The sequence below is a fragment of the Aethalodelphis obliquidens genome, unplaced genomic scaffold (assembly GCF_003676395.1).
Source record: "Aethalodelphis obliquidens isolate GAN/ISIS:26980383/991018 unplaced genomic scaffold, ASM367639v1 scaffold5, whole genome shotgun sequence".
NCBI classification, from domain to species: Eukaryota; Metazoa; Chordata; class Mammalia; order Artiodactyla; family Delphinidae; genus Aethalodelphis; species Aethalodelphis obliquidens.
In genome coordinates, this window is record NW_020837949.1 from 6,948,602 (window position 1) to 7,019,316 (window position 70,715).

The 70,715-nt window shown below is 47.3% G+C and overlaps 2 protein-coding genes and 1 pseudogene across 2 annotated transcripts; all 3 read left to right on the top strand.

The window, feature by feature from the left end:
- The first annotated feature begins 3,722 nt into the window (after positions 1-3,722).
- On the top strand, positions 3,723-21,433 carry ZNF786 (zinc finger protein 786). The gene is made up of 4 exons (XM_027101600.1): positions 3,723-4,391; positions 13,108-13,234; positions 17,405-17,557; positions 18,965-21,433. The coding sequence occupies exons 1-4, from the start codon at positions 4,374-4,376 to the stop codon at positions 20,785-20,787; spliced, it is 2,121 nt and encodes a 706-aa protein (XP_026957401.1). The 5' UTR covers positions 3,723-4,373; the 3' UTR covers positions 20,788-21,433.
- A 6,024-nt stretch (positions 21,434-27,457) lies between these two features.
- LOC113617963 (activator of 90 kDa heat shock protein ATPase homolog 2-like) lies at positions 27,458-34,844 on the top strand (annotated as a pseudogene).
- A 6,480-nt stretch (positions 34,845-41,324) lies between these two features.
- On the top strand, positions 41,325-60,064 carry PDIA4 (protein disulfide isomerase family A member 4). The gene is made up of 10 exons (XM_027101601.1): positions 41,325-41,726; positions 47,469-47,652; positions 48,833-49,038; positions 50,778-50,916; positions 51,882-52,087; positions 52,212-52,370; positions 55,122-55,273; positions 57,215-57,371; positions 57,668-57,901; positions 58,845-60,064. The coding sequence occupies exons 1-10, from the start codon at positions 41,639-41,641 to the stop codon at positions 59,258-59,260; spliced, it is 1,941 nt and encodes a 646-aa protein (XP_026957402.1). The 5' UTR covers positions 41,325-41,638; the 3' UTR covers positions 59,261-60,064.
- Positions 60,065-70,715: the final 10,651 nt, after the last annotated feature.

The window sequence follows — 70,715 nt, forward strand, 5'->3', positions numbered from 1 at the left end:
GATAAGAATTGCTGGATAATAGGGTATGTGCATTTTCATAAACAGATATTGCATTTGCCTGACTAACAATGAGATGGAACATTGTTGTGTGTTTAGCACCTATTCGGTTTTTTTTTTTTCCTTTCTGTGAATTCATAATTTTGCACATTTTCCTCTAGGGCAGTCTATGATTTTTAGCAGTTATTTATGTTTATTTAGATACTATTCCGTGTTGTAAATATTTTTTCCCAATCTGTGACCTAGTTTTGGTTACTCTATCATGTCTTTTGATCTCAAGTTTTAAATCTTGTTTTTAAATTGAAGTACAGTTCATTTACAATATTATATTAGTTTCAGGTGTACAGCATAGTGATTCAATATTTTTATATGTTATACTCCATTTAAAGTTATTACAAGTTAATGGCTATATTTCCCTGTCCTGTACAATATATGCTTGTTGCTTATTTATTTTATACATAGTAGTTTGTACCTCTTAATCCCTTTCCCTTATCGTGCCCCTCCCCTCTCCCCTCTTCACACTGGTAACCACTAGTTTGTTCCCTATATCTGTGAGTCCTTTTCTGTTTTGTTATATCATTCATTTATTTTACTTTTTAGATTCCACATATGAGTGATAATATAGAGAGTATTCGTCTTTCTCTGCCTGACTTCTTTCACTAAGCATAATACCCGCTAGGTCCATCCACACTGCTGCAAATGGCAGATTTTCATTCTTTTTTATGGCTGAGTAACATTACAGTGTGTGTGGGGGGGTGGGTGTGTGGGTGTGTATCACTTCTTCTTTATCCATTTTTCTGTTGATGGACACTTACACTGCTTCCGTATCTTGGCTATTGTAAATAGTGCTGCTGTGAACATTGGGGTTCATGTATCTTCTCCAATTAGTGTTTTCATTTTCTTCTGATATATACCCAATAGTGGAACTGCTGGATTATATGGTAGTTCTATTTTTAGTTTTTTTTGAGGAATCTCCATACTGTTTTCCACAGTGGCTGCACCGATTTCCATTCCTACCAACAGCATAAAAGGTTTTCCTTTTTTCCACATCCTCACCAACATTTGCTATTTGTAGACTTTTGGATGATAGCCATTCTGACAGGTGTGAGGTGATATCTCATTGTGGTTTTGATTTGCCTGTCTCTCATAATTAGCGATGTTGAGCATCTCCAGATCTTCTGTCCATTGATGCAAGTGGGGTGTTAAAATCCCTTACTATTATTGTATTACTGTTAATTTCTCCCTCTATGTCTGTTAATATTTGCTTTATATATTTAGGTGCTCCTGTATTGGGTGCATATATGTTAACAAGTGTCATATCCTCTTCTTGTATTGATCCCTTTACCATCATATAATACCCTTCTTTGTCTTTTGTTACAGACTTGGTTTGAAAGTATATTTTTTCTGATATTGGTATTGCTACCCCTGCTTTCTTGTCATTTCCATTTGCTTGAAATATCTTTTTCCATCTCCTCACTTTCAGTCTGTGTGTTTCTTTAGCTTTGAGGTTAGTCTCTTGTAAGCAGCATATAGATGGGTCTTGTTATTTTTGTCCAATCAGCTACCCGATGTCTTTTGATTGGAGCATTTAGTCCATTGACATTTAAAGTAATTATTGATAAGTATGTACTTATTGCCATTTGTTACTTGTTTTACAGTTGCTTTTGTAGTTCTCTGTTCTTCTGTTCTCCGTTTAGTTTCTTCCCTTGTGGTTTGATGATTTTCTTTAGTGGTATGCTTGTGTCCCATTCTCTCTCCTTTTTTGTGTAATTATTGTAGGTTTTTGATTTGTGGTTACACAGGAGTCATATATGTTTACCTATAATAATATCTATTTGTTTTAACCAGGTAGTCATTTAAGTTCAAACACATTCTAAAAGATCTCCACTTTTCCTCGCCTCCCCCACATCTTGTGTTTTTGATGTCATCTTCTACTACTTCATGTTTATCCCTTTACTGATTATTGTAGTTATAGTCAATTTTACATTTTTTTGTCTTTTAATCTTCATACTAGCTTAAGTGGTTGATCCTCAGCCTATACTATATATTTGTCTTTACTGGTGGGATTTTTCCTTTCCTCTAGATTATTGCTTCTTGTTATAGACTCTTCTTTTCCACTTAAAGAGGACCCTTTAACATTTCTTTTAGGGTAGGTTTAGTGCTGATGAACTCAGTTTTTGCTTGTCTGAGAAGTTCTTTAACTTTCTTTCAATTCTAAAGGATAATCTTGCTGGGTAGAGTATGCTAGGTTGCAGGGTTTTCCCTTTCAGCAAAGTTTTAAATTTTAATCTAATTTAATGTATTGGTCTATCCTTTGCACTTTGTACTTTTTGTATCTTAAGACTGTGTGTATAAAAATATTCAAGCAATATTATTTATGGCCACAAAATTTTTAAACTGTCGCTAAATACTTCACACTACCCTACCTGTTACGGGCTTAATTGTGTTTCCAAAAATTCTTTTAAAAAATTTATTTATTTGACTGCACCAGGTCTTAGTTGCAGCACGCGGGATCTTTGCTTCAGCATGTGGGATCTTTTAGTTGTGGTATGAGGAATCTTTCTGGTTGTGGCACGTGGGATCTAGTTCCTTGACCAGGAATCAAGCCTGAGGCCCCCTGCATTGGGAGCGCAGTCTTAGCCACTGGACCACCAGGGAAGTCCCCCAAAATTCATTTGTTGAAGTCCTGACCCCCCAGTACCTCAGAATGTGACTATATTTAGAGATAGGGCCTTTAAAAAGGTAATTAAGGTAAAACAAGGTGTTATGGGTCAGCCCTAATCCAATGTGACAGGTGTCCTTATAAGAGGAGATTGGGACCGAGAACACCCAGACTGAGGGACAACCATGGGAGGTCACAGGGAGAAGCGCAGCCATCTGCAAGCCGAGGAGAGAGTCCTCAGAGGAAACAAACACTGCTGACACCTTGATCTTGGAATTCTGGCCTCCAGAACTGTGAGAAAATTAATTTCTGTTGTTTAACCCGCGGTTAAACAGTCCATGGTACTTTGGTATGGCAGCCCTAGCAGATTAATACACTACCTTAAATTGCAGCCATTTAAAAGTATAATTATGAGATTATGAGAAATATGGAAAACCTTGGTATGGTAAGTGAAAGATAAAAAGACAAAAAATTATGTGTGTCTCAGAACCATATAAAAAGAACACGTCTGTGGACAGAGACTGGAAGTCTATATGAAGCAAAATCGAGCATTTACATTAGAATACCAGAATTATGGACAACTTTCACTTCTTTTAAAATTTGCTTTATTGTTGCTAAATTGTATATATACAGTATTGTTCCTTAAGAAAACCTTTAAGTTAGGGATAGCAATTACATATATCTAAGCAGTTCAACCATACTGGCTGCTTAAGAGTGAAAGGCAGAGTAAATTTAAGATCCATTTCAGGGCTTCCCTGGTGGCGCAGTGGTTAAGAGTCCGCCTGCCGATGCAGGGGACACGGTTCTGTGCCCCGGTCCGGGAGGATCCGACGTGCCGCGGAGCGGCTGGGCCCGTGAGCCACGTCTACTGAGCCTGCGCGTCTGGAGCCTGTGCTCCGCAACGGGAGAGGCCACGGCAGTGAGAGGCCCGCGTACCGCAAAAAAAAAAAGATCCATTTCATATTTAGGTTATAGACCATTTCTTGAATTTTATAGACTATGAGTCATGTTCCTAATGTAAGTCCATGGGGAAAGCGATGTCATGACTCTGCCTGACTTCCGGAGGATGAATACCCAGCCTCCTCACCCTTGGCAGGACCATTCTGAGGGATGATCTGCACCCTTTGAGTCCCCAGCAGAATGGACTCCCAGTTGCCGACGGGGGGACCTGCTCGTTAATGCTTAATGCCCCTTGATTTCTCACCTCCCTGACTTGGTTCCTGAGATCACCTCACAGATGACCCCTTGAACCTAATCCTTGACTGGGGTTGGCTTTGGGGAGGAATCAAACCCCTGTACTCCCTCTCATTGTTTCTATCTCAGTTAATAGCGAGTATACTATCCATCCATTTGCAGTTGACGCTGCATTTCCCCCTCTTTCCGTCTGCATCTCCGTCTCCCTCCTCTGGGTCCCCCAAGAGAGTGCGAGGATCGGTCACCCCCGGACGGCTGCGGCTTGCGACTAACACCGGTCTGCACGGCGCGGGCTGCCACTGCAGACAGCGCTCGCTCCTCCAGGCCGCAGGGGGCCGCTGTGGGGCAGAGCGGCCGCGAGTCCCAGCGTGCACCGCGCCTGCGCTGGGCCTGCAGGTCGGCGAGCAGCGGCGGGGTGGGAGGCCGCGGTCGCCGCTGCCGCTGGGAAGGTGCCGCGGGCAGCAGGGACTCCTGGCTTGGCTGTAACCCGGTCCGGGGCCAGGTGGGACCGCGAGGGCCCATGGCCGAGCCGGCTCCGGTAAGAGGGGCTCCCCGCGCGGACGCCCGGCTCGGGCATCTGGGAGGGTCCTCGGGTTCCGGCTCGGCGGGCCGGCATCCTGGGGTCCTCCCGGGGCGGAGGCGGACGGGTGGGGCGGGGTCTGAGGGTCGCGCTTAGCGCCTGCGGTGGGGTCTGGACCCTGGACTGAGCCGGTGAACGCCGCCCCTTGGGCTCGTGCGTGTCCAAAGCCCTAAACAAAGCCGATCGTGGAACTGGCGGAGTCTGGGCCGGGGGCGCCTGTGCGTGAGACGGGCGGATGAGAGATAGGATCGAAGTTGGTCTGGGGCCGGCAATGCATGTTAACTAGTTCAGCCAGTTTTACATTATAGTTACTGAATTTAGAACAAGTGTTTGAAAAGATTTAAGATTCTGAATGGTTGAAATGATGGTTGGCAGGGACTTAAATGGCAGAATTTAACGCTAACGTGTTGAAGTTTGTGTTAGGTGTAAGAAGGAAGGAGGACACGTTGGAAGGAAGAAGATATAAAAACCTAAGTAGGGTACACATTATTTGATTAGTGTTTTGTTGAAATTGAGGTTTTATGTTTTTCTCTATAAGCTTACATATTGAGCATTTTTTCAGATTACTAAATGAATTCATGAGATCATTACTTTTAAGATACCGTTAACAATCTCAACAAAAACCATAATACCTAGGACTAAATATATAAAAGATATGTAACACCTTTTTTTTTTTTTTGCGGTACGCGGGCCTCTCACTGTTGTGGCCTCTCCCGTTGCGGAGCACAGGCTCCGGACGCGCAGGCTCAGCGGCCATAGCTCACGGGCCCAGCCGCTCGGCGGCATGTGGGATCTTCCCGGACCGGGGCACGAACCCGTGTCCCCTGCATCGTCAGGCGGACTCTCAACCACTGCGCCACCAGGGAAGCCCCTGTAACACCTTTATAGCAAAAATTATTAATAACAGGCATACCTTGGGGATATTTTGGGTTTGGTTTCAGACTGCTGCAATAAAGCCAGTATCACAGTAAAGGAAGTCACGATTTTTTTGGTTTCTCAGTGCATATAAAAGTTATGTTTATACTGTACTGTAATGTGTTAAGTGTGCAGTAGCATTAAGTCTTAAAAAACAATGTACAAACCTTAATTAAAAATACTCTGGCTAAAATTGCTAATCATTTTCTGAGCCTGGAGCAAGTTGTAATCTTTCTGCTTGGTGGAGGGTCTTGGCTCCTTGTTGATGGTTGCTGACTGATCAGCGTGGTGGTTACTGAAGGTTGGCATGTGGCAATTTCTTAAAATAAGACAACAGTGCAGTTTGCTGCATCAGTTGACTCTTCAGGAGTCGTTTCTCTGTAGCATGCAATGCTGTTTAATAGCATTTTACGCACAGTAGCACTTCTTTCAAATTTGGAGTCAGTCCTCTTGAGCCCTGCCACTGCTTTATCAACCAAGTTTATGTAATATTCTAAATCCTTTGTTGTCATTTCAACAATCTAAATGGCATCAGCAGGAGTATATTTCATCTGGAGAAACCACTGTCTTTGCTCATCCGTAAGAAGCAACTCCTCATCTGTTAAAGTTTTATCATGGGGTTACAGCAATTCAGTCACACCCTCAAGGCTCCACTTCGAATTCTAGTTCTCTTGCTGTTTCCACCACATCTGCAGTTACTTCCTCCACTGAAGTCTTGAACCCCTCAAAGTCATCCATGAAGGTTGGGATCAACTTCCAAACTCCTGTTAACATTGATATTTCAGCTTCTTCCCATGAATCATGAATGTTCTTTGTGGCATCTAGAAGGATAAATCCTTTCCAAAAGATTTGCAATTTACTTTGCCCAGATCCATCAGAGGAATCACTATGTATAGCAACTATAGTCTTATGAAAGGTATTTCTTAAATAATAAGACTTAAAAGTCGAAATTACTCCTTGATCCATAGGCTGCAAAATGGATATTGTGTTAGCAGGCATGAAAACAACATGCCTTATATATCTCCTTCAGAGCTCTTGGGTGACCAAGTGCATTGTCAATGAGCAGTAATATTTTGAAAGGAATCTTTTTTCCTGAGCAGTAGGTCTCAATAGTGGGCTTAAAATATTTGGTAAATCATGTTGTAAACAGCTGTGCTGTCACCCAGGCTTTGATGTTCCATTTCTAGAGCACAGGCAGAATTGATTTAGCATAATTGTTAAGGGCCCTAGGATTTTTGGAATGGTAAATGAACAGGGGTTTCAACTTATAGTCACCAGCTGCATTTAGCTCCCAACAGAGACTCAGCTTGTCCTTTGAAACTTTGAAGCCAGGCATTGATTTTCCTCTCTAGCTATGAAGGTCCTAGAAGATATCTTTCTCCAATATTAGGCTGTTTTGTCTATATTGAAAATCTGTCGTTTAGTATAGCCACCTTCATTAATTATCTTCGCTAGGTCTGGAGAACTTGCTGCAGCTTCTACACCATCACTTGCTGATGCACCTTGCACATTTATGTTTAGGAGACGGCTTCTTTCCTTCGGCCTCATAAACTGTGCTCTGCTGGCTTCACACTTTCCTTCTGCAGCTTCCTCACACGTCTCAGGCTTCATAGCATTGAAAAGAGTTAGGACCTTGCTCTGCATTAGGCTTTGGCTTAAGGCGATGTTGTGGCTGGTTTAATCTTCTCTCTAGACCACTAAAACTTGCTTTGTATCAGCAGTAAGGCTGTTTTGCTTTCTTATCATGTGTGTGTTCACCGAGTAGCACTTTAATTTCCTTCAAGAACTTTTCCTTTGCATTCACAACTTGGCTAACTGACACAAGACGCCTCGCTTTTCAGCCTGTCTCAGCTTTCCATGTGCCTTCCTCACTAAGCTTAATCATTTCTAGCTTTTGATTTAAAGTGAGAGATGTGTGACTCTTCCTTTCACTTGAACACTTAATAATGTAGGGTTATTAAGCGGCCTAATTTCAGTATTGTTCTATCTCAGGGAATAAAGAGGCCCGAGGAGAGGGAGAGAGATGGGCCAGTCCGTGGGGCAGTCAGAACACACACATTTTTTTTAATAACTTTTTTTTGGATAAATGTATTTATTTTTGGCTGTGTTGGGTCTTTGTTGCTGCGCACGGGCTTTCTCTAGTTGCAGCGAGCAGGCTTTCTCTAGTTGCAGCGAGCAGGGGCTGCTCCTGGTTGCAGTGTGCGGGCTTCTCATTAAGGTGGCTTCTCTTGTTGCGGAGCACGGGCTCTAGGTGCGTGGGCTTCAGTAGTTGCAGCACGCGGGCTCAGTAGTTGTGGCTCACGGGCTCTAGAGCACAGGCTCAGTAGTTGTGGCACACGGCCTTAGTTGCTCCACAGCATGGAGCCACCAGGGAAGTCCCAGAACACATACATGGATTGATTAGGTTTGCCATCTTATATGGGCACGGCTCATGGCACCCAAACACAATTAAAATGGTAACATCAGGGCTTCCCTGGTAGTGCAGTGGTTAAGAATCCGCATGGCAATGCAGGGGACATGGGTTTGAGCCCTGGTCTGGGAAGATACCACATGCCGTGGAGCAGCTAAGCCCGTGCGCCACAACTACTGATCCTGCGCTCTAGAGCCCGCGAGCCACAAGCACTGAGCCCACGTGCCGCAGCTACTGAAGCCCGCACACCTAGAGCCCGTGCTCCGCAACAAGAGAAGCCACGGCAATGAGAAGCCTGTGCACCGCAACGAAGAGTAGCCCCCGCTCGCCACAACTAGAGGAAGCCCGTGCACAGCAATGAAGACCCAACACAGTCAAAAAAAAAAAAGGTAACATGAAAGATCACTGATCACAAATCACCATAACAAATACAATAATAATGAAAAAGTTTGAAATATTGTGAGAATTACTAAAGAGTGACACACAGACATGAAGTGAGCAAATGCTGTTGGAAAAATGGCACCAATAGGCTCGTTCGACACAGGGTTGCCACAGACCTTCCGTTTGTAACAAATGCAGTACCTGCATTTTTTACAAAGCACAAAGCACAGTAAGATGAGATATGCCTGTAAACAGGAGGTAAATCATGCCCATAAATGGGAAGACTAAATATAATGAAGATGATACTTTCCTTCCAAGTTAATATATAAATTTACTGCAACTTCATCAAAATGGCAGTAAGGTTTTTGTAAATTATATAAGCGGATTCTAAATTTCGTTTGGAAAAATAAAGGTCAAAATATGATGCCAAAAAGAAGAATAACAGGGGGACTTGCCCTAGCAGATAATAAAATTTACAGTAAATCCATAGAATTAATACAGTACTGTTTTGTGCAGGGGTAGACACATGGAGCAGAAGAAACCCAAAGAGGACCCCAGAGCAGAGTACTGAGTTGAATAGTGTCTCCCCCAATACATGTACTTCCCCGAACCTCAGATTGTGACCTAAATAGGAGTAGGGTTGCTGCAGATGAAATTTGTTATGATGAGATCATACTGGAGTAGGACAGGTTCTTAATCCATCATGAGTGGTGTCTTTATAAGAAGAGGAGCAGAGTCACAGAGACCCAGACACACAAAGGGAGAAGGCCCTGTGACAGTGGAGGCAGAGATGGAACTATGCAGCTGCAAGCTGAGAAATGCCAAGTATCAACAACCACCACCAGAAGCAAAGGGAAAGGCATGGAACAGATTCTCCCCTAAAGGCTTCAGAGAGAGCATAGCTCTGCTGACACTTTGATTTCAGATTTCTAACTACCAGAACTATGAGAGAATAAATATTTAATGTTTTAAGCCGCCAAGTTTGTGGTACTTTGTGACAGCAGCCCTAGGAATCTAATTCGGAGAACTTCAGAAGTGGTGTTGGGACAACTGACTTTTCCGTTTGGAAAAAAACATTAAGGTAGATCATTGCTGTATACCATAAAAAAATTACGTTCCAGATAAATTAAAAATCTAAACATGAAAAGTAAAACTTTAGTCTTTTGGAAGGAAATGTAGGATATCTTCATAATCTTAGTGTAGAAGAAAATTTCTTAAACCACAAAGGGCAAAATGAACTAAGAAAAGATTGATATATTGCATTACAATTGAAAATTTATGTACAATATAAATATAAGACAGCTTAAGTAAAAATAAAAGCTAAGAGATACACTAGGAGAAAGTATTTGTAAACTAATGTAGTCAACAGTTAATACACAAATTATATAAAGAAATCTTAGAAATGAAAGGACAAATAACCCAGTAAAAATACAGGCAAAGGATATGAACAGGCAGTTCATAGAACTAAAAGCAAATGGTCAATGGATAAAAACATGAATTAAAAATTGTGACATTCAGACAATGGAACACTATACAAAATTAAAATAAATCAGTTCTATGTATATCAAGATGGACAGATCTCAAAATGTTGCATGAAAAATGCAAGTTGCAGTATAATAAAGCATTTGTGTATAAAAGACAAAGCAATACTATATATTATTTATAGATACATATGTATATTAAAAAAATTAAAAACATGAGCTGAAAACTTACCACATGCATCAACACGGTTGTGTCTCAGAAGGGAGGTGAATAGGACTGAGTGTAAGAATAAGATTGAAGTGGGGACCGAGGGGGCTTTGAGTTTTATCTGTCAAATTCAATTTCTTGAGAAGGAAATCTGAAGAAAAAATGTTAAATTTGTTAAATCAGTGGTAAATACTCAGATGCTTGCTATAATGTACTCTGTAATTTTTTGGATCTTTCACACTTCTGAAGATTAAAGAAATAAACAGTGAAGGCTTTTTGAGCATTTTTGGAAAACATTTTAAAAGTAATGAATTCTGCCATCATACATCATATGCATTTCTAAAAATCACAGTGCAATGCAAAATCATGCAGTAAAAACCACAGAGCTTATGGGAGAAATGGGGTTAGGTACACAACACTCAAAAAGTTTGTCAGTGACAAGTTGAAAAGATAGAAACAATAAAAACAGCACAGTTTTATGCATGTTAAATGATTAAGAAATAATTACCTTAAAAACAATCTGAAATTTGCCTGTGGAAGTGGGTGTAAGAAGGGATGGAGCTTTTGAGTTATTGTGAAGTAGTGGAAGGGACATTATCTGAAATTAGATGGAAAGTTGTAACACCAGGTGTGAATAGGTAGGGCTCACCACAGGGTAATCTGAGGCAGCTGGTGCTTGAAGGGTATGCATGTGTGTGCTTTGTGTATTCCTATTCAGTTCAGTTCTCATAGTAGCAACCAGAACTCTAAAATCCCTAGGAATGAATCTGTCAAGAATTATATAAGATCTATATGAAGAAAACAATAAATTTTACTAAAGAAAATAAAAAAATCTAGATAAATATATGTTTCTGGATGGGAAGATCCCATAATTTAGAGACCCACTTCTCTCAAAATTAATTCATATACTTAGTATAGTCCTATCAGAATCCCAATAGAATTTATATAAATTTGACAAAGTATTTCTCCTGTTTATTTAGAAGAGAAAATAGACAAGGAAGGTCAAGACAGTTTCCTTTTAAAAAATGATCAAGGTGGTGGTAGATGGCCATATCCTCTTAAATAGCAAATCATTTGATAAAACTATAAGAATTAAACAGTCCAGTATTGGAGCAAGAATAGACAAAACCACCAGTGGAACAAAAATATAACCAAGTATAAATGGAAAACTAGTTTATGAAAAAGCGATCCCAACACAATGGTAAAAGAATCGTCAGTAAGTTTTGTGACAATTTAATATCTCTTTGGAAAAAGAATTATGTGCCTTATTGTTATAATATACCAGAATATCTTTTATAATTTTAGAATAGGGAAAGTCTTCCAAGTCAAGGTACTAAACCCTGAAGCCACAAAAGAGGTTCTAGTAAGTACAACAGTATGAGATAAAAGCAGTGCACGTACTTTGAAAAGAGATGGGGAAATTATCTGAGAACTATGATTGTTTCCACCAAAACCTTAATACTATTAGAATTGATAAACAAATATGGTACATTAATTGGATATAAAATAAGTTTACAAAAATCAGTTTTTTAAAAATACTAGTAGTAATGATTTGAAGTGGCAGAGGTGGTCCCATTTATAATTGTTGGGAAAACTACACAATACCAGAAATAAAGTTCATAAAAAAGATTCAGAACATTTATGAAGAAAATCATTAAGTTTATTAAAGGATAGGAAGCAAGATCAAATGAGTTGTAGAACATGTTCCTAGATGAGCTCAATCTTTCCTAAATACACATATAAATTTAATTAAAATTGAATCCCAGTGTACTTTTTTTTAAACTGGACAAAATTATTTTAGAATTTGTAAGGAAGAATGAATGTTCCAGAAATTAACAGCAGTAGCTTGACAAAGAATGGGTGTGGGGGGGGCACTTATAACATTGCATAGGTACTGTAATCAGATATGTATAGATAGTATAACAATATATAGATTCACATACATGTGAAAATCTAATATATGCAAAGGTGAAGGTCAGGATTTCAATCTAAGGAGAAAGAGTGGTGCATTTATTAGTGTTCTGTGATTGGCTGTCCATATGTACATAAATAAAGATACCAATATCATCTGTAGAATTAAGCTGCAAATCTAATTGTGAAAAAAATTCAGTAGAATATTTGTATAATTTTTTGATTGTGACAAATACAAAAAATGAAAGTAAAAGCTGGAAACAATATGGAAAAGACTCAGGTTTTAACTAAATAAAAGGGTCAAAATGTTCTCTTTGGCAGAAGAGAAAGTCAAAATACAAATGATAAACTAGAAGAAAATGTTTGTTAACTAGTCAAAGGATTATTAATCCTAATGTAAGAAAGTTAATTCAAATTATAGGAGCCCACTAAAACGTTGAGCAAAGGATGTGAACAGGCACGCACAAAGATAAGTGGAACCCCCCCCCCGCCAAATATGAAAATGTTGCTAAGCCTCACAAATGAATGCAAATTAAAATAATGAAGTACAGGGGACTTCCCTGGTGGTCCAGTGATTAAGACTCCGCGTTCCCAATGCAGGGGGCACAGGTTCAATCCCTGGTGGGGGAACTAAGATCCCGCATGGCTCACAGAGAAGCCTAAAAATAAATAAATAAATAAAACAATGAAATAGAATATTTTACCTATCATGTTGGCCAATAAACAAACAAACAAATAAGGTTTCAGAACATCCTGTGCTGGCAAAGGTGTAAAGAAATGTCTCTTATTAGCAAGGGTAAAAGTGCTGGATTCTTTTTGGAAGGCAATCTAGTGGTATCTCGTAAACTGAAGATGTTTCTATCCTTTGATTTAGTAGTCCTCCTTTTTATTTAGCCTTTTCCTGCAGAAGTAAAACCACTAATGTATAAGGAAGCATTGTTGGTAATTTATAAAGGAAATGGAAACAATATATGTGTCATCAGTGGAGTATGTGTACCCATGGAATATAATGCAATTAACAAAAAACCGATTTTGCCTATGTAAATTGACCTGGAAAGATGACAAGTTAAGTGAAAGAAGTTACACAGTGATTTGTTCCCATTTTTGTTTAAAAAAAGAAGAAAAAGAAAGAGGTCCATGCTATACATATGCATATGTAGTTGGAACAGGCATAGAGAAACAAGTGGAAGGGGGTGGTCATGGTCACCAACAGAACCACATGATGGGAGTCAGGGAAGGCGCAGTTCCCAAGGAAGAAGCTGCCTAACGGACAAAAACACTGTCCACTGCGAAACTCTTAAATTGATGAAAAGGAGCTGGAGTTTTGAAGCCATTATGACTGCATGTGTATTATGCCTATAATTTCAGTTACCTCTGACTTTTGAGGATGTGGCCGTTTATTTCTCCGAGCAAGAATGGCGGGATCTAGAGCCATGGCAGAAGGAGCTTTACAAGCAAGTAATGAGAACCAATTATGAGATTCTTGTTTCTCTAGGTAAGAAGTGTTTAACTGTGGCTGAGGCATGGAACTGGGTCCTGTTAGGGGTTTCAGTCACTCCATACTCCTGTTTGTCAGGTAGCCAGATTTCTCAGAAATTAACTCAGAAAGGCATTTTTATGCAGAGTCTTTTGTTAATATCTGTAAGCATTGCTAATCCTTACTCAAGGGTAGATGTTGCTACATGAGAATATTTATGACAGCATGTAATGTAAGGTGGTCAGAGATGACTAAATATATGTCAGGGCTTTTAATCACTATATACTTACAGGTTGCCATGATTTTTCAACATGGATACATACCTTGCCTATATCCATAAAGTACCCTGTATATCTTTAACCTAGCATGTTCCTACCTGTCAACTTTTACAGTGGTGTCCATATACCTCAAAAAAGCTAATGTTATTTTTCCCTGCAATGAGATTTTGGAAGGCTATACATAGGTGTTTACCCGCAGTTGTTTCTGCATGGTTACGGTAATGGTGTTCTTTTTAGTCTTTTTGCTTACTTAGTCTTTGTATTTTACTATTAAATATGGTTTTTAAAAAATCAGTCTGTTTGGAGAAGCATCAAAATGAATGATAAGTCTCTTGCCTCACCCCTCACTCAGTTAATTCCCCAAAGGCAACCATGTTAATCATTTCTGTTTTGGTTTTTACTGCAGTCTGTTGTGCTTACACCTGTATTTCTTGGTTATTGAGTTTAACTCCTTACTGTGAAAAATGAGGGTTTCACTTACTTATACTATCCCTCTTCTATCTCCTTTTTCCCCCTTCTTCCAAAATTTTGATAGTTTTTAAAAAATTTTTTTAACTTTTAAAAAAAATTTTATTATCTATGTTACAAATATTTCTTTCCAATTTGTTCCATACACACACACACACACACACACACATACACACACACACATATATTTGTTGTTTTATCTTTTGGCCACACTGCGTGACTTGTGAGATCCCAGTTCCCCAACCAGGGATCAAACCCATGCCCCCTGCATTGGCAGTGTGGAGTCTTAACCACTGGACTGCCAGGGAAGCCCCTGATAGTTTTTTAATGCCTCTGTTGGCCACCTTTATAATTTAAATAATAAACTTCTAGATCATGTTTCATGAACTTTACATTATATCTCTTTATCTTTCAGTCTACGAAGGTAATTAGTTCTCCTATATTCCCTCCACTTCTCTTGCCAGCGTCTGACATAATTAAGATTTCCAGTTTCTATACAGTGTTTCTGAAACATTAATACAAGATATTACATTATTTTCATTGTTAGTGAAGAACCAATTAAAGTAATTGAATCAATAGAGAAAAGAAAAATAATCTTGTGACATGAACCCTGTGCCACCCAAAAAGAATGTTCCAAGCATCAAGATCAAATGGATGTGGACTTCTATGGTGGCGCAGTGGTTAAGATTCTGCCTGCCAGTGCAGGGGCCATGGGTTTGATCCCTGGTCTGGGAAGATCCCATATGTCGTGGAGCAGCTAAGCCCGTGCTTCACAACTACTGAGTCTGCGCTCTAGAGCCCACGAGCCACAACTACTGAGCCCACGTGCCACAACTACTGAAGCCCATGCTCCTAGAGCCCGTGCTCCACAACAAGAGAAGCCACTGCAATGAGAAGCCCACACACCACAGTGAAGAGTAGCCCCTGCTCGACACAACTAGAGAAAGCCCACGCGCAGCAATGAAGAAACAACAAAAGATCAAATGGTTGTGAAGTGGTGTATCAATGTGGGTTTGGTTTGCATTTCCTTAATGGTTAATCATGTTGAGCATCTTTTCATTTGTGTATCTTCTTTGAAGAAATGTCTATTCAAATACTTTGCCCATTTTTATAGTGGGCTATTTGTCTTTTTATTGTTGGGTTATAAGTGTTCTCTATTTGTTCTGAATACTGAACCCTTATCAGATATATGATTTGCAGATATGTTCTCCGTTTCTTGGGTTACCTGTTCCTTTTTTTTTTTTTTTTTTTTTTTTTGTGGTATACGGGCCTCTCACTGCTGTGGCCTCTCCCGTTGTGGAGCACAGGCTCCGAACGCGCGGGCTCAGTGGCCACGGCTCACGGGCCCAGCCGCTCCGCGGCATGTGGGATCCTCCTGGACCAGGGCACGAACCCATGTCCCCTGCATCTGCAGGCGGACTCTCAACCACTGCGCCACCAGTGAAGCCCCCTGTTCCCTTTTTGATGGAGTCCTTTGAAGCACAAAAGTTTTAAGTTTTGATGAATTCCCATTTATTTTTTCTTTTGTTGCTTGAGCTTTTGATGTCATATCTAAGAAGCCATTGCCTAATTCAGTGTCACAAAGATCCACTCCTATGTTTTCTTCTAAGAGTTTTATAGTTTTAGTGCGTATATTTAGGTCTTTGATCCTTTTTTTTCCTTCTTTGATCCATTTTGAGTTAATTTTTTCACACTGTGTGATATAGGGATCCAGCCTCTTTTGCATATGGATATCCAGTTGTCCCTACACCATTTGTTGAAAAGACTATTCTTTCCCCCATTGAATTATCTTGGCACCCTTTTGGAAAACCAATTAACAGTAAATGTCAGAGTTTATTTCTGGATTCTCAAGTCTGTTTCATGGATCTATATATGTCTAGTCTTATGCCAGTACCACACTGTTTTAATTACCATTGCTTTAGGATCAGTTTGTCAATTTCTGCCAAAAAAAAAAAAAAAGGCAGATGGGTTTGGGGAATATGGTCACCTTAACAGTACTAAGTCTTCCAATTCATGAACATGGGATATCATTTCATTTATTTAGTACTTTTTTTTTTAGGACTTTTAAAATTACTTTGAACAACATTTTATGATTTGTATTGTGTAAGTCTTATGTTTCTTTTATTAAATTTTTTCCTAAGTATTTTACTCTTTTTGATGTTCTTGTAAATGGACTTGCTTTCTTAATTTTTTTTTGAAAAATTGTTTTATTTTAAAAGATGCTGAGAGTTCAACCCAGATGAAGACTGAGAATAGGTGTATGGATTTATTTTTTTAATTAATTTTTATTGGCATATAGTTGCTTTGCAATGTTGTGTTAGTTTCTGCTGTACAGCAAAGTGAATCAGTTATACGTATACATATATCCCCTCTTTTTTAGATTTCCTTCCCATTTAGGTCACCACGGAACACTGAGTAGAGTTCCCTGTGTTATACAGTAGGTTCTCATTAGTTATCTATTTTATATATAGTAGTGTATATATGTCAATCCCAATCTCCCAGTTCATCTCACCTCCCCTTCCCCCCTTGGTATCCACATGTTTGTTCTCTACATCTGTGTCTCTATTTCTGCTTTGCAAGTAAGTTCATCTGTACCTTTTTTCTAGATTCCACAAATAAGCGATACTATGATATTTGTTTTAGGTGTATGGATTTAAATAAAATAATTCCTTAAATTCCTTTTTTTCATGAGAGCAGCCTTGGAATTCTTTTGGGGTTGAAGTCAGATTTCAGAGGGCTAATGTATATGTCACTCTGACATTTTATCCCTAAAATCCCTCAGCATTGCCCAGCTTATCCTCTTTCTCTGATTTGGACCATCTACTAATCTCCCTTTAGCAATCCATGAAGCATACTTTTGGTTCTTTTAAATATATATATTACTGAAAGAAAGTTTTACTTGAAAATACACAGCGTAAACAGTTTTTACAGGGAAATGGGTATCTTGTAATATTTTAATTCGTTCATTTCATTCATTGCAACCCCCTTCTATTCTAGCAGAACTCAACTGTATTTTAGGTTGCGATTAGCACTGTCACTGGAAGTACTTCTCAGAATATTTTAGCTGAAGCTCCAGTTCTTATTTTCATATACCCCCTATTCCCAAGATATCTCCGGTTGTCTCAGGGGTTGTCCCACAATTCTCAAAGCACAATACTGGTGAGCTTTAAGAAACCTGTGACAAAATGCAGCATTGCTAGATATATTGGGACCAAGACAAAATCAAACACAGAGTCATCTAACAGGTCCAGGTAGATTAGGAACCCACTGTTATAATGTGTGGGCAGTTCTGCTTTTCTTTGTGTAAACCTATAATCTATTTTTAAAAATCTCTTCTCATACATTTTCCCAGGAGTAAATTTGAGAATTTAAAAACAGCTCATTGTGCTTTAAATTTAGTGCTCAAGGAAACCAAACTACCCTGTTTGACTTTTCTGTACAGATGATGGACTTCCCAAACCAGAACTAATATCCTGGCTTGAACAGGGGAGAGAACTCTTCAGGATCTGGGGAGAATCACAGAAATCAGGAAACATAATTTGCACCTCTGCTGATTTGCATTTGGATCCAGTTATTGAGGGACAACTGTTTGTGGGTGAGTATTAAGAAATCAGGGCCCTGTCCTTAAGACATCCCATTCAGGTTTCTTAGCTCCAGTTCTCTGACCTTGACTTCCTGTTTGACTGGACTGAGGCTTAACACCTGGTATATTCTAGAGAAAGGCAGTAAAGCATAGTTGTTAGGATTGTGGGTTCTGGATCCTGAGTCTGGATCTTGCCTTTTCCAGGTGACCTTGGGCAAGTTATTCAACCTCATAGTATTTCAGTTTCCTGACCTATAAAGTGAAGATAATAAAAGTACCTACATTATAGGATTAAATGGGTTAATGTATGTAAACTGTCCCAATGATACCTGGCAGCACAGTAAGAGTTCAGCAGATATGAGGTATTCTTAGTAGTGGGGGGAGGAATAGAGACTCCTCTTTTGTTTCTTGCCATGATGGGAGAGTCTGAGATTTTTGGATTCTTAAGGGTCAGTATTAAAGTATGGAAAGAGAAAGTCAAATGGGAGCATCATTCCAAGAAATGTTGTCAGTAGTTTATTTAATTTTTAGCTGCTGCTTTCAGGAGAGTAAAAGAGTTTTTCTTCACAAATTATTTCACTTTTTACTGTCTGTTAGCAATTCTTCCAAGAAACCTTTTTACAAGGTTGGTAGGAATAGAGACGAGGAGGGAGGAACATCTGGTCTTAGGACAGCTCCTGGAGTATATGGAATCATAGCGTTAGCCAGGGCCTGTCAGTAATACTGCCATCATTATTTTATCTTTTTTTAAGTCTTTATTGAATTTGTTACAATACTGCTTCTGTTTTATGTTTTGGTTTTTTGGCGAGGAGGCATGTGAGATCTTAGCTCCCTGACCAGGGATTGAACCTGCACCCCCTGCACTGGAAGGTGAAGCCTTAACCACTGGACTGCCAGGGAAGTCCCTGTCATTATTTTTTGACTCCAGGAATGTCTGCACATCCAAATGGGACAAGTCTGGTGGCCCTGAGGTCATAATAATGGTGAACATTTACAGGGAACATGCAGTGTGCCAGGCCCACGCTAAGCCCTTTACCCACGTTAACTCATACAGTTCTCACAACAATCTTATGTATTGTTTCCATTTCTACAGGAGAAGGAACTGAAGCCAGAGATGAGTTTGACAAAGCTTACACAGTGGACAAATGGGATTCGAACCCAGTCTGATTCCAAAGCTTAGGCCCTACATTTGTGACTTACATGTTCTCTTTTCAATATTCTAAGATAGGTCTGTTCAGTTTAGTTTCAGCAGACTCGCACCAAACTCCTGGTCATGAAACTGACCCCACTGAAAGGAGCTGCTGGTTTAGTTCAGTGGAAGCTGGGCTTCCAGGCCACCTCAGGTCACTGCTACGGCCACATAAGCCTTGGTCATGTCACAGGATGGGATACTGACTGAAGTTTTCTTTTCAATTTCAGGAAGCCAGCAAGCTGTGAAACCAGGAGAAGCCCACTGCCATTTCCAAGTAGATCCTCTTCAGAGCCAGCGTTCCTCTGAACCCTTATTAGGAAAAAGTGAAGATGTTTCCTTCAGGCCTGATCAAGTCGTCGCCCTCCTGAATCCACAAAGACATGATACTCGGGCTCTAGTTCCAGTAGTCCACAGCTCCAGGGAACCCACCCAAAGAGACACAATCGTAAGTCCCAGGACCCTCGGTCCCCCAGGCTTCCAGGAAACCTCTGGGGAGGGCCTCCAGCACCCTTGCCCTGTCTGTGGGGAAGGCTTTTGGAAAAACGTCTCAGAGCAGCACCAGGGGAGCCACTCGAAGGACCTGCCACACAGGGCCTGGAATCAATTCCGCAAACAAACCGAGGCACAACAGCCGCTGAGCATCCCTCGGGGACAGAGGCACTTCCGCTGTCCAGGATGTGGGCGGGGCTTCCGCCAGAAGTCGTGTTTGCTTAGACCCCTGTCAATCCACCCTGAGGAGAGCCAGCTGCTGGGCAGCGAGTGTGAAGTGTACGCCCACCACCTGCGCGCGGGGCCGAGGCCTTCCCAGTGCCCCGGCTGCGACGAGCGAGGCCCCCGGGGCCCTCCCGGCGCGGAGAGGCCAGGCTCCCGGAGAGAGGGTGCCGGGGCCGCCTCTGAGCAGGCTGAGCTCCCGCGCTCGGGAGAAAAGCCGGGCCTGAGCCCGGCTGGCGAGGAGCGCCCGGAGGCTCTCGAGCCCGGCCCCGGCGCGGAGAGGCCGGCCTCCTGCGGCCCGTGCGGCCGGCGTTCCTCCCCGCAGTGCGGGCTTCCAGACCACACCCACGTGCACAGCGCAGAGCGGCCCTTCCGGTGCGCCGAGTGCGGCCGGGCCTCCCGCCAGCACGGGCGGCTGCGGCTCCACCGGCGGCTGCAGTCAGAGGAGCAGCCTTTCGCGTGCCCGGAGTGCGGCCTGGGCTTCCGGCTGAGGAGGCACGGCGGCGAGAGGCCGCTCTCCTGCGGCGAGTGCGGCCGCGACTTCGCCCACCCGTGCAAGCTGCGCGAGCACCTGCGGGTTCACAGCGGAGAGCGGCCCTTCGGCTGCCCTGAGTGCGGCAAGAGCTTCCGCCTGAAGGGCATCCTGAAGGCGCACGAGCGCACGCACAGCCGCGAGCGGCCCTTCCAGTGCGCGGAGTGCGGCAAGGGCTTCACGCGGCCATCCAAGCTGGCCGAGCACTTCCGCGTGCACAGCGGCGAGCGGCCCTTCGGCTGCCCCGACTGCAGCCGCCGCTTCCGTCTCAAGGGGCAGCTGCGGAGCCACCAGCGCCTGCACACGGGCGAGAGGCCCTTCCCGTGCCCCGACTGCGGCAAGAGCTACCGCGTGAAGGCCGACATGAAGGCGCACCGGCTGCTGCACGGCGGCCGGATGCCCTTCTCCTGCGAGTGTGGCAAAGGCTTTGCCAAGCAGTCCAAGCTCGTGGAGCACATCAGGACGCACACAGGGGAGAAGCCCTTTCAGTGTCCCCAGTGCGACAAGAGCTTCCGCTTGAAGGCGCAGCTGCTCAGCCACCAGGGCTTGCACACCGGTGAGAGGCCTTTCCGCTGCCCCGAGTGCAATAAAAACTTCCGGGAAAGGGGCCACATGCTTCGGCACCAGCGCATCCACAGTCCCGACAGGCCGTTCGCCTGTGCAGACTGCGGCAAGGGCTTCATTTATAAGTCGAAACTCGCCGAACACATCAGAGTGCACACGAAGTCCTGTCGTGCCCCCAGTGAGCCTGACGTTAAGCAGAGGCTCAGCCAACTGTTTGCGATGATTGAGGCCGACTGGAGTTGAGGCCGAGGAGGGCGCCCAAAGCGGTCAGCAGAGTCGGTATTGCCAGGGAGTCCACAGCCAGCGCAGCCAAACCCAAAATCTGGTAAGACAGATGGAAGGAACAGGGGCCCTTTTTTGAGCAAGAATGTAATACAGGTTAGGCATGTGAGAAACCACAAAGATTCTCATTTAAAACATCACCAGCTGTGTTTTCTATCCATTGATAGAAAACAGTGGATAGAAACAGTAGATAGGTTTGTTCTTCCCACCATCTTAATGGGTCATTTTCCCCAATGTGCTAATAAGCTAACTCTGAAATCCCAGCTTGAATTTAGACAGCAGGAAATCCCTCCAGTACTGTTCTCAAAGCTAAAAGGATGGGGTGACTATTAAATGTCAACTCTTCTTTTTTTCATAGTATGATGATAAGCAGGGGGTTTAACCCAGCGACTTTTATTGCAGGCCTGATATGATAGGATTTGGTTTTGACTTATTTGAAGCTAATAGCAACAAAATGAGTTCTCCGACTCATGGTTTGTCTATGTGAATGCTGAAGTTTCACAGCAGGTTTCATAGTGATTATGCATGGTTACCCTTAAGGAAAAGCTGATAATTCAAGCAAACTTTGATTAATGTGGGTTGAAGAAAATAAAACCAAAGGTGCTAAGTTGTATGGGACTAGAGTTTTGTTTTTTTAAATTGAAGTATAGTTGATTTACAATGCGTTAGTTTCAGGTGTACAGCAAAGTGATTCAGTTATACATACATATATACCTATTTTATTTTCAGATTCTTTTCCCGTACAGGTTATTATAAAATACTGAGTATAGTTCCTTGTGCTATACAGTAGGTCCTTGTTGATTATCTATTTTATATATAGTATCCCAAACTTCTGATTTATCCCACCCCACGGAGAGGGGGTAGCTAGAGTTTAGATAAGAGATTGGGACAGGAGGTAGATTTGGGCGTTCCAGAACACAGGTGCTGTTTGCAGCTGAGAGAGTGAGTGAGATTCCCAAGAGTGACTTTCTAGGCAGATGACTAAAGTCTGAGTTAAGACAAAATAACAAAGCTAAACAGCTTTATTAGGGAGCCTGACAGGCAACAACAACAGTTTCATGTAGAGAGTTTTCAAGGAAACGTTCAAAGTAAACATAATACAAATAGAAGTCGAGGAAAATACCCCATTTGTTACACTAGGTGAAGGCTGTGTGAGCACACAATGTTTATACCCCAGGGACAGAGTTGTACTCCATCCAGAGAATTCCTGACTTTTAGAGGGTTTATGTTTCATTTAAAAGAATGGCTGACCTGAAATTCTAGGGATGATAGAAAATGAGATGTCAGTAAACTGTAATAGACATTACTATAAAGCAATAGTTCAAGATGATTTTCTCTGGAACACTAGCTCCAAGTAAATAAGTTAAACAGTTCCCCCCTACACACACACAGAGTCTATGACTCTCAAGAGGAAGACATAATGTATAGCATATTCTGAATATATTTGACCTTGGGATTCCTTTCTGTCTTTTTTTTTCCCAAAAAAAAACCCCCACTATGATCTTGTGGACATCAGTAGAGTTCTACAGGACTCATTCTGGAAAATATTACTGAAGAATAGTCCTGGCTCCAGCCAGGTAGTCCTTAGTCTAAGACAGAATATCAGGGGATGAACGCCCTCAGTTTTAGGTGACAAAACAGAACTTTAAGTCAGAATAAATCTTTAATTGGTTTTAGAGCACCCTTTCTCTCATGTGATAGGACACTAACAGAGGTGACTGATGATATTAAGAGGTGATATGATTTAGGCAGGTTTATAATCATTAGACACACATGGCTATGTCTGCTGTGTTCACGAGGCAGTTGACCTCACAGTGCCTGAGGAAAGAAGGAGCCGTGGCCCCTGCTGCAGACTAGGGCCTATGGTGAGGGAGCAGGAGGGCGAGGAGGAGCAGGGTCCATAGTGGGGGAGGGGGAGGAGAAGGGGGCCTGTGCTGGGGGAGGGGAGGAGGAGGATGTGGCAATGAATCATGTAGAGGCTTTGAGGGAGACTGAAGGCTAGGGCCTCTAGTTCGGTGTTCTCACATATTTCCTGTTATAATTGGAGGATCTCAGAGATAGTAAAAGATCCAGAGTGTTTGAATTTTGTTAGAAACTGGAAGGGTTTTGGAGGAAGTTGAGAAAAAGGGCACAACCCAACTAAACCCCAGTACCCTAGGCTGCCCACGCTACAAATGAAAAAGATACCAGAGTGGTGTTTAACAAGTAGAGGGATTTCTGGGAAGGAAGGTATTGTAAGCACAGGTTCCTAAAACGTCTCTTCCTTTCCTGCCCAAAATTCCTAAAAAAAAAATATCACTGCTGAGATATCCTGGTGAAATCCCTGAACTTCCAAAAATAAGAAGGAAAAAAAAAAAGTATCCTGTCACCTACAAAGGAATAAGAACTCTGATTGGCGCAACAGTGAAGATCATATTAAAGGGACAGAATGGTTTAAAAAAAAATCCATTTAAGTCAAGAAGACAAGGTCTCTGCTGAGCCATTATTTAACATTATAGAATACATCATATTACTGTGTACCTGGAACATCCAAGAGAATCAGCTAGGTAACTACTACAAGTAAGAAAAATGACCCTATTCACAAAAGTCCAGTTACTGTCTTGATTCAAGATAGGAATTAAGCACACGCTTATGTTTGTCTTCTGCCTCTCAGTATCCCATTGAAATTATAGTAAAGGGATTTTTCTTCAAAGGCTGTAAATCCACAATAAAGAACAGAATTCCGAGGAGACCATCACCAGATGAGAAATTTCAATAGATTTCAGAAAGTTATTAAAGAATGGTATCTAATGAAGAGGATCACAGGACTGAGCTGAGGGGACTATTGATTTGCTCAGAAGAAGCTCAGCCTGGGGAGCCAGGCAGGATGGAGTCTGGAAACCAGGGCATTAACTGAAAGTCTATTACAGTGAATAGTCCAGCCCCACTCCATCCCTACCACTACCAACACCAGAAGCAGGAAGTGTGTCTGGCAGCTAGGTATTTACCTTGTAAGGGAAAAAAGGAAAGGAACAAAGCATCTGGGGATAACTAGAACAATATGGATGTTGTCTGAGATAAAAGCCCTCCTCATTCTAGCATGACTCCTAAGCAATCAGTCACCTTGGAGTAAACTCATACAAGACCCACCCATGGACACAAAGATCCTAATTGACTTGTCTACTGTTGCATTCTCAAATATGGACAGGCAAGATTATCAAACATTTGGAAAAAACTTTTACATGAAAGAGAAAGACCAAGACAAGCAAGAAAAAAAGTACGTCAGACAAACCATAGCTAATTCAGGAAATAAAAGCTATATTTTAAAATCTCTAATAAAAATATTCAGAAAAATACAACACTTATTATAAAACAAGAACATAATGTTATGAAAAAGGAAGCATCTGAAAAACAAATTCTAGGAAGTTTAAAAAAAAGTGACTGCTAAAATAAAAACATCTCAGGAATTCCCTGGCAGTCCTGTGGCTAGGACTCGGCACTTTCACTGCCAGGGCCCCGGGGTTCAACCCCTGGTCAGGGAATTAAGATCCCGCAAGCTGCGCAGCACAGCCCAAAAAAAAAACCCAAAATAAAACAAAACAAAATCTCATAGTAGTATTAAAGAAATCTCAGAGAAAACAGAACCAAGTTTCAACAGATAGAAAGTAAGAGTAAATGGGAGAAAATGAATTGTGCAAATACTAGCCTCTGCCCATTTTTCTATAGGAAAGAAATGCATATCTATACATATTATCTTAATCATATATACATATATGACATAAAGGTAGGAGGGGAAGAGAGTGGGAGAAAGAAGCAAATAAAGGGGGGAAAGTACACCAAAAAGCCCCTCATGTGTGATTATGCATCTATATAAAAATGTATGTGATTACAAGGAAACTCTGAAATTTTAAAAAGTAGTAATATAAAAATAAAATACAAAACTCAGTCCTAAAGGAGGGCTGGACACTCCTTTTAATTCTTTTTAGAATTTTAGAGTTTCAAAATTCCAGTCTCTAATATTACAGAGAAGGAAACCAAAGCCACAGTAAGTGTCTCATCCACAATCTCATACCTAGTTAGTGGCAGGGCTGAGACCGTGTGGGTCTTCTGAGTCCAGGGCAGGGATCCTTCCATCACACTTAATTGGAAATCCAGGAAATGCATGTTCTGTGGATAAGAAATACTAACTGCTTAAACAAACAAAACCAGCACAGTTACCTAAACCAGGGAAGGAAGATTACAGAGAAAGAGAACAGAGAAAACCACAAGTATTCAGTGTAAAAAATTACATAGGCAAAGGGAGATTATTAGCAGCATCTTGGAAAAGACCAAAAGATTAATGAAAGGGTTCTTTTTTTAAATAGGGAAGAAAAGCCATCGGAATGAATGGAAACCCTTTGTGATTTTAGGGACAAAGAGATTATTTAGGAATAAAATAGAATCTTCTTTCTGACTGAACGTAATTCACTACTTCACTCTTGACCAAGATAGCTTCTGGGGGGAGGTTTCCATCACCCTAAAATGTGAAGCTTGGAGTTATTAACTAAAAATCCAGAAACTTTTAGTTGTAATTGACAAAGGGGAGTTTATCACCAGAAGTTTTAAAATAAGTTAGGAACAAACCAATCACTCTCATGGAAACTAGAGGGCTTTTTATCTGTGACCCCACTCTATGAGAATAACACCCCCCCCCCCGAAACCAGTGTGATTATATCCTGATGAGAGTCACCTGGTAAAAAGTACAGAAAAGGATGTACTCACCAAACACTTAAAATAAGTTGTTGATGGAGAGGCAACAGTTTCTATTATGCCTGTGTGGTGTATCAAGGGAATAAAAGGATAGCTTCTCACCACATCCACTTGGATGTCTAATAGACTTCTCAAATTCAACATTTCCAAAACCAAACTTATAATCTTCCTCCCTTATCCTGTTCCTTCTGTAGTCCTTTCCATCTCAGCAAATGGAAACTCCACCTTCTAGTTTCTTAGGTAAAAAATCTTGATACTTTCTTTGACTTCTCTCTCTCTCAAAAATCTCACCTAATCCATCAACATGTCCTGAGAGTTCCATCTTCAAAATAAATCTAGACTCTTAAGTCTTCTTACCACCTCCTCTAAGACAACCTGGCTCAAGCTGCCATCACCTGGTGCCTGATTATTTCAATAGCCTCCTCACTGATCTTCCTGTTTCCACCATTGCCTGCCCACAGTCTGTTCTCCAGAGAGCAGCCAGAGTGATCCTTTAAAAATAAAAGTCAGGTCATGTCATTTTCCTGGTCAAAACCCCCAATAATTTGAGGGTCAACAGATTTGAAGAAGCAAAAGAGACCACAAAGGAGAGAACAGTGAGGTGAAAGGGATCCCATGAGAACATGGTGTCTCACTAGCCAAGCAAGGAGAGTATTCCAAGAAGCAGGTCTGCTGCTAAGGAGTACAATGAGAACAGGGAAGTGGCCAGTAGAATTGGCAACATTGAGATAAATGTTAACCTAATCAAGAACAGTTTCATTGGGAGCCGTTGGGGCAGAAAGGCAAAACTTGGTTGATTGGTGCAGGAGTGTGAATAAGGAATTGGAGACAGGCTACACAGAAAACTCAAGTTTGAAAGAAGTTTGGTCATGAAGGGGAAAAGAGAATTTGGCAATAGCGGGAAAAGTTATTGATAATGGAGCATGTTTGCATGCTAATGGAGGAGGATTCTGAAAGAGGAGGAAATTGACGTCGAGAGGAATAGAGGAAGTGGAGGAATTGGCTTTTGATGAGGGAGGGACATTTTTCCCACAGTAACTGGAGGATAGGAAAAGAGGAGGAGAGGGACTCTGTCCCTTTGAACCACTACCGTCTCCCTTTTAGTGTGCACTGTGCATCTGCATTACGTAGACATTAACTATATCCCCTTAGAAGACATAGGAATGCCTACTCGCCAAAAAAACCTCACCCAATTTCCTCCTGGCACCAGCAAGTTAACTCCTTAGGAGTTAATGTTCCTTTCTCAATCCTGTAAGAGGTCACAATAACCCACTACTTGCCTCGTTGGACTATGTAAACTGTCAATACGGTACTTTGATATATAACCCTTTGTCTCAAAAATCTGTATAACTCTGCTTTGCCTTCTGATAGGTGGAACAGCCTTCAGAACTTTCTGCAAGACTGTCTTCCCTGTAATAATCCTCAGTTTGGCTCAAATAACAATTTCCACATCTTTATGAGACTGACTATTAAGTTTTTTCACTGTCGAGAAGTTTGGTGTACCAAAAATTCAGGCAGAAAAAGGCAACCTTACACGTGATCCAATTCCCTGATTTATAAGCCCATCAATTTTAGGTCCAACCTTGTGTAACCCCCAAAAGAGGAAGGGGCGGGACTTCCTAGTGGTCCAGTGGTAAGGAATCCGCCTTCCAATGCAGGGGACTCGGGTTCGATCCCTGGTCGGGGAACTGGGATCCCACATGCCACGGGGCAACGAATCCTCCGCACCATAACTACTGAGCTCGCGTGCCTCAACTAGAGAGCCCGCGTGCCACAACTACAGAGCCCACACGTCCTGGAGCCAGCGTGCCACAACTAGAGAAGAGAAAACCCACAGGCCACAACTAGAGAGGAGACCGCGCACCATAACGAAGAGCCCACATGCCTCAACGAGAGGCCACATGCCCCAACAAAGATCCCGTGTGCCACACCTAAGATGTGACGTAGCCATTAAAAAAAACCAAGGGGTGGGGGGGAGCAGAGTTTAAATTGCAGTCCTCCCAGAGCCTGGGAGATATGGACCGGACGCGCAGCGCTATGACCTGCCTCTGGAGACTCTTGGCTCCTCCTGCCTGCAGGCGGCGCGGTAGGAGCCCAGTCCCCGCGCCAGAAAGGCAGCGTTCCCAGGATGCCTTGCGTGTCCCCATGGCAACGGCCCCAGCGGAGCGGGGCTGACCGGCGCAGGCCCCCACCCCCGAGCGGTCGGTAAGATCGTTTGGTCGTCCGCCGCGGCACCAGCGCGGCATTTGAAAAGGGTACCCCGCGCCCAACCGAGGCCTGGAATCCGGCCGGGGACCATCCCGGGGGCGGGCTCAGCGGCCGCGCCCCGGGTCTCGGGCTACGCAGACTCTGCAAGTGTCAGCGGTGACCTCTCGGCCCGGCAAAAGGGGCGGTCCGCGGTGGCAGGAAGAAAAGCCTGCTCGGGCGGGAGCCGGGCCTGGAGGAGGCGCGGTCCGGGATCCTCGGACTGACTGTGAAATCTGCAGCCCTAGCCCAGCAGTCTAACCCGAGCTCGCGCGTTGGAGTCCAGAGGGGGCCGTGCAGGGAAATCCGTGCTTTCAGCCGTGGTTACTAAGTTCCTCGAAGCAGGGACTGATTTTTTTTTTTTTTAATCTTTGTTACCCATGCAGTGTGTTTCCACAGTGGGCGCTCTACAAACACTTGTTGAATCAATGAATTAACGAATGAAAGAGATGTACACATAGCCACTGATTTTACAGTCAGCCCAGGGCTTTCTGAGTGTTGCTGTTTCTCTGAAGCTCAGCTTGTGTGCTGGGAGTACTGTTAGTAAGGTACAGAGTGGAAGAAAGAACAGGGAATTACGGCTGAGAAAAGGAAAAGAGTCCCATAGGGGAACATAGAGTATAATACTAAATTGCAATGATAGGGACTGTCACTTCAACGTGTAGTTCTTTAGAAAATGATGATGACGGTTGCAACTCTTATTTTAGTTTCAAGTCTTTCAGAGATTGTCAGGGGTGACAGTAACTCAGTTTCCTGATACTTAGCTTAAATTGAAACAATGTTTCCCAAGAAATATGACAATTAATTTCTTACTGCCTTTTCCCTAACACACACACACAAAATGGTATTCAGAATAAAATCTTTAGGGATCATAATCCAACTCCCTCACTTTATAGATGAGTAAAGTGAGTTACAGAGAGGTTGAAGTGACTTGCTCCAGGTCATATAGCTAGTGACTGAGAATACAGCCTAGGTTTCTTGAGTTCCAGTTCTATGCTCTCCCTCCTTTCTTTCAACATATTTATTGGAACTTCTTCAAAAAATATTAATACAGTATTGTTTCTCTTGGGTTGTGGCTGCTTAATCAAGCTTCTGTTTTACATTTTCCAAGTTATCAGGAAGCTATAGGGCATTTTCCTTATTCCCCTTTGTCATCTTCTACAGAAAGTGGTTTGTTTTTCTGGTGCAAATGGTCTTGAAAAAGATCACTGATGATTTATCATTTCTTTCTGACATTTGTAACATGATCTTGGGGCAAATAGTTTTCAGTTTAAATTTCATTTCAGTGGAGTCGAACTACCAATTGTAGAAGTCTCTGTAAATGCAACTTTCTGTATTTCTTAAAAACACATGAATGGGTTTAAAGATATCTCACAGGAAATGCTGAAGACAGTTCTATGCATACTTTATCACACGGTATTTTAACACATTTAAATGACCGTGTCCTATGGTAGGTAGTTACATGACTGTGTCTTATGCTATGTGCTCAAATGGCTTTTTATTTTATTTTTACTTTTGACTGCGTCACGTGGCTTGTAGGATCTTAATTCCCCACCCATGGATAGAACCTGGGCCCCTGGCAGTGAGAGAGCTGAGTCCTAACCACTGGGCTGCCAGGGAATTCCCTCAAATGTCCTTTTAATTGAATCAAACTCTTTGTTTCAGGTCAAGTTTCTCCAGTTAGAAATGAGTGTCTGTGGCAGTTCCAATGACTGACTTCTTTATGAGTTCCCCCCATCCCCCCACTGTTCCTGTAAAGCAAGGGCCTGTACATTCAGTATTCCACCTTTATCAGGGTATAAATTCGCTTTGTTTGCAGCAACTGTTGTTTTGGAAAGAGGACCAGCAAAACCATCACAAGCTCTTCTTGGAATTGTATCATCCAAACCTTGCCCATTTTACATATTGAAAAGTCTGGCTTTTCAAGATCCGTGTCGTAACTCCTCGCGTGATACGAACAAAGGTAGAGAAGGCTTTTAAACATTACTGATGAGACGTGTGAAGCCATCCTGAGAGAGAGGGAAATGCGTTTGGGGGTCCAGATGGCAGTGCCCTTTGATGACGTGGTCATCTGTTTCTGAGCCCAGGAGTAGGAGAATCCGGATAAGCGTCAGAACGAATGCTCGTGGTGCATGCTTTACATGCATGGGATGAGGCGTATGCATGAGGCTGCTCTCTCTAGGCATGAGACGTTTTTGTTGAAAATTTGAGAGTAATTCATGAAATCAAAGGCTAAGCAAGTCTCAGCAGGTCATCCATACTTTCTGTTTGCTACTTGGTCAGCCTTTAACGAGACAGCAAACTTGTACCCATCCAGCGTCTTTTAAAGTCACAGATACTTATATTTAAGTCACTTTTGCAGTTGGAGATTCAGCAGTGATTCAGTGAGTCGTCCACATAGTGGTGAAAGCGTAACTGGATAGAAAATCATGCCCTTAGAGTTTTCATGCTGACAGTGCTGATGTTGAAAGGTAGTAGAAAATGCCACCTATGAGAGAAGAAAACTACCTGTACTTTTGCCATTTGAAAATTATGTCATAACTTCCTTATTCTATGAGAATGACTTACACAGGGGAAAAAAACACCCTCCTTCCTGATGGATATGAATGAGGAAGGATGCAGCCCTATGAAATGCTGAACCAGCACATGGAAGCGAAACCTTGTCCTGGTAACATTGTTTGAACCCCGCATTAAGTGGTCCCTGAACTTATCCTACCCGACTCTTCACGTATGTGAACCAGTAACATTTTCTTACTGTTTAAAATGTTTTGGAATTGCATTTCCTCTTACAAAACAGAGTCCTAAGAGACACAGAAATAGTTAACAGAATGAGGGTTTGTGAGTAACAGATCCTAAGGCATGAAATTGGCTGCACAGAAAAAGAATGGGAGGAGTGATGACTGTCCGGGCTGAGCAGGTGACAGTCTTTGTTAGGTAGTAACTGTCACCTCTTCTGTCTTGGGACTCAGACCGTGTACATACTAATATGAAGCATTAGGGACTTGGTAGGGAGAAAAAAATTCAGATGTTGCCGCTTGCTTGTTTTCAGCCCTCAATAAGTTTCTAAAAAGAAAAGAGACAGTCTTAGGCTGTCAAGACCTTGATACTTTTCAAGGTTACAGGGCAGTTATTTTGTAGAATGTCCCTCAATCCGGCTGTACCTGATGTGTCTTCATGAGTAGGCTCAGTTTATTTGCCTTCAGAGGGTTAGCCAAGATGTGATGCTGTGTTTTATCTCATTGCATCTTATCGGGTGGCGCATGATTTCAATTCGTTCCATTACTGAGGATGTTCATGGTGATCACTTAAGGTAGTGTCTGCCAGACTTCACCATGAAGTTGCTTTCCCCCCTCTGTAATTAACAAGTAGTTCATGATTTTGTGGGAAGGTACTTTGAAGTCATGTAAATATCCCATTTCTCATCAAATTTTCCATTCGTTTAGCCACATATTTTATATCTGTATGGACTCATAATAGTTTCCTATTTTTATTCCTATTTTGTCCAGTGGGTTATAATTCTATCAGTATTTATTTTGAGGCTCTCATTGTCCTAAATTTGGCCAGCAGAAGCCCCCTTACACAGGCTTCTGTGTCCTTTTGACTTGTTCTCATCATTCTTGAGCAACTTCCTTGCTATCTCTGTCACAAGTTGTTCCAGGTGTGTCTTCTATTTACCCTGTTCCAGCGCTGCAGTTGATCATTTCTCCCAGGACCCCTGGTTCCTTGTAACGGAGAGTGGGTTAGAAGCCAAGATCCGGCACTAGTTGTGCCCATTGCTATTTGAGGATTGCTACTCCCAGACCCTCTCAGTGGACAGAGCTAGGACATACATACATATAACACGTACACATGTTTACATTTACACTTATTTCCACATCTATTTTTATGAATGATTCCACACCAATACCACTACCACACCAGTGTCCGTTCTAGTTTTGTCCCTTCCCATATCGGTAATTCTCATCTCCAAGAGTGAGCTTTGCTCCCATTATCTGTAATATATTTATTTATCTGATCAGTCCTCCTGTGAGTAAGCCACCTCATGGGGCCACTGCCACCCCTTCCCCCGAGCAGAGCCCCAGTGGGGCTCTGACATCCTGCTCTGGGCCACCCCACCCCCTCCCATCCCCACCTGCTGTAGATGCTTACCTTACTCAGCTCTACTTAATGATTTTGGAACTGAATTGTTCAGGAAAGGAAGGGAGGAGAAAGAGGAAGGAAAAGAGGAGAAGGGAAGCAAAAGGTGGTGACACTATTAATGGAAATGGTTTAGTTGACAAAATGAATCAGTGTAGAAGTGAAAAAGATCAACAGAGGTGATAAATTTAATATGTGAGCGGATATAGGACTGAAATCAACCCCCAAACTGAATCTAGTACAGATCTGAAAGTCATTTAAATAAAAGTGATTCTAATGCTATAAAATTAGGAGTAATTTACTAAGATCATAAACATCAACAGCCAATTGCAGATGGCCATGGGCTGGGGTTTGGAAAGCACACCCAACCCAAGGGCAGCACCAGGAGGAAGGGCAGTCCCAGTCATTCAGCAAACGTCGATGTGGCCGGGTATTGTCCCTGCCCTCGAGAAGCTCACAGTCAAATGGAGAGAAAGACGAATAATGGGCAGATATAGGAAAGTGGAATAAGCGCCAGGCGAGAGGGAAAGCAGACGCGTGAGGACAGCACCCAGGAAGGGCACTTAACCCACATTCAAGGGGTCAGGGAAGTTATCCCAGAGAAACGGCACCTCAACTCAGTCTTGACCAATGAGAAGCAGGTTGCACCTGCCCAAGAGGTAAACTTGAAGTTGATTAAAGTGCAGGTTAGACAGTCTAATGAGAACCAAGGAGGAAAGCAATGCATGTTTTCGATGAAAGGGCTTCATGTGTGGTTTATGATAGAAGGCAGATTCCAGTCATTGGAAGGAGGTAATTAAGACTAACACATGTTGAGAACATCCAGCCCTTGGATGATAGGAGATGTTGCCCACAGTCCTACAGAGGGAAGCCAGGAGGGGAACAAGAGGAGAAGCAGGTTCAGGGACGTGGCAGTGAGCCAGGGCTTGACAGAGCGGGATACCACCAGCTGGTCCAAGGGGAAGCTCTGTGAGCTCCTGGCGGGCACCGCTGTGGAGAATGAGGCTGCCGGTTGCGAGATCAGTGAGCTGAGGCAGGTGGAAGGTGAGGCTTCCTGCAGCCGCGGCAAAGGAAAGCTGATTTTCCTCTATGAGTGGAACATCACATTGGGCTGGAAAGGTGTAATTAAAGAAGCTGGTGCGAAGCACAAGGGGTTGATTGAAATACCCAACCTGTCTTAAGAAAATGAAGTAGATGACACTGAAGTGAACGTGAGTAAAAAGAAAGGAGATGGGGATATACTTGAAAGATCTTATGAAAACTGCAGACACCGCCAAGGTCAGGGAAGCCCTTGGAGACTACCTGAAGGCACTTAAGTCGGAATTCACAATGGGAATGATTTTACAAACCAAAGCTATGGCAACCCAGGAATTGACTGTTAAAAGGAAACTGAGTGAGAATACATTGCAGATTCAGGCCTCCTCTCCAGTGGCACTGGGTGTAAGGATTCCCACTATGGCACTGCACATGACGGGACTGTTTGACACAGCTATCGAGCAGCTGTACAGAATCTTTACTGTGAAAGATTTGGTACAAAAATTTTCTAAATCTCCTGCTGTATTAGAAGCTGAAAAGGGAGAGAAACTCCAAATGTTTGATGGGAACATCACCGGTAAATATATAGAATTGTTAACAAATAAAAAGGTCATCCTGAAATGGAGATGCAGGAACTGGCCAGAACACTAGGCACTAGTTGCACTGACTTTTGTGCCTACTCTAGGGCAGACGGAACTACAATTGGACCGTGAAGGAGCTCCTGCCTGTGAAGAAGAGAAACTCAAATTCTGTTGGCAGAAGCAGCATTTTGAAGAAATAAAAGGTTTACTGCAGCTGAGAAGATTTTATAAGGGCATTACTTTTTGTAAGCAGAAAAACATTTGGTAACAAGTGGTAACATTTACCACTTCCCTCTATCATTCCTTTAAAAAAAGAAAACAAATACTCTTAATTTATACTGGATTAAATCCATGAATTTATAACAGAATAGAAAAAAGAACACTAACACGTGGGACAGCTCTAGCCCTCCAGCCGCCCCCCTCCCGGACCATGTGCCAGGTTCCCCACTGTCTTCGGGCATCTGCTTCCTAAACTACAACCAGTCACCTGCTCCACTGTTTTCTTGGACCATGTTGTCCAGGCCCTTAGAGAGCAGTTGGAACAGCATTTTGGTTCTGAGCAGCCCAGCCCTATCGTTTGGGTTAGATGCCGATGAGAACTCTTCCCTGCAATATTCCTGACGTCGTTTCTCCTGGAGTACTGTTTCTACTACTATCAGAAAACAGACACCTCACTGGGCTTTTTAGTCATGTGAGAAGTGTGGTAAGATGGGTACCCCAGTTCCAAATAAAGCTTACACTGCTGGAGTGTGGATGGTTTTATTTCCCCTTCCTGGCATTGAAGGGTCCTCAGGTTTTTTGGGTTTTGTTTTGATTTTCTCTCTCCCAGTGTCTTGTGCCTTTAGTGAAATATGGGAACTTTGGCACCCCTGGACGTGCTTTCAGACATAAAGCTGAAGGCAACCAATCCACCTCACTGTGACCTTTCGAGGTGAGAAAACACACTATTCCCAAACCAGGCTCAATATCCCAGATTGAAATGGGACAAGAGCTGCTCACTCTTCCAGGACAGAGGGGAAAGGGAGAAGACAGAAAGGGCAGTTACCCCCGTGCTGGGAGGCTTGGATTTGAAGAGCATCAAAGTGTGGCTGTTTTAGGGTAAGAAAGAGTTGGAGCACTGACATTTGAGTGTGTGCATTGAGATTACATGAATTGCTTTTCTTAAGTCTTCTTGTCATAGTGGCAGCATGTAGAATTCTGTGATTCCAGCCTGTAAGATGAGGCCCTTCTTTTTTTTGTTTTGTTTTGTTTTGTTTTGTTTTTGTGGTACGTGGGCCTCTCACTGTTGTGGCCTCTCCCGTTGCGGAGCACAGGCTCCGGACGCACAGGCTCAGCGGCCATGGCTCACGGGCCCAGCCGCTCCGCGGCATGTGGGATCTTCCCGGACCGGGGCACGAACCCGTGTCCCCTGCATCGGCAGGCGGACTCTCAACCACTGCGCCACCAGGGAAGCCCTAAACTCTTTTTGACAATTAAAAAAACCTTTTTAAGTACCTCATGGAAAGCGCATGTTATTCTCTGTTGATAAATCTAATATATATTGTTGTTGTTCCTTGTCTTCTTGTTCTCCCTTCCATGAAATTCTTCTCATTGCAGCAAGGTGATCACTCTTACTTCTCTTGTATCCTCTGACAATCCCTAAAATGTTGCTTTCCAAACTTTCATCCTCTACTTTCTTCTCACTCAACATCCTCTCCATGGGTGATTTCATCCACTCACACCTCACTTACCCATCACATACTGGCATTTCTCCTAAGCTCAAAACCCACGTTTACACCTGCCTACTGTGGCTCTCTTCTTGGATGCTTCATAGGCATCATAAACTCAACTGATTTCAAACCAAACTGAAATCATTCCCGGCTTCACTCCTCCTCTCGTCCCTGCCTGACAGTAACATGTTCCTCCTTATCTGTTCCCCATCTCATTGAAAGGCACTACTAGCTGCCCTGCTGACCCTTCATTCCTCTTCCCCATATGTCTTGGTCAATCACCAATTTTTACACTGATTCCAGTTCCTTATTATTACTTTAATATTCCTACGTTGCTTCATCCCCGCTACCACCACCACCTCTCACCTGGATTAGCACGAGACCATCTCCTCATGGATAGACCATCTCCTATCCAGTGTTCCTGACTCCAGTCAACTTCCACTGCCACATGCCCACCAGAGTGATCTTTATAAAATGCAAATAATTCCATGCCACTCCCCCACTTAAGATTTTTCACTGACTTCTTATTGCCCTCAGGCTAAAGGCTTTTATTTTCTGGACCCCTGCCTCCAGCTTCATCCCTGTTGCACCTCCTCCCACTATATCTCAGGTTTACTAAATAACCTGCCTTTCTCCAAATTCTCCATGTTTCGGTTATTTGCATGGGCCTCGCTTACATAGAATATCTCTCACTATAGATTCAAGCTATATTATGTTTTCCATCCTTCATGTTCCAATTCTTTGCATGGACTTCCCTATATCCACCGTCTCCACCTGTCTAATTCAAGATATAAAGCCACACTTAGGGGGAAGTTTATACCTACATTAGAAGATAAGAAAGGTCACAAATCAATTACCTCAGCTTCCATTTTAAGAAACTAGGGGAAAAAAGAGTAAGTGAAACCTAAAGTAATCAGAAGGGACATCCCTGGTGGCACAGTGGTTAAGAATCCACTTGCCAATGCAGGGGACACGTGTTCGAGCCCTGATCCGGGAAGATCCACATGCTGCAGAGCAACTGAGCCCGTGCGCCACAACCACTGAGCCTGTGCTCTAGGGCCTGCGAGCCACATCTACTGAGCCTGTGTGCTGCAACTACTGAAGCCTGCGTGCCTAGAGCCTGTGCTCTGCAACAGGAGAAGCCAACGCAATGAGAAGCCCATGCACCGCAAGGAAGAGTAGCCCCCAGGGCTTCCCTGGTGGCGCAGTGGTTGAGGGTCTGCCTGCCGATGCAGGGGACGTGGGTTCGTGCCCAGTCCGGGAGGATCCCACATGCCGTGGAGCGACTGGGCCCGTGAGCCATGGCCGCTGAGCCTGCGCGTCCGGAGCCTGTGCTCCGCAACGGGAGGGGCCACAACAGTGAGAGGCCCACATACCAAAAAAAAAAAAAAAAAAAAAAAAAGAGTAGCCCCCACTCGCAGCAACTAGAGAAAGCCTGCATGCAGCAACGAAGACCCAATGCAGCCTAAATAAATAAATAAATAAAATTTATTTTTAAAAATTTATCAATATCAGCAGTAAGAGAAGTGACCTCACTACAGATTCTACAGTTATTTAAAACATAAAAAAGAATATTATTAACAACTTTATGACAATAAATTTGACAACTTATGTGAAATGGACAAATACCCACTAATTACCAAAGCTCCCTTGAGAAGAAATAAACTGAATAGCCTTAGTATTTATTAAAGAAATTGAATTTATAGTTAAGATCTTTCCCACAAAGAAAATTTCACTAGAGAACTTTACCAATTCTCTAGTGAATTGGTAAACTATTCCAGAAAACTGAGGAAGAGAGAATACTTCCCAACTCATTCTGTGAGGCCAGCATTACTGATTTATCAAAGCCAGATAAAAATATAACAAGAAAATTAAAGACCAATATTTTTATACATAGATATATAAACTCTTAATAAAATTTTGGTAAATCAAATCCAACAATATATAAAAATGATAATACATCATGACCAAGTGCAGGTTGTCTCAGGAATGCAAGGTTGGTTTAACTTTTGAAAACCAATCAATATATTAATCTATATGAACAAACTAAAAAAGAAAAACAATATGATGTATTCATGATTTAAAAAAAAAATCTCTCAGAAAACTATGAATTAGAAGGGAACCTCCTCAACCTCAAAAGTGCATCTGCTACAAACCTATAGCTAACATCAAATAATGGGAAAGACTGAATTCTTCCCCTGATATCTAGAACAAAGCAAGGATATCTTCTCTCACTACTTCTCTTCAGCATTGTACTGGAGATTCTGGCCAGTGAAATAAGGAAAGTAAAAGAAATGAAAGGCATCCGTAACAAAAAGGAAGTAGACTGTCTTTATTTGCAGATGACATGATTTATGTAGGAGATCCAATGGAATCTAAACAAAGCTACGAAAACTGCTGTGAGTTTAGTAAGGTTGCAGGAGACAAGGTCAATATACAAAAATCAATTGTATTCTACATACTTTCAATGAACAATAGGAATTTGAAATTTCTAATTTCAAGTGAAATTTAAAGATTCACTTAAAATAGCATAAAATAGGGACTTCCTTGGTGGTCCAGTGGTAAAGAATCCACCTTACAATTCAGGGGACACACGTTTGACCCCTGGTTGGGGGAACTAAGATCCCACATGCCACGGGGCAACTAAGCCCGCACAAGCCACAACTACTGAGTTCGTGTGCCTCAACAAGAGAAGAGAAAACCTGCAAACCCCAACTGGAGAGAAGCCCGCCCACTACAATGAAGAGCCCACGCACCACAATGAAAAATCCCGTGTGCCTCAGTGAAGATCCTGTGTGCCACAGCTGAGACCCAACGCAGCCAAAAATAAATTAAATAAATATATAATAAATAAATCTTTGCAAAAATATATGCAAGATTGCACACTGAAAATCACTAGTCACATAGTAGGTACACAATAAACACTGAATGAGTAAAAAGTTGGTAGGGTCTAAACTCAAGGCTGTGAGGTCTGACTCCAGAGCCTCTACTCTTAACCTTTCACAGTAAACACAGTAAATATTTTTTTGTTTCTAATATAAAGGTATTCTGTCTTTAAGTTTTACTATTTAATTTCCACAAGGGCATTGGTCTCTTTAGTAACAGCTACCAAATGTCTGGAACCTAGCATTTGGTGACAATACTACTAAAATAACATCAGTTTGAGTCTTAAAACATCTTCTTAAGAATTCGTTCACCATAGAACAATGAGAAATGGTGGCCAAGACCACTGGCTTAACAAACAAACAAAATGGCTGTGCAGGTTACCTATATTTGCAAAGTTGGAAAGAATGTCTTATCACAGACAATCTCCTGCAAAAATGCTGGCTTAGTCTTACTCTCAATGTTTGGCCACACTTGTAGTGTGAACATTTTGCTGTTTTGAATCACATCAAAGGCAGTAAATACTCCAAGCTATTGGAAGATTCAATAAAAGTTGCAGTAGCTGAATATCATTACATCCTAAAAGGTAAGGATAGAGTCTGAGTACCATGTCTCAGCTACGAACAGGATGGAGTTAACGAATATGGTAGGCATTCTCAGGCAGCTGCCTGAGCAGCTAAAGGAGGTCTGAGTGTGTGCATGGGACCTCATTTCAGTCTCTCATCTTCATGAGTCAAGGTGGACCCTTCAAGGGAGAGCTCAATTCCTTCAGAAGACAACGTAAGAGCGTGAGAAAATGAGTATGATGTGATTTTAAGTTAAAAATGTAAGCTAGAAAAGTACATGCAGATTGTATCTCTGGCTACAGTAGCGTTTGCCTGAAGAGGCAGAGATTTCTGAAAACGAATCCCTTTATTTCCGAAAACTTCAGCTTTTCTTTCCCCTTTCTACTGAAAGGGGACTATATCAGAACCATGGGAAAGATAGTCAGGACCATTCCTGAGTTCTCCAGCACATAAAAGAAATGGTTTCATCCCACAGGGTTTAATTCCCCCAAAAGATTGATCATAAGCCTCATGCATTCAGGGCATGCAGATGTGCAGCTGCCTGGTTTCAGTTTACAGTTTTCTGACCATATATTGTTGGCTTGTGAAAACTGACATAAGTGCCAAGATTGGTAATGATATTGTCACAGATCCACCTGGAGACTATATAATGGGGAAGATTATTTCCCCGTAGGCCTCTTCTCTAGAGAGTGCTATTTGGGAGAAGAGGGAAGCACATGCTCAAATTGATCTATAAACATAACCTAACAGTGTTAAATGGCAGGCCTGAGGACAAGACAGGGGCCAGTTCTGTGTCTTAAAGGCAGCCTCCTATGTTCACAACTAGTTATAAAGATCTTGGAGATAATCACAAAAATCTCTCTCTCCATTCTGACCCTGAACACAGTGGTCTGCAGCCTACTTGTACCCATATAACCAAACCTGGTGATATTTGGGGATAAAGAAAAAGTGAGGAGCTTTTCAACTTGATAAACTAATGTTTTGCTGTTGAATGAACTGTTCATTCATTGTTCATTGCTCTAAATGTTTTTTAAAAAGAAAATATTACTTTAATTTCACAAGTAATATGTTACTGATTTCATATATATGTGTTTGTATACATACATGTATACTGCATTTTGAGAGGTTTCCTCTCATACCTTGGATCAACAAAGGGTCTTAGTGAAATTGATTGTATTTGTCCCACTTCTGGGCAAATGGTATTCTCAATCCTCAGTTTAATAAGGATTCAGAGGAAACTACCAAGAAAGATAAAAATTTTGGCTGGGCACACTATCTTTTTGAAGAGTTTCTTTTTTTTTTTCTGTGGTACGCGGGCCTCTCACTGTTATGGCCTCTCCCATTGTGGAGCACAGGCTCCGGACGCGCAGGCTCAGCGGTCATGGCTCACGGGCGCAGCCGCTCCGCAGCATGTGGGATCTTCCCGGACCGGGGCACGAACCTGTGTCCCCTACATCGGCAGGCGGACTCTCAACCACTGCGCCACCAGGGAAGCCTCCTGAAAAGTTTCTTAAAATGATATTCAACTGTTTGATATTCTACATTCAGAGCATTCTGATAAATCACTTAGTGCATACTCATCCTGTCGTTACAGTTAATTGAATAATGTCTTCCTGCCCTACAAAATTGAGGGGAGTACCATCAGATTCAGTAGTTCAATAGAAATTTATTAAATTTAATAAATCAAATAAAAAACTTTCTAATTACTAAAGCCTGTGAGTAGTTAGCTTTCTTTCTTCCTGACAATCTGTATACACAGAAAAATACTTCTGGACCCTCGAGTTTTGTTAATTTGACCTATTTGTCTTCCGTAACTCTTCAGGCATACGAATCCACAGGTGTTAAAGAAATCTCAAACCCTAAAACACATCACGGCTTGACGTACAAAAATCATTATCTATCTTAATCTAGTTTTTTTCCTCCTAAATTGTCAAGAGGGAAGACCTCAAGCCTATATTGAGACTTGTGTAAACCTATAGATTTTGCGTAAAATCAGGAGAAACTGATAACATGAAGCAAAGTTTAGACACGCACCTGATGGCCTGCTCATAGATGAAACCCCAGAGAGAAGCTTCCCCAAATCCTAGTTCTAGATTCACTTTTACTGCATGCGACCCCCGTCCCTAGGCCAATTTGTGTTTTAATCCAGGAAAGAAATGCCAACTTTCATTCGCGCAGGCATAAACCAAAAAGACCACGAACATGAAGCCGACTCCGGAGTCCCGTTCTCTCTCTTTCCCACCAACAGACTAGTTCGGGCCTCTCCGCCGCTTCGCTCTTGAGCCCCACCCCCACCCCGCCGTCCCCCAGAGTTGCGCACACGTACCCTCTCACCAACGTTCTGCTAAGGACACGTGTTCTTCCTGCCCAGATCAGCAGCCTGGAGCCCCGCCCGCCTCGCATTTCCAAGGCCCCGCCTACCGCCCCACCGGCCAATTGCTCCCGAGGCGTAGCCCGACCCCGCCCCTCCGGCCCCTGCCCGCCGCTTTTGTTCTCCCCCGCTCCCTCTCTCAGCCTGTGCGCTCCAGGCAAACCGAGTGGCAGCCGCTGATTGGAGGCCGCGGCGCAGCCAATCAGAAGGGGGCACCTCACGGTAGCGCTCTGATCTTTAAACGCCGGAGCCGCGGGGCCTGCGGAGGAGGCCAGGGAGGAGGATCTGCGCTGAGGACTGTGCTGGGGACTGTGCTGGGGAGCTAGGACGCGCACTTTGGCGCTCGGACGCGCACTTCGACGCACGCGGCCCCCGCCCCAGGTCGGGCTGGGATTGGCCGGTCCGCGGCTTCCCCGCCCCCAGTCAATTGCCGGCTAGGTCTTCCGGGGGGGGGAGTTTCTTTCCTTACCTCTCGTTTCTTTTCGCGAGACCGGAGCCAGAGGTTTGGGATCGCCCAGTGGCCGTCGGCGCGAGGAGGCCGAGCTCCGCACCGCCGCGATGAGGCCCCGGGAAGCCTGGCTGCTCGTTCTGCTCTTAGCCCTGGCGCAGCTGCTGGTAGCGGCGAGCGCAGAGGGCCCGGATGAAGGTGAGCGGCGGCGGGCCGGGCCTGTGGGCGGGGTCGCCGCGCGGACCGCCGACGTGCTGCAGTTTGAGGGCGGTAGCGGGGGACAGCATCGCTTGGGAGATCCGGGAGAGGAGGGCGGCGAAGCGGCCGGGGCTGCCACTGAGGCTTGAACGCGGACAGGATGTAAAGTGCCTTCTTTGCATGCTGGCTCCTTCGCCGTGATTCTGCTCAGGTTTTCCTCGAGTCCAGGCTGACTTCCCGCTCCTGGGAACGGGAGCTTGGGAACTGGTTCAGCATTTGAGGCTAACACGTCCAGGGAGTGTGAAGGGAGAGGGGCCTCTGGTTTCAAAACAGATTTTAGAGAAGGGGCGAGGGCACGAAGCCCCAAGTGGGAGCTCTCGGGACAACCGTGGGCAGCAAGCATTTTTCGTCTCAAAACTGTGGTTTGTAGGTTTGGATATAAGTAACTCAAGGGTTCTGGTTTGAGGGAGAAAGGAATGGCTTGGTTTGCATCTTTTGGAAACCGGAGATAGCATTCCTTTTGCGAGCATTTATTCAGCACCTACTGTGTGTGCCGGTCACTGCGCTGGGTTGTGGGAGTTAAGGATGAGTGTGGCCCCTGCCCATAAAGCGCCCGCTCTGGGAGGAAGGTTCGCAGCTACTAGTCATCACTCCTGCATTTTTCTTTGAAGTCGGCTAGCTAAAAAATGGTGTAAGAGAACTTGGAAAATTAGAAAGTTTTAGTCAAGAAAAGAGTGCTAATTCCTAGAGAACAGGGCATCGCATTACTGGTCTTAAACTTCTTCCTCTCTGGCCTTTCTCTAGGTGACTAGAGTTTTTTCCTGTTGAGTTTGTTCCAATATAAATAAACCCCTTTTTCTAACGTTAGTGTGTAAAGGAACTGTGAACTTTATACTCTTTTTAAACAGCTTTAGTAACTTTTATGCAAGTCAATGATTCAAGAGTCTTTACCCACATAGAAAGGGAGGTTAAAAACCAACGCTTGGTGAGAAGAACACCTACCTGCCAACAGGAACTAGAGAGTAGTGTCACCTACAAGTGTCTTAGGACCTTTATCCAAATCACCTGGTGCTTATTTAAATACAGAGTCCCAAAATACACCCAAGCGGACTGCAGCAGTGGGCCCTCGAATCTGCATGTTAAACATTTCATTGATTCATGGGCAAGGTAAACTTTGGGAGGTACCTTAAAGTTTGAGGACCAGTGGAGATGGAGGGTAGTTTTTGGAACGTAGCCAAAGAGCAAACTAGCTTTGTCTTGGTTCTGATCCAGTGATTCTATTTTGCGGGGATTCTTAAGAGGCCTGGAAGGGTGGCAAACATGGGTGGACACCAAGGGCTATTAGGAAGAGTGAATCTGTCATTTTAGTCACAGGTCGCTAATGCACTGGAGACCCTGGGAAGTAGCGGCCTCTGGGGTGAGCCCGGGAATCTCTGCAGTTGGGTAGGGTGGGGCTTCTAGTAGTTACCTTGACTCTTTCCCATCCCTGGATCTTCACGTTCAGCTTCTATCACAGATAACCCATCCCGTGGATTTATTTTAGGGCCACACTTGCCTCTACCCCAGATGGTCCCTGTCCTTAGGGGGTTTTCCCTAAGGAAAACCTTTTTTTTTTTTTTTTGCCTCACTGCTGGGCATGCAGGTTCTTAGTTATTTTATTACTTATTTATTTGGCTGCACCGGGTCTTAGTTGCAGCATGCAGGATCTTCGTTGTGGCCTGTGAGCTCTTGTAGTTGCGGCATGTGGACTCTTAGTTGCGGCATGCGGGATGGAGCCCGGGGCCCCCTGCATTGGGAGTGCAGAGTCTTAACCGCTGGACCACCAGGGAAGTCCCTTGCTTGCTTTCATTTGGGATTGGTTTAGATTTTAAAGTAAGTGGAAATTCACTTGGGTACAGTGCTGGGGAACTGTCCAGTTGCCCCTCTCTTTTCCTTTCTGGGAAGTAATTATCAAACGAGTCCGTGTAAAACTTGGGGCATCCTGGGAAGAAAATCCTATGTGTCACCATGGCATAGCAGCTGAGCGGTCAGGACCCTCCACTCAGTAGCCTTGTGCCTTTGGGCAGGTGACTAAAGCTCTCTGTTTCTTCCTCTGTAAAGTGCATGTAATGTGTTTCCCTCGGGGGATGAGAGAGTGTGCTTAAGTGCCCAGCACGGTGCCTGGCGCATAAAACATATCAGTTAAATGATGTTATATCTGATAACAAATTTCTCTTTTTCTATTCAGTATTGACCTAATGGTAAGATTTACCCAACTTTTATGGGCACCTCCCTGGTGGGGACTGGAAGACCGGCCAGCTGAGGAGGCAGATGAGGACATGCTGTAAGGAGCGGCTGGTGTCCAGCCTGGGCAGGATCCAGTGTTGTCAGATGTACTGGTGGGAGTGGGCAGGGGTTGCAGTGACCTGGTTAGAGGAGGGGCCTACATTTCAGGAGTGGCCTTACTGGGTGGGCTAAGCAGGCTGTGGAGATGATGCAAGAGGCTTCACTGACTACACGCAGGGGAGGATGGCACCCTTCCAGAAGGTGCTGGAAGGCTTTGGATATATTTCTATCCTAGAATGTCCAACTTTAAAAGTGAAGCCCAGTGAAGAGTGGTCTCCCCATTAAACTGAGATATTTTCCTTGTCCGGATGTGTGGGGTTTTAGTCCATGGGAATATAGAGCCAGCACCTTCTCCAGTTGCAGAGGAGTCAACCCTGGGGATTGTCTGCAACTTGGGGAGGAATGGAAAGGGGGGGCCACGCCTTAATGCTATTAAGGATCCTTAATTATGTAGGGAATGTTCTGCCATTTTGTTTATCCTTAAAAATATAAACTCAAAGTCAATTTTTTAAAAAGTGTCAAGAAATGAATTCACTGTTTGGAGCTCTGTCCCAGGATAACTCATGGACCCCCATTTAATCGTGAGAGCCCCATTACCAATAGTGCTCTCAGACCACTTCGGGCTGGGTGTAGGTAGGAAAGCATCTTTGCTTTTCCATTTTGTAAAATTCACCTTATCCCTGTGCATTGAGCAGATAGCCGAGTCCCTCTTCCTCCCTGAGCTGTGTTTCCTAGCTTGAAGAGGGGATTAAGTTCTCCCGAGCCTTCTTTCCACCCTTCCTCCAGTCTTTCCGTCTGCCCGCAAGTAAACTTGATTCTCGGACTGAGCTGAGCAGCCAGGCAGTGAGAGTGGAGATGCACTGCCTGGGGCATCTACCTAACTGCCCACAGCAGGCCTTCCGGGCCGTGGGAGCACCCAGATCTGGGGCAAGGCGTGTGGTGCTTCCTAGGTCCGCGACAGGAGCAGAGAACCTGCATGACATCCCCACATTAAGCCCCCGGGTTTGCAGCCCCGATGTGGGTCATTTTGGGTGGGACTTTCAGGTGAGGGGCGGTCAGACTAGCCTTTTGAAAGCCACTGTGACAAGGTTCTGCAGGCCGACATGGGTCAGCTAGTACTTATCCTGCAAGTTTGTTGTAGGCAGTGTTCCTGTACCGGGAGCCCCTAGCCAGCTGGCGTAAACCCGGAGGTTCTCAAGCGTTACGTCCTAGGATTCCCGAGGACCTGGGTGTATCGTGTTGGCTGCCAGTCACCAGTGGAAGGGGATTCAGTATGACGTGAGTGTAAAGAAACGAGCTGAGGCCACAGCCCTGAGAGGTGGCGTTGGGGTTGAGCCCAGGTTGTCTTCCTCTGGGTCCTGCCCCCTCCACGTCCAGGGAGCCTGGTTCTCATTGCTCTCCCCAAGCCTCCTGCTGACAGTGCTGGGGGCCTGGGGCTTCTGCAGGCCTGACCACCCTGCAGGGTCCCTGATGAGGAGCAGGGAAGTGGCGAGGTGGCTGGGGAGCTCGGGGAGGGCGGGAGGAAGACTGCAGGCAGGGCTGGTAACCTGCCCCAAGAAACATGGGAGTCTGCTGGGTATGTACTTCTCAAATTGGTGGGTGTTCTTTTTGGATTTTAGAGCTGTTTCTCCTGCCCGCGCAATGGAGGAACTTCTGCCTTAAGTTGGGGGTCGGGGGTGTGAAAGGAAAAAGCAGAGGGTGTTTGAAGGGACAATGTGGAGGAAAGTGGGGCTCAGCGGGGTGGGGTGGGTTTTTGGTTTACTTTTGACAATTAGTGTGCAGATTGGTAGATTTTAATGATACCGAGCAAAGCTGCCACCCTGCCCAGACCAGTTCCTGGCTTTTCTGAGCACCTGCAGAGCCAGCACTGGATCAGTTCAGGGGCGGCTAAGATTGGTCAAGTCCCAGGGGTTCCCGGATCCCGAGGGCAGGTTTTCGAGCCCTGACCTCAGTCCCGCTGTCGGTGTTGGTTTCTCTCCTGGGAAGCATCTCCAAAAATAAATAATTGGCTCTGAAACATTCTGCCTTTGGAGTTGATGAAATCGTGCTGGCTGCAGTTCTGTTTGCTGGCGTGGTAGCAGCTGGGGAACCTGGGTAACGAGAACTGCCGTTCAGGATTTCTGGTACCTGTAGTTCAGCAACAAATTCAGTTGAACCTTGATAATAAGATGTGCTCATATGCTTGCGTTCTGGAAAGAGTACTTTGCTTCCAGGCAGGGCGTCCTACAAAGGTACGAACAGGAAACAAGTGCTGGTTCTCAGCTTTTCATTCTGGAGGATGGAATCCTAATCCATTTCTGAAAGGGGTGGCATTTTTACCTCATACACATAAAAAACAGCCCCACGGGTGTTACAGTCCTTCAGCAAAGGTTGGAATGTGAAGGGAGGAGTGTGGGGCATCATATTTTACTTACGAAGTCAGCCCGAGTAACCTTCGGGGTGGAAAAGTTGAGACCAGTACTTGTTTCCTGTTTGTACTGATCTGGGGACCAGGCAGTCAGTCATTCATTGGGCAGGGGTCGGGGGGGATTAGATGCAGTCCTTCCTGCCTGTGGAAGCAGAGAGGGTGAGGAAGAGGAATACGTGTGTGAAAGTTAGCCTGGCCCTTGAGCACAGACGTGGGGGGCCCACGAAGTGAGGAGCCTGAGGCGCACAGCGTGCATATGGGTCAGGAGGCTTGCGCGGGGCGGCCCGAGGGGTGCATCAGGTCTGTGCCTGGGGAGCAGGATGGCGGGTTCTCTGTACCTGGGCTGGAGGCCTGCAGAGCAGGGCCAGGGAGGGAGTGCTCTGTCTGGAGAGGGGGCTGGTTCTGCCCTCCGAGTCCTGCTGCAGTTTTTAGACTTTAAATTCTAGACCTGTAGTCAGTTTTCAGCCATCTTTTAGGCATGACCTCCCTTTAAGTGAAATCTTAAGTGGCCACCCGATATGCAAATTCCTGGGGTTGGGGAGGCCCCCAGGGACCACGCAGGACTCGTGACCATTTTGAGGGTTTTGGGTTCTAGGGAGATTTTTTTTTTTCTTTTTAAGTAAAGTTACGTATTTATTTATTTTTGGCTGCGTTGGGTCTTCGTTGCTGCGCGTGGGCTTTCCTCTAGTTGTGGCGAGTGGGGGCTCCTCTTTGTTGCGGTGCGCAAGCTTCTCATTGCAGTGGCTTCTCTTGTTGCGGAGCACGGGCTCTAGGCACGCGGTCTTCAGTAGTTGCGGCACGCAGGCTCTAGAGCGCAGGCTCAGTAGTTGGGCGCACGGGCTTAGTTGCTCCGCGGCCTGTGGGATCTTTCCGGACCAGGGCTCAAACCCGTGTCCCTTGCAGTGGCAGGCGGATTCTTAACCACTTTGCCACCAGGGAAGTCCCTCTAGGAAGATTTTTAAGGAGGAGGGTCACCATTTTCCTAACCAGTCTGGGTATTTTCTGCACAGATTCTTCTAAGAAAGAGGATGCCATTGAGGAGGAAGACGAGGAGGAGGAAGATGACGAGGACAAGGACGACGGTGATGACTTGGAAGTTAAGGAAGAAAATGGTGTCTCAGTCCTAAATGACGCGAACTTTGATAACTTTGTGGCTGACAAAGACACGGTGCTGCTGGAGTTCTACGCTCCATGGTGAGGACCCACGCTCCGCCCCCCTCAGCCAGATGGACCAGGCTGGACCCCTCAGAGTCATCCGGACCCCGCAGGGTGGGAGTGTCCGGGTGCAGGAACCCAGACTCCTGGTTCGGGAGCGCCAGGGGCTCAGCATTCTGCCAATTTGCATTGAGCGTCTGACGAGCCAGCCCTCGCAGACCGCGGGCCCCGCTCGTTTCAGATCCAGTGCTTAAAAATGTGAACACGTCCTCTGCTAGTTACAGCTGGGGGCGGCTAACGAGCTGTGATGACACAGAGACCTGCGTGGGTGACAGGCGCATCCCTCGTTACAGATTCCGCCCTCCACCCCCTCCTCCTGCCTGGAGTCTGGTGACTGCCCAGTGCAGCCCCTGGGGCCTCCCATAGGAAAGGTGCATGGGCCCTGGGGGAGCAGCCCCTCTTTTCCCATCTTTCACCCTCACGGGGCAGCCAGTCATGACTCTTGGGCTCCTTCCCCCCACCTCTCTTCTGCTGTTTTTTCCATCTCATAATCCCGTCTTCTTTTTCCCCTTTCTCCTGCCCTCCTTGGTTCACTTCGGAGACAAAATAGTCAAGATATTCTTACGTTGTTTGTCTAGCACAGTGTGAGATGCTTTGTAAAAGTATCTAAACAGACCTTAGGACAGGCCTCTGAGGTTACATTGTTCCTGGTTTATAGACCAGCCGTTCTCAAACATTTTGTTCTCTCAGGACCCCTTAACACTTAATAATTGAGGACCTCAAATAGCTTGTTATGTGGGTCATGTTTATCAGTAGTTACCGTATCGGGAATTAAAACTGAGAAATAGAAAAGGCCATCTTTAAATAACAGTAGCGCTCTTACATGTTCACGTCAGAATGCTGACATCATCGTCGATCACGTAGCCTCTGGAAAACCCTGCTGTATGCTTCTGAGAGGAGTGGAAAAGACGGCATCTTTCAGGAAGAGTTTTCTCCTCACACTGGGGTGTAGAGATGTTGAAAGCATGTTCCCTCAGCAGAGCTGAGTTTCGAACCTGGATCTGTTTGACTTTCAGCTGCCTTGGCCTCCCCTGTTTTGTGTTTCTTGTCAACTGCAAACATTTCTGGTCCCAGTGTCCCCGTTTGTGTGCGTGTTGCTGGATTTAAGTCTCCATGGATACAGTTAACCTGCTTCTTCTTCCCGAAATCTAATTCTCAGGTGCGGGCATTGCAAGCAGTTTGCTCCAGAATATGAAAAAATCGCCACTACCTTGAGGGAGAATGACCCTCCCATTGCTGTCGCCAAGATCGACGCGACCTCGGAATCGGCGCTGGCCAGCAGGTTTGACGTGAGTGGCTATCCCACCATCAAGATCCTTAAGAAGGGGCAGGCTGTCGACTACGAGGGCTCCAGGACCCAGGAAGGTGAGCGGCTTCTGAGCTGCTGGTGGAAGTCGGGGACAGGGCTCCCTCCCCCTGGAAGGGAAAGTGGAGGGGGTGATGGGAGGGGAATTTGGATATTAGAAAGGAAGCCGAGCTGAGTGGACGGGGAGTGATCCCTGATGGAATGTTCGCGGAAACTTGGATCAATGTAAACTTGTCCTTGCATGGGAGGGGGTATCTTCTTCCATTGGCGACCATGAAACTCAAGGTCTGGAGCTGGTGTGTTACAGGTCATGGGTCTTGGTAGTGCGCTGCAGCGGTGCTTCTGAATGTCTAGCTTGTATCCGACTCACGGGGGGGGGGGGGGGGGGGGGTTGAGGGGGCTCGTTTAGACAGACTGTCGAGCCCCAGCCCAGAGCTTCTGATTCACTAAGTTTCAGGTCTGGCCCAATAACCTGCGTTTCTTGCGAGCTCTAAGGGCTTGCCGAACGTGCAGGTCCAGAGCCCCACATTGGAGCCACTGGCGTGCGGAGCCAGACAGTGTTTCTAAAACCAGGCCCGATGGGTCCCTGCCTGGCTCACATCAGACACTAAATAAGTTTCATTAAATGAATGAGAAAATAACATTGTGGTAGCCTTTAGCGTATCTCTTAGTCACTTAAGAAAAAAGATTGCTTTGTGCTGCATTTTCCATTCCCAGTATAGCGTAGTAGAAATAGCACTGAATAGGTTTGGGGTCCTCATTGCCATCACGTAGCCCTGTGTCCCCCACAAGGGCCTCCCTTGCTGGGCCTTGGGCTCCTCATAGCGGAGTGTGAGGCCACGTGGACTTGATCTCAAGGTTCCCTTTGAACTGGTGCGAGAGTCTGTCCTGTGACAGACTTGCATATTTGGAGGTCTGCGCTTGACACCTGCCAGCTAGGGACGTGGCCCAGTTGGGAATCTTGAGAGCAGAGTTTGCCTAAGTGGCCTCCCCAGGCACCAGCCCTCCCAGTGCGTGTTAATGATGGGGCTCGCCTGCGTTGATGGCCCCAGGGCCTCGGCTCTGCCTACACCGGCAGGTGCTGCTGTGCGCGCTCCAGTCTGAAAGCTCGTGCTTTGCGGCAGTGGGTCTCAGACCTGGCTCCTTGGTAGATTCTATGGCAAAAAAGGAGAGAAAAAGTTTGCAGCCACTGCTCCTAAGAACCCCTTGGAAAGTGCTTTGCAAGAATATATTCAGTGTCCCAGGCCTGGCGTTGAATCCATCTCCGGGGAAGCAGGCCACAGAAGGGCCGTTCGCAGTCTGCAGCCTGAGCGGCGTGGGAGCTGCTGCTTCTCTTTTCATTTTTCTCCAGTTTGGTTACGTTTTATGATGCGTGTAACATGCCAGTGCTAGATGTGCGTGTCTAAATACATATGTATTTGTACGAGTTAAGAGGATGACCCCAAAACTATTAATAGGCATGTGTGGTCAAACACTGGGAGATGACCTCTCGGGGTTCAAGTGCAGTTAGAACCCTGGCGTGTTAGGAACGGAAGTCTCATTCGTCGGGTTGGGCTTGGACTGTCTCGAGCAGTCCGCAGCGGGTGCGTGTGGCAGTGGACCCATGACGGACAGCTGCTGGAAACAGTGGGCCTCTGGCTCTTAACTGTGCGGAGTGGCCCTGGCTGTAGATGTGATTGGATTTCAGGAAATCACATGGGTCCTGTTCTGTGGCCCCGCTCTCTCTCTTCGCCCCTCACCACCTGCCACCCCTGGAGCGGGCGCCTGCATGTGCTCAGTCTTGTGTTGTTTCTTCCAGAAATTGTGGCCAAGGTCAAAGAGATCTCCCAGCCCGACTGGACACCTCCACCAGAAGTCACACTCGTGTTGACCAAAGATAACTTCGATGAGGTGGTGAATGACTCAGGCATCATTCTGGTGGAGTTTTATGCCCCGTGGTAAGATGGTGTCTATCACCTGTTATCGGATACTGGTCAGGCCCGTCCTGTGTTCGGTACAGGCACGGGCCGGGGGTGGCAGAGACAGACCCCCGCACGTGAGGCAGGGCTAGCCGAAGAGCAGGCGGGTGCAAAGTCCCCGCCGTGCACAAGTGGGCAGAGTGGGGCGCTGCGTGTTCCGAGAGAGGCGGTTTCACAGAGTCTTTCCTGGGGGGTAGGATGAGGCTAAAATATAGGCCTGAAGCGTGGAGCCTGCAGGGAGAGTAAGCCACGTGGGCCACATAGGGGGGCCACCCAACGATCTGGGGCCCCTCGGAGCTGGAGGACACGGCCGTGCGCCAGGCAGTGCCCGCTTCCCCCCCGGGCCTTGCTGCCTCCCTCCTGAGATGTTTGGGCCTTGGTTTTCTCTGTCTTCGTCTGCTCCCGACTGTTCTGGAGTGGATCTTGGAAGTTGACCCTGACTCTTGCTTTGCACTCAAGACGTGTTCCCTTCTTGTGCCGGAGCCCCAGGGCCCCTAGAGCTTCCTGCCTTTTGTCCCTTCCCCTCACCGCCCCCTTCGCAGGCTTGCGTCCACTTCCTGCCCATCCCTTGTGTCCCAGCTCACCGTAACGTCCTGTGTGAAGTCACCACTGACTGGTATCCTTACCTGTCCCAGCTGTCCCACCAAGAAAATTGTCTTGGCCTTTCCCACGTCTTACCCCATGTCACGGTTATGCCCCTGTCCACCCATGTCTCGGGTGTGTGTGTGTTGTGTGCGTCCCCCCACCCCCATGAAGGAGGAGGCCACATCCTGCTGGCCCCTGGGGCAGGCCCGGGCCCTGCCCTCACCCGGGGGCATCCCGAGGTTGGCTGGATCTCTCCAGTCGCCTGCCCGGGAGCGCAGGCTGGGTTTCTGCGCTTCACTTACCTGGCAGGTGGCATCCACACCAGAACAGGCCCCTGACAGAACTGCTTCCTCTCGCAGGTGTGGACACTGCAAGAAACTGGCCCCCGAGTATGAGAAGGCCGCCAAGGAGCTGAGCAAGCGCTCTCCCCCAATCCCCCTGGCGAAGGTCGACGCCACCGCAGAGACAGACCTGGCCAAGAGGTTCGACGTCTCCGGCTATCCCACCCTGAAAATCTTCCGCAAGGGAAAGCCCTTTGATTACAACGGCCCACGGGAAAAATACGGTACTGCCACCTCCTCTGGCCTCAGTGGGGAGGGAAGCTCCTGGTGCGTGTGGGCGCCGGCAGAGCTGTGGGGACAGCGCCCTACAGCCCCAAGCGGCCCCTCAGGCGTGTGCTCTGCTCCCAGGGATCGTCGACTACATGATCGAGCAGTCCGGGCCACCCTCCAAGCAGATCCTGGCCCTGAAGCAGGTCCAGGAGTTCCTGAAGGATGGAGACGATGTCATCATCGTTGGGGTCTTTAAGGCGGAGAGCGACCCAGCCTACCAGCGGTACCAGGACGCTGGTAAGGAGTGGCCCTCTGGGCATGGCAGAGTGCCCAGGCCCGGGCCCTCTGAGGTTGCTGGGGAGTCTGCTGCTTCTGTATAAAACTCCTGGGCATCGACTTAGGGGATGGCTTGATGGGAGAATTGAGATTGCATATGTGGGAACAGGCTTTCCTTTCTCGGCTTGGGGCTTGGTTCTCTGTTGCTTTCATTGCACGTGGGTGATACGATCTCTTACCAAATAGATGAGAGGGCTGCACAGTCCCCCTCCTGGCCTCTGAGAGGAGGGGAGGGGCACAGTCAAGTTCATCCAAGGTCATTGTCTACCTCCCGCCCCTTCCAGGGGCCCCTTCCCAGATCCAGTCCCTCTGCCAGGGGTAGGGTCTTGACCGGAAAGTGAGGGTTTCTGCATCAGACCTGGGTTCGAGTCCTGGCTCTGCCAGTGTTCGAATACTGTGACCACAGTCAGTGACTTGATCAGCTCGGAGATCTCACGTCCAACACGGTGACCTGTCCTACTTGGAAGGTTGTTACATTAGTTGAGATAAATTGGAGGAAGTGCTTAGCAAAGTGCCTGGGGATGCTGACTGCACACTGAATGCTGGTCTTGCCGGTCCGGGAGGCAAAGTTTATCACCAGCAGCTGTCAGTGGTGTCCCGTGGGGGCTGGCATCCTCGCTCCCCGGACGGTCCCTAGGCCATGAACAAAAGATGGCTTTTCAGGGTCGGTCAGGATCCTCTTGGTCCTCATCAGCTCCTGAGTGCCCTCCACCCCTCACCCCACGTCACACACACCAAAACAGTTTGCTTTTCTACTTCGAAGGAGCAATTATGATCTGCTTGCCACTTAGTGCTAATTTCTGCTGCGCAGTCACGGTTGTGCGTTTGTCAAATGCAGATTAACGTTGTAAAACATACAGTAGAGCTAAACTCTGTGCTTCCTCGGTCTTCACTGATTCAGTCAGTAACCTTGTCACCCAGTTGTGCTAGAAACTTGCAGAGGGATCCCCTAGCCCACCCAGGGCCACAGGCAGCCACGGAGTCCCCAAACCTACACATTTATGTGCATGCAGATCCCTGGGGATCTTGGCAAAATGTGGGTTCTGGGGCTTCCCTGGTGGCGCAGTGGTTGAGAGTCCGCCTGCCGATGCAGGGGACACGGGTTCGTGCCCCGGTCCGGGAGGATCCCACGTGCCGCGGAGTGACTGGGGCTATGAGCCATGGCCGCTGAGCCTGCACGTCCGGAGCCTGTGCTCTGCAACGGGAGAGGCCACAGCAGTGAAAGGCCCGCGTACCGCAAAAAAAAAAAAAAAAAAAAAAAAATGTGGGTTCTGGTGCTATACCTCTGGGTGGGCCCAGTGCTGCCCGTCCAGCTGCCTCACTTCCAGCCTGACATACGTGTGACCCCACGTGGCCGGTCAGGTTAGGCTCGGGCAGGGGTGACAGTCACTGGGCCTGGGGTGTAGACTGTGGGGAAGGAGCCAGAGACAGTCCTGGAGATGCAGCGTGGACGACAGGGAAGCTGATGGGGCAGGAGCAGAGGGGAGGCTGGCGGGAGGAAGGGGTCTGTGAACGTGGAGGGCGGGCAGGAAGTTCTTGTCGATTCTGTCTCTGCACCCAGGGCCACCTGATAACAAATACCTGGGGCGCCTGGCGGCTTAGAACGGGGGTGCCTTCTGGGTGGGCCACCTTGTTTCATTCTTCCAGTGGTCTGAGAGGTGCCCTGTCCTGTTTCTACAGAGGAGGGACTGGGGCTCGGGGAGGTGAGTCACCGGCAGGCCTGAAGTCACACAGTCGGCAGGTCGAAAATTACGATTTCAGTCGAAGTCTGTCTCAGCTTCCAGAAGCTGTGAGCTTGTCCAGGTCGCCCCTGCCTCCTGCAAGACACGTACTGTGCCCTCAGCCACCTGTCCCTATATATAGCCAGTCGGAGGCTGCCCTCGGGTGGGGCGACGCCTCACCCGGTGCTGGGACCACACTCCGCTCAGGGTGCGTGTGGATGCCTCAGCGAGGACAGAGCAGAGGGACTGAGGTGATTCCCCTGGGGGGGTCCGGGGCAGGGGTTGACAGGCCGGCCCACGGGCCAAATCCGGTCCTCATCTGTTTTTGTAAGTTCCCTTAGAACACAGCACACCGGACGGTTTGCACACTGATCAGCACGGAGCTGGGTCGTCATGACCGTGGGGTCCACAAAGCCAAGATAGTTCCTGTCTGGTCCTTTCCATAAAAGATTGCCAGCCCCTGTCCTAGAGTATCCTCAGTCAGTGGGGGTGCATTGGGGAGTTTCCCGAGATTTAAAGTATGTACAGCAAAAGAACCGCAGCCCACAGACAGGCCACCCAACAACTCGGGGAGGAGCAGTCAAAGCCCTGCAAAGGGTGCTGGGTGTGAAAACTCCCTGTGGGGATGGAGGGCTCTTGTGACGGACGCAGCAGGATTTGGGCTGTCTGTCCAGGGTTATGTGCTTCTCAGCATCAGAGGCCACAGACGACTGTAGCGCCTGACAAATTAGCTCTGAGTTTTTCTGTGAAGATTGTTTATTTTTAAAATAAATTCCAAGATATATAGATTTTAAGGGATTACATCTATACCAGGTTGTAAACTCCAGACTCCTTTCAAGTGTTTCAGCTCTGGATATAGTCCACACGGCGTTCGTGGTTAAGAACACTATTTTCTGGGCGTTTGCTTTGACTGATGGTGGGTAGTGAGTTGAATCTAGATCATTTAAGCAATTTAGTAAATCGTGTATTTGTTGTTCTGTTAATTTTTCAGCTAACCACCTGAGAGAGGATTACAAATTCCACCACACTTTCCACACTGAAATAGCCAAGTTCTTGAAAGTCTCCCCGGGGAAGTTGGTCATCATGCAGCCTGAGAAATTCCAGTCCAAATATGAGCCCAAGAGCCACGTGATGGACATCCAGGTGGGGGAGGGATGCCAGCCCCGGGGCATCCCATCGGCATGGTCTCTTGGTCAGGGTTCGCGGGAGGGACGGCGGTCGGGGGTTGGGGTCACACATACCTCGAGGGTCGTGGGGCCTTGGCCCCTGGCAGAGCTCCACCTGCTTTTGCCAGAAGGGTTCCCCGGGTCTTTATAGCTCCTGGCAGGCCAGCAGCGGCCTGCGTGGCTGGTGTGGCTCCTGGCCAGGACGTGCTGGCTGCTGGGTCTGAGCCAAGCCTCACTTGCCGCCAGGTGGCTTGGGCGCTGAGGCCTACGAAGCGATGACGGGCCTCTCTGTTCACTGGGTGAAGCTGTGGGACGTGGCATGTGGACTTGGCCTTTCTTTCCTCTATGTCCCCCCACTCTCGGTCTTCCTAAGGGGGTGACACACTCATCTCTAGAGGGGCGGAGGGAGCTCCCAGCCCAGGGTGAGCCTGGGTCCAGCTCGGTGTTCCGAGTGCTTCACAGGGGCTCCGCACTCCACTGAACAGATCTTCAGGTTTGGAAAAAACCTTACGCCTTGAATCCAAATATTTTATTTGATAGAACGATGCAGAGAAGTGAGCCAACAGGCTGGAGGTCCTACAACCAGTTAGGAGCAGACTAAGGGGAGAATGCAGGTGTGCTCCGTCCCCAGCCAGGACATGTGGGGGTGGTCTCATCTCTCCCCCTGCCCTCCAGCTTCTCTTTTTAGCATCCAGAGATACTGGCTCTGGGTCCGCAGAGGGGCCCTGATTGTACAGTTCTGTATGGTGTGTGTGCTCCTGGGAAAGGGGGGCTGTCTGCAGCTTTCAATAGATTCTTGAAGGGGTCCTTGACCTGAAAAGGTTGAGATCCACAGTTGTTGTTGTTGCTCTTTTGGTATTATTTATATACCGTCTTGGTTGCAAAAATTATTTCAGGCTGCTTTGTAAAAAATGCACACAACAGATAAAATGCGACTTTTAAAAAATGGATTTAAAAATTAGGACAAAGGGAAGACAAGGGCAGGACAGGTAAGATGAAGCCAGGTGTAAAATCAGCACAGGCAGCACTGCCGTGAGGGGAGCCTGTTGGCTGCAGACGTAAGCGAGGAGGGCTCTGGCCTTGAGTTCAGATTCGGGCCCGCGGGTGCCAGGTACTCAGCGCGGGAGCACATTTGTCCTGGGTCCCTCGGCTTTGAGCTCACCTCCTGAGTGATGGTTGGTCCAGGGGCCGTCCTGATGAAAGACACCCCACAGCCCAGCTGCCCTCTGCCGCGTCCCTGCTGCCTCCTCCCACCTGGCCCGGCCTGCCATTTCTCAGCGCCACCTGGGGCCACCTCCTGACCATCCCTGCAGATGGGACATGGGCCCTAGGGGGAGAGAGCAGGGGTCATCCATCACTTCCTGCTGGGCAGGCAGCCGCACCTCGTTGGGCCTCGGTTTCCTCACCTGTAGAGCGAGGTGGCCGTGCCACCCTCACGTGCAGCTGTGTGGCCCCATGCTCTTCCTGAGAGACACTGCCCGCACCCCTGCCCCCGGCTTCAGTGTCGCGGCTAGTCAGGGGCAGGCTTTCTCCAGGCGGAGCTCGGAGCCCCAGCAGCGCTTCGCATCACGGCACCGTGTTCCTTGTCCGTGCAGTGTCCCAGAGAGGCTGCTGTGAGGATCAGACCAGGGGAAGGTGGGACCCTGTGCCCAGTGTAGCCCGTGTTAGCGCCGCTGTCATCTGGGAGCCGGGCCTTCCCCCAGCAGAACCTGATTGACCTGGACCGCAGGCCCCCACCCAGAGGGAAGGGCACGTGGCCTCTGCAGTTGCCCGAGAGGCTCACTTCGGGTTCCCTGGAGGAGGGGCCCCAGCATCACTGGCTGGACTTGAGTGAGGCCCCTGTGCCCGTCTCTTGGAGCAAATGGCTTTTCCCATCGACAGCAACAGACAGCTGCACCTCACCTGCCCCCTTTTGCAGGACTCCACGGAGAGCTCGGCCATCAAGGAGCACGTGTTGAGGCACACGCTGCCCCTTGTCGGCCACCGCAAGTCTTCCAACGAGGCCAAGCGCTACTCGCGGCGCCCCCTGGTGGTCGTGTACTACGGCGTGGACTTCAGCTTCGACTACCGCGTCGGTGAGGCCCGGGTTGGCGGCTGGGGTGTGTGGTTACTTACGGCTTCAGGGGCTTTTTCCTCCCGGGCTGTGTCCCTACCCCCTTCCCTCTCTGCTTGAGCACGAGGGGAGCTTCGAGTCGAGTTGGGCCCTCTTAGATTAGAGATGCGGGGGCAATCGGGCGAGGCCAGCTCCCAACCCCGACCCGCCTGCGGGCAGGGGCCCTGGGCTGTGGCCCGAGGCTGGTCCGGGGTCTGCGCCCGGCATCTGGAGCCTCAGCCGCTGCGGCCTGGCTCACAGCCCTCGGTGCCTTTTCAGCCACTCAGTTCTGGCGGAACAAGGTCCTGGAGGTGGCCAAGGACTTCCCCGAGTACACCTTTGCCGTGGCCGACGAGGACGACTTCGCCACGGAGGTGAAGGACCTGGGGCTGAGTGAGAGTGGGGAGGAGGTGAACGCGGCCATCCTGGACGAGGGCGGCCGCAGGTTCGCCATGGAGCCCGACGACTTCGATGCCGACGCCCTCCGCGCCTTTGTCAGCGCCTTCAAGAAAGGTGAGCCCCCCCATCCCATCCCCCCACCATCCTCCACCTCCGCGGCCCCACCGGCTGGTTGTCGGGGGCCTGGCCCAGGCTTCCTCCTGGACCTGAGGGATGGGAAGATGGGGATGGAGAATCCCTGTTCTTTTGCTTTCTCTCGCTCTTTTTTTTTTTTTTTTTTCATAATAGAATAAAAGGCAGGCGTCTTGGAAATTTCAAGAAGCCTTTTTTTTTTTGCGGTTGCGCGGGCCTCTCACTGTTGTGGCCCCTCCCGTTGCGGAGCACAGGCTCCGGACGCGCAGGCTCAGCAGCCATGGCTCACGGGCCTAGCCGCTCCGCGGCATGTGGGATCTTTCCGGACGGGGCACGAACCCGTGTCCCCTGCATCGGCAGGTAGACTCTCAACCACTGCGCCACCAGGGAAGCCCAAGAAGCCTTATTTTTAAAATATGTAAAGTACAACAGGCTTTTGGACTTAGACGTAAGTTTCATGTACGAGGAAAACTTGCTTTGGCATCAAGGCGAGCGTCTTTCTCACCTGGTTGCGCACATGGCCCCGGGTCCCCAGCGCTGGCGGCTGACGGGCAGACCTCCTTGTCCGTCGCTGCTCAGTCTACTCCCCACCGTGGCTTCCAGCCCGCGGCGCCCACCCTCCTAGTAACCCCTCTGCATCGGGAGCATCTCTTGTGACAGCCTCACTGAACAGGACCCACCATCTGCTAGGCGTTGTGGGGAACCACCTGCACCCTCTCTGGCCTTTGCAGGGACTGGGAAAGTAGAAGACGTGAGGAAACCAGAGAACTGGCGGTGGGCTTCTGGAGACGAGGCCCTGGCTGGCCCTGGCAGCGTCTGACTTGCCATGTCCTGCACGTCAGGCCAGCCTCACTGCCTGGTCCAGTCAGAGCCGCCAGGGACTTTTCGGCTCTCACACTCCTCCTCTGCTTGCTTTCCTCGGCAGGAAAACTGAAGCCAGTTGTCAAATCCCAGCCGGTGCCCAAGAACAACAAGGGGCCGGTCAAGGTCGTGGTGGGGAAGACCTTCGACTCCATCGTGATGGACCCTAAGAAGGACGTCCTCATCGAGTTCTACGCGCCCTGGTGCGGGCACTGCAAGCAGCTGGAGCCCGTGTACACAGCCCTGGGCAAGAAGTACAAGGGACACAAGAATCTGGTCATCGCCAAGATGGACGCCACGGCCAACGATGTCACCAACGACCGCTACAAAGTCGAGGGCTTCCCCACCATCTACTTCTCCCCCAGCGGGGACAAAAAGAACCCAATTAAATTTGAGGACGGAAACAGAGATCTGGAGCATTTGAGCAAGTTTATAGAAGAACATGCCACAGAACTGAGCAGGGCCAGGGAAGAACTTTGAAGGCCTTGAGGGTCTGCTCAGGGCAAGCGCGGCAGGGACCAGACAGCGAAGCTTCCAGCACTCAGCATTGGAGCCTGAGCCAGCTGCGAGCCCAGTGGGCTTGCTCAAAGGCAGTCTGTCAAGGTGTTTTGGTTTGTCTTGTGTTTTAATTTTTTATACTTTGGTATTTCATCTTATGCTCTGATACTGAATAGATATGAATGACTCAGTAGATTAGTCCAGAATTTTACAGAGGATACATCTATTTTTACCATTATTTGGGGTTTGATTTTTTTTTTAACTTTTTCACCTTCTTTAATATATTTCTTCAAAGCAGACCGTTGAATCTCTTCTGTGTGAATGTTTTTCTCTGTTTTTAATTTAAAATTTAAGAAGCCTTTGCCAAATCACGTCGACTTTTCCTTTTTGTTTGATTGTCACCTGAGGAAAGCTTAGCTGAAGATGGGACCGTTGGTGTTTGGTTTTTTTTCTTTCTGTTGTGGCACAAAGTGAGAACTGTCGCCGAGCACCCTGCCGAGGACGTCATTCCAGCCCGACTGATCTGCCCCCCGGTCCAGGGAGAAACAGCATCTCTGCGGGCCTGGGCGTCACCGTGCCTTCTCCTCCCAAATCGAGGACCGCAGGCAGGAGCGTTTCCCAGGTGCTCCCAGACCCTGATCCGAGGCTCAGCCTCCGAGAGGCCGCCTGCCTCTTCAGAACCGCTGTGGCCAAGGAGAGATGAGCTAGGGCACAGGTGGAGACTTTAGGGTGATAGGACGATAGGGTAGGCTGTTGTGATGGAATAAAGAAAGGATTCAAAATGAACCTCCATCACCGTCCTAGAGAACATGGTCCCGCCCTGGAGCCTCAGCGTGCTGGAGATGGAGAGGCCCGGCCTGGAGGGGAGGCTCCCTGCCCGGCCTGCCTGAACATCCAGGGGTGGGGTGGCATCCCGACCCGGGTAGGGGCATCGATGGGCTCTGCTCTTGGTTGTTTGTGGGTGGGCAGTGGTGCAGTCTGTCGGGAGGGGGCAGGGGTGGAGGGCAAGGCCCTGAGCACTTCTGGAGGCTGGAGGGAGGGGACAGGACAGGACAGGACAGGACGGGAAGCTGGACCGGCCTGCAGGGTTCTGGGCGATTTGTGTGATGTGAGCTTCATTCTGGGAGTTCATTCACCGAGATGTGCCATCCCCGCTCACCTGTTCCTAATTTTGCTGAAACAGAAATCGTGAGCTGGGGGCGTCTCTTCGAGCAGTGGCTGGTGGGTTTGCTGCAGGGGTTGGGTGGGGCAAGAAGCAGCCCCAGGGGAAGGGACAGCCGTGGTGGGCCTTTCTAGATGATCTGCTTTCAAGTTGAGTCTGGCCAGGGTGGGCGGGGGTGTCTGGTAAGTCCTCAGAATCCCCAGTGTGGCAGGAAGTCCTCTGCACCCTCCTGGATGCCCTCTTCCCTCAGGAGGACAAGCAGGCCCCCTTCAGAGACTTTGTGCCAGAAGCTCACAGGAGTAAATGTGGGTGTGGGGCTTGAAGGCTTTTTTTTTTTCAACCGAGAGGCACACTCCTCCAGCACCGCCTCGGGCTTCCGTGCTGGTCTGGGAGACCTCACACAGCACACGTGAGGCCTGGGCTCTAGGAGGGAATAAGTGTGGTCTCATTTGAAGTGAGGTGTCGGGAAAGCCCTTTTTGAAGTGATGTTTGAGCTGAGACCCAAGGATGAGTTGGCTGGAGCCCGGCTGAGGTTGGGAGTGAGTCATTTCTCAGTGTGTCCCGGGACCTGCAGCGTTGACACTACTTGGATGTTTGTCAGAAATGCACAATCTCGGGCTTGGCCCCAGACCTGCTGAGTCAGAATGCATTTTAAGAAGATCCCAGGAGACTCATGCCTAGTGAATGCAAAGGCCCTGAGGCAGAAGTCAAAATGTATCCTCTTCTGAAATACAATCTGGAAACCAAGTTGCCCAATGGAGTGTCAGGTAAACTCACCCTATATCGACTGTAGAGAGTAGACCCCTGGGAGAAAATCTACCCCAGGCTGGTTAGGGAGCTGATAGGTTGCTAAAGGAGACAGGTGAGTCAGCCGATGACAGTCCAGTGCGATCAGTGCTAGGGTAAAGATGTGCAGGCCACGGGAGCCCAGAGAGCGGGCACCGGCCCAGCCTGGGAGCCTGAGCAGCCCTTCAGAGAGGCTGACCCGGGAGCCACAAGGAAGAGGTGAACTTTCCAGGTTGAGGCAGAGCAGGTGCAGAGGAACAGAGGCGAGGGAGGGAAGCAGTGATGCGAAAGGAGGTGGAGCTGGACCTGGAAGAGGCGGGTGCCCTAAGTCAGGAGTTTGACCTTGTCCTAGAGCTTTGCAGGGAACCCCTTATGGTTTTAAGCAGGGAAGTGCTGTGATCAGATTGAGAGATTAATCATGGGAGTGACAGGTAACATTTATTGGGCATTTAGCAAAAGCCAGACCCTGTGTCCAGCAGTTTGCCGGATTATCCCAGTGCAAGTGATCTGCAAGGTAGGTGCTCTTGTGCTCACTTTACAGCTGAAGAAAGGAAGGGGGCATGTGTCTGCAAATGCGAAGCTGGGGTGTGCTTCTCCCCCACCCCAGTTGTGCCATTGCATCTCCCTTGTAGACAACGCAGTCTAGTAGCAGGGGAGCCAGGGCCGGCTGCAAAGGAGGGTGGGCTGCATTTTGAGTACTGAGTGGGCTTTAGCGGTTAAGGGGTCTGCAGGAGCCGGCGCTGATGGGAGGTTGAGGGTGGGTGAGTGGACGCAAGAAGACTGATATCACATCCAGTGTCTGAATCAGCTTTTTGTTATTTAATTATGAAACATCTCAAGTATCCACAAAAACGGGGAGAATTGGCTACTCGGTGCCCCTTACTCATCATTCACCTAAAACAATTACCAAAATTTTGCTACATTTTCATATCCCCCCTTTTTTTGGCCACACCCAGTGCATGTGGGGTCTTAGTTCCCCGACCAGGGATCGAACCTGTGTCCCCTGCATTGGAAGCACAGAGTCTTAACCACTGGGCCACCAGGGAAGTCCCTCACGTCCCCCCCCCCCCCCCCCCCCCCCCCCCCCCTATGACAGCCCAGACGTTGTTTCTCCCCTGCACTGGAGAACGCATTGTCCTACAGGGCCTCAGTGCCTTTTCACAGCCACCAAAATAAGCCGTAATTGATCAGTACCCAGTCCAGATCCCCCAATTTTCTCAAACATCTTTTTGCAGTTGGTCCGTTTGAATCATCAGCACTTCCTGCCTTGTAGTTTCGTCTCTTAAATGTCAGCTAGAGCACTTCTGTCACCTTTTTTTTCCCCACAACTGTCCCAGTTTCAGAAAAAAAAAACGACGAGAGATCTCTTGGGTCACGTGTTTTGCACGTGTTTGAGGAATGTTCGATGGTCGCTGTCTTGGTGGTGTGTCTAGTAGGTACGGAAACTGGCGAGGTCCGGACGGAGGAAACAGTAGCAAGTCTTGTAAGACTGATGATCGGTGCCTTGGCCGCGTGCCTTCTAGGTGCCCGGGACCCAGCATCCGTTCTGAGTCATCAAAGCTGCAACCCAGGCTGACTGCTCTCAGGCTGTGTGGCTTTACATAAGTTACTTAACTCCTCTCAGAGTTTGTTTTCCTGTCTGTAAGGTAGAGACACAGCCTCCTTCGCAGGGTATTCGTAAGGATCCAATGCAGTAACGTGTGCACGGGTTTCCGCACAGAACGTCAGCCACCCTGAGACGCGAAATCTGAGGCCTCTCCCCTTTTTATTGGAACTGCTTATCTCTTTGTCTCTCCCGCCTGTTCTGATGGGCCAGGATGGAACCATAGATCAGACACAGGTAGACCCCAAATGGGAGGGTGTGGGTCTGTGTGTGTATAAAACGGATTCCTGAACCCTAATTCTGGCCTAGGGAATCAGATCGGCAGGGTTGCTGCGTACTTTCTGATTTCAAAAACTTCCAAATATGATCACATTTCACCTGAAACATAGGCAGGTCAGGTATTATGACCTCCATCACATAATAAAGGAGGTGGAGATCAGAGAGACGATAATTTGCCCAAAGTCACACAGTAAATTGAGAAGCCAGAACAAGAACTCTGAACCAGTGTTGTTTCTACAGCAGCATCTCCCAAGGTGTGTTGGCAGAACACTCATGAAGGAGACTAACAGTCATGACGGCTTCATTAACACTGGATTCTGTTGGTAATTTGGCTTGGGAAATACTGGAACTAAAAGATGCTTCAGTGGGGTTCTTGTTGAAGAAGCTTGGAGCCTGTAAGGCACCAGCGTGCTGGAGACTCCAGGAGTAGGTGGAACTTGCCCTGGCTTCTCTCCTGCGCGGATCCTCAGGGCTCCACCTTGACGCCCTCTCCTAGTGCCAAGCCTCCTTAGTGCAATTTATGAGAACACGTGAGCCCTTGGCTCGTTCCCCAGGCCCCGAGGAAGTACTGGTGCCTTCCTTCTCTTCTGTATCCATCCTCCTCAATGTGGACCCACCCTAGAGTGAGGGATGTGGGCCAGGAAGTGCTCCAGGAGCCCAAGGACAAGCCTGACCCTTGAGCCCATCTCGGTGCACGTCAGTAGCAACGTTACAGGTGTATTTCCCCCCATCTTCAGAAGAGCCTTCAGCTGGAGCAAAGGAATTAAACCCTGAGAGGCACGTTACTGTGTCTCCTTGATTCCTATTATGACGAATCAGAGGTACTGAAAATGAATTCTCTGGCACCTGTACTATGGTAAAGCATCGCTCCTACTGTAAGTCTGTCCTGTTACCCACATGGCACTTGGCCAGCTGTGCTAAGCACCGGACTTGGGAAAGCTGAAGTGAGATTTGGGAGCCCCCAGGGCCGAGCCCAGAATGAAACACCATTTGAGTGAACCGGTGGAGAACCTCAGATCATTGGGTCCACAGTCTTGAGGGCCAGGCAGGGAAGGGCTCCGCTGCCCTTACCTCCCCCTTCGGAGTCAGCCCCAGACAGAATGAGCACGGTTCTCTAAATCGTCGTGTTCCCACCTTAGATTACGGAGATACTGGGGCAGAGAGAGGAGGACAAAGGACCACTTGTTGGCAAAGACTGAGAGAGGGCCTTTTAGAAAGCAGTGGCTGTGGCTAGGAGAAGAAATGTGGAAAACGAGCTTCTGTCTATTCCTTCTGGCGTTTCTCAAAAAAAGAAGTGTGAGCTCAGCTCAGGTTGGATTGAAAACTGATGCCTCTAGAGACTTAAAAGGCCTTCGAGCTCAGAGTTCAGTGTTCAAGGGACCTGGGTGGTAAGTTGCGTGCATGAAGGGGCTGGATGCGGGCGATAGGGAGTGGTGGTGACCAGGGCACACCTGAGATTCCGTGTCTCACCTGAAGGGGGCGCTTGCTGCCTGTAGGACTCTGGGCCTGCTGTTGCCATTCTGATTTTTCAAGAAAAGCCAGACATTTTAAATGTGAAATCCCCTAATTTTTAAGTGTCGAGTCTAATTCAGATTATCGTATCAATACTGTGTGGGCCAAAGAAAAGGCATCTGAGGGCTGGGCTTGGTTAGAAACTGCAGATCTAAATAAATCCTACCCCCCCACACACTTTTTTTTTTTTCCTTGCGGTACGCGGGCCTCTCACTGTTGCAGCCTCTCCCGTTGCGGAGCCTTCCGGACGCGCAGGCTTAGTGGTCATGGCTCAGAGGCCCAGCCGCTCCGCGGCATGTGGGATTTTCGCGGACCGGGGCACGAACCCGTGTCCCGTGCATCGGCAGGCGGGCGCTCAACCACTGCGCCACCAGGATGGTTTTATAATCACAAGAAATCACTAGCACAGAGGATGCCCTGAGTGTAACAAAGGCTTAAAACTCGAGTTCTTTTAGAAAAGCTGAAGAGTTGAGTCTGGTGGTGGGATTTGGGCTGAGTTCTTAGGGTTTGGGTGGGTTGCCAGCCACACAACATGGTCTGTGCTTCAACGGCATTTGAACATGACAATGGCCACCTGGCCCGGCAGAAGTGCTGCCTTTCATGGATTACCTCAGCACGTGCCCAGCGCGGCTGTACTTGTCAAAGTCCTTACTATTATTTCTCTGACCCGCCCCGGAAGCACACCCAACTGCCTTTTGGTCACCCCAAGGCTGATTTATAGGTCAGGGAAGGTCCCTGGGGGCGGGATTAGCTGGAGGCAAGCCCACCCACATCTGCTGTTCCCACCAGAGCCTCGGCACTTCTAACTCCTGCCTTTTTAGGAAACTGAGGCCCAGAGAAGAGGCGGGCCTGGCCTAGGGCACTTCCAATCATTCAAACTGCGAAGGGTCCGGAGCTACCGTCAGTGATTCTGTTTCAGCGCCGTGCGAGGTCATTGCTGAATTAGCCCAGTCTCAGGCTCCTGATCCTCTGACCTCGTGGCTGCCAGGCTCCGCCCCCTCACGGGGCCCTGCAGACTGAAGGAGCTGATCAGATTGGGGTCTCCGCCTACCCCTCAGCCCCTCCTTCCTGGCTCCCCTCCTCTGGGTTTGAAAACCAAAGGTGTGAAGAAGGAGCCTGTTGCGTTCAGAAAGGGGCTTTTACAAGCACACTTGCCACATAGGAGGTCAGAGAAAGGTGGGCCTGGCTCTTCGGAAAGGCTTTGAGAAAACTTCCCCAAAGGAGGCGAGATGGTATGGGCAGGGCCAGGCTGGAGGGAGGGCAGTGTCCTCCCATGAACCTCTCAAGGGGGCCCCGTTCATCCAAGCTGGCACCTGTGGCCCTTCCCTCCGGCCCTATGAGGCTCTGTTTTTAAGGAAGACATATGCGGGGGCAAAGGAGAGGGCCTTCCTATAAAAAGGATGAAACGTGTGAGGGAGAGAAGACTCAGAAGCCGGGCTTGTGAAAAGGAGGTGTTTAAGGCCAGCCCGAGTCCGTTCAAATTCCAGAGAAGTCTAAGGAGGGCAATTTTTATGGGTTTTTAATTCTCCTGTGTGGGTTAGGAAGGGCTGCCTGGGATGGAGGGGGTGTGGTACAGCGTCCTAGGGAGCGCCAGGGAGTCACCGAAGTCGCTGAAAATTCCTATCCCCGTGCCCACCGGTGTCACCAGGTCGGCAGGTGGCAGCACCTTGAGTAGGACTGGGGGGAAAGCAGGCCCTTCATGTTTTGAGGGATTAAGCAGAAAGATGCCAACCCATGGACACAGATTCTCGGGGAGGAAGGGCCCCCTGGTCGGGACCCAGTGTTCCAGCTGTAGCCTGGGAGTGTCAGTTACGTGCTCTGAGTGGCTGAGGGCTGCAATCTCAGGGGCCTGAGCAGGGAGCGCCCGGATGGGCCCATCCCCACTCCTGGGACCACGCCAGCCTTTACAGCTATCTGGACAGAAAAAGCAAATCCAAGTGGATACCAGTGTCATGGATTGAATGTTTCCCCCCGACCTCTCTATGTTGAAACCCTACCTCCCAATGTGATGGCATTTGGGAGTGGGGCCTTTGGGAGGCAATTAGGTTTAGATGTGGTCCTGAGGGTGCGGCTGCCATGGTGGGATTAGTGTCCTCATAAGAAGAGAGAGGCCAGAGCCTCCTCTCCATGTGCACTCACCGAGGAAAGCCCACGTAAGGACACAGCAAGAAGGTGGCCGTCTACAAGCCAGGAAGGGGGTCCTCACCAAGAACTGAATTGATTAGCACTTTGATCTTAGACCTCCAGCCTCCGGACTGTGAGTTATACCTGTCTGTTGTTTAAGCACCCAGTCTGTGGTGTTTTCTTATAGCTCCTGAGCCAACTAAGACAACCAGTATTATTGGTCTGACTGTGCACAGTCCTCGTGCAGTGGGCCACTCAGACCCCAGGAGCTCATCAGATGGGTGCAAAGGCAGACGGACCCCCCCATGGGACTGTGGAAATCCTGCCTGGGGTGTCTTCTATTTCATTAAAAAAAATTGTTATTTAGTTTTATTTTCACAATTCAAAGGCAGGAGGGACTAAAGAAGGGAGACGTTTGATTTTCAGCTAACTCCCCAGGTGAATGTCAGTGAGTCAAGAGACACACGATTTCTCTCTACCCAGGTTTCTGGTATTCATACAATTTTCAGCGTCATTCCCACAGGTTTTTTTGTTTGTTTGTTCTGGTTCCCTGTCTATTTCCCTATGATCCAGGGCTGTAACATGTGAGCAGGGTGAGAGCAGCTCAGACACGAGGGTCGATGCTGTGCCTTCCCTGAACTCTGAGACCCGGTGAGGGAGGTCTCCTGACCTCAGTGCCCCAGGTTTGGGGCTTTGAAAAACCAGGAACCTGGGAAGGTGTGTGGTGGTGACCGCAGGCTCCCGACTACTTGCCTGTCGGGACAAATAATCTTGCTGGATGGTGGGCCCCATCTTGGAAAGTGAGGGGGGAGGGAGAGAGATGTGGCAAAGATGGGACCCACCACAGATAGGTTTTGAGTGAAGGGAGGGAAGAAAAGTTTGAGAGAATTCACCTGGCCTGGGAGGGCACATAGATGGGGAAAAAAAGACAAGAAAAAAAGACAGGAAAAAGGGAAAATCCTGCTTTCATAAAGTCTTTTAGGACTGTTTGGAGAGCCATCTTTTATTTATTTATTTTTGTGGTACATGAGCCTCTCATTGTTGTGGCTTCTCCCGTTCGGACGCGCAGGCTCAGTGGCCATGGCTCACAGGCCCAGCCGCTCCGCGGCATGTGAGATCCTCCCGGACCAGGGCACGAACCCGCATCCCCTGCATTGGCAGACGGACTCCCAACCACTGTGCCACCAGGGAAGCCCTGGAGAGGCATCTTTGATAAAAATCAGGGCAAACTCTTCTCTTTGCCATAACTTAATTGATTAGAACTTCAAGACAGACACAGTCAAAAAGGTTTTCAACAAGGTACCTCCATTGTCTACTTTAACATTAAGAAGCAACCCTGTATCACCCTCGCAGATGCGCCCCTGCAGGTGGGCCGTCCCTGGTCCAGCCCGCGGACACGGCCTCCTGGGAAGGAAGGGCCTGCAGGCTGCACTGTGTGCACCTCATGTCGTTGACCAGGCCCACAAGTCCAAGTGTTAAGGGGGCACGAGCCTTGGCAGACAGCCCCCAAGCCGCCTCCACCTTCTGCAGGGCTGTCCGCCAGGGCTACGGGAGCCCCAGGGGAGGCTTCTGAGCCAGCTGGGCCAGGGGAGCCAGGGTCCCCTCGACACTGGGGTGACAGGAAGCAGGGAGTATGGTGGACATTGGGGATCGAGCTGGACCTGGAATCAGAGACTCCCCCCCTCCAGACTTGTCTGGGGCCACTGAGCTTACTAACAGGGCAAACTCCCCATCCACTTCCAGCCCCATTTTTCTCAGCTAGAAAACTAGAAAAAATATCGTCAATCCTACTCCCTTCACAGGATTGTCACGAAGACCAAAGCTAATGGGATACTGTTAGTTGAAAGCATTTTTGCAAAGTCAAGAAAGTGTGAGGAAATGTATATCACCACCTCGGTCACTTTCCCCTGGGTACACTCTAGTTTGCCAATGTCTTTTTAAAAACAGAGCCCTGGGATTAAGAGGTACAAATTATTAGGTATAAAATAAGCTACAAGGATATACTGTACAACACGGGGAATATAGCCAATATTTTATAATAAATATCAATGGAGTATAACCTTTAAAAATTGTGAATCACTATACCGTACACCTGTAACATATAATATTGTACATCAAATATACTTCAATTTAAAAAATAAAAATTAAATTAAAAAAAAAATGAGCCCTGGGCTCTGGGTACCACCTGACCAGAGCATACCTCAGGGGGACACTCGGATTTGCATTTTTACTTTGTGAGATTCTCTTATCTGGTACCTGCTCTGGTTTTCTTTTTGTTTTTAACTGAGAAGGGAAACTTCAGCTGTTAATTTGTATCTGTTGTCTTGTTAGTTTGTATCTATTAGTTTCTCATTAGATTGTATCTGTTCAGCCTGAGAAAATGTTTCTGAACATTGAGAGCTAACCTTCTTACAGGACTTTTTAATGTGCCCGAGTGAACTCTTTCCACGGCTTCTCACTTAATTCTCCCAACCTCCTACAAGATAGGTACTCTGATTATACCCATTTTAAAGGTGGAGAAACTGATGCTCAAGCAAGGTAAGCAACTTGCCCAAAGACACATGGCTAGTAGGTGGTGAAAACTAGGACTCAAGCCCAGATAATGTGATATGAGCCCAGGCTGTCAATCTCTGGTGCCTTCCTGATTCTCACAGCATATCACCTAATGTGTCCTCAGTAAAGGTGAATAGCTGCCTTTGGTGTTTCATTCACGTGAACGATGAAAACAGGTTAGACAGGGTCTGGCCAAGAAACAGCCCCATGGGACAGCACCAGAGACACCCCTCTCCCAGGCCTCAGTCCCCAGCAGCAGCCTCTGAGCCTGTTGTCGAGTGGACTTCCAGCCCACATAAAGGCAGAAGAAGAGATGGAAACAATTTAGTCAAGCCGTGCAATTAGAAACAAAAAGAAATTAAGTTATTTTGATGTGTGACTTTTTCTTGTTAATTTCAAATTGGCTCCCAATACACATCCACCTCCTAAATAATCCATTCTAGAATTTTACTGGAGAGCAACATCTATTTAGAGATTGTAATGTATGAACATTTTACTCTCATTTTCCCCCTCTTGAAAATTAGGACATTTGCTTGTGTCTGGTTTTCTGGGATTGTTCATTTTCCTTAATCTCTTTCACTCACTCATTCACTCAACATTTATTGAGCACCTGCCATGTGCCAGGCACTGGGCTAGGCACGAGCGGGAGTCAGACAGGCATCCAGCAATTCTGCTTTCACATCAGGGGTAACAGGTGTGTTTGGTCTGGGCCTGGAGATGTGAACTCCCAAAGGGGCAGCTGCCTGCCCTCCTGCTGTGGCCTTCCTGCTGAGAACTTTGCTGCCCCTCTGCCCGGGAATATTCCTGACCTGGCTGCCCCAGACACAGCCCTGCAGTCCTTTTGCTATTCCTTGCATTGGGGGTGAACCTCCGGTCTCTCTGAGCTTTGTCTCTCTGATGCTTTTACAGAAATCTGTTCCTCTTGCCTTCACTTAAAGTCATCTTCCTTTCTGACTTTCAGCTTCTGTCTTTTGTCTCTTTAAATTTTGAAATCCTCAAAAGCATCCAAGATGTTTGAGTGTCTCAGGTAACTCATCTTCCCGTTCCTGTGGTGGTTTCTGTTTTTTTATCAGTTGGGATTTAAAGAGGAGCAGATCTTGAGCAATGAGGAGGCCCCTCCGCCCTTCGGAAGGGAGCCGACTCCAACATGTGAGAGCGCTGCTTCCGGGGTTGCGGGGCTCTGCCGGGGTTTACAGACGTGGAGAAGCACAAAACTTTATCTGCTCTGGCTCACAGAGTTTTCTCCAGACCTCACCGAGCTGTCTCGAGTGTCACATGTGGTAAATAGACAGAGGAGGTCAGCGCTGAACGGACAGCTCTCCCGGATCCTGCGGAGTCGCTCCAGAAAAACCGGACTGAGGAGAGACGCCCTAGTGACGAGATGCTAATTTTGCATGTCTCTTTCCCAGGGTGCTCAG

Bases quoted from the DNA above. Each gene is read 5' to 3' on its own strand.
- ZNF786 (XM_027101600.1), top strand. The intron at 13,235-17,404 runs GTAAGAAGTGTT...TTTTCTGTACAG, and splicing joins TGAGATTCTTGTTTCTCTAG to ATGATGGACTTCCCAAACCA. The intron at 17,558-18,964 runs GTGAGTATTAAG...TTTCAATTTCAG, and splicing joins TGAGGGACAACTGTTTGTGG to GAAGCCAGCAAGCTGTGAAA.
- PDIA4 (XM_027101601.1), top strand. From the start codon at position 41,639: ATGAGGCCCCGGGAAGCCTGGCTGCTCGTTCTGCTCTTAGCCCTGGCG. The intron at 47,653-48,832 runs GTGAGGACCCAC...TCTAATTCTCAG, and splicing joins CTGGAGTTCTACGCTCCATG to GTGCGGGCATTGCAAGCAGT. The intron at 57,902-58,844 runs GTGAGCCCCCCC...TTTCCTCGGCAG, and splicing joins TGTCAGCGCCTTCAAGAAAG to GAAAACTGAAGCCAGTTGTC.